General features: G+C 38.0%; 2 protein-coding genes across 2 annotated transcripts; both read left to right on the top strand.

Annotated features, from left to right (window-relative positions):
* Nucleotides 1-38779: 38779 nt before the first annotated feature.
* LOC149238456 (polyamine oxidase 1-like) lies at nt 38780-40057 on the top strand. Its single transcript, XM_089369568.1, has 6 exons — nt 38780-38866; nt 38990-39239; nt 39355-39483; nt 39573-39634; nt 39729-39886; nt 39998-40057. The coding sequence occupies exons 1-6, from the start codon at nt 38812-38814 to the stop codon at nt 40055-40057; spliced, it is 714 nt and encodes a 237-aa protein (XP_089225694.1). The 5' UTR covers nt 38780-38811.
* A 7567-nt stretch (nt 40058-47624) lies between these two features.
* On the top strand, nt 47625-50177 carry LOC149238455 (polyamine oxidase 1-like). The gene is made up of 10 exons (XM_089366980.1): nt 47625-47711; nt 47835-48084; nt 48189-48329; nt 48419-48480; nt 48575-48732; nt 48844-48987; nt 49096-49245; nt 49344-49598; nt 49699-49780; nt 49923-50177. The coding sequence occupies exons 1-10, from the start codon at nt 47657-47659 to the stop codon at nt 50066-50068; spliced, it is 1443 nt and encodes a 480-aa protein (XP_089223106.1). The 5' UTR covers nt 47625-47656; the 3' UTR covers nt 50069-50177.
* Nucleotides 50178-72089: the final 21912 nt, after the last annotated feature.

The following is a 72089-nucleotide window of genomic DNA, read 5'->3' as shown; positions in this document are numbered from 1 at the left end:
ATGTCAAAGAATAGGCAGGCCATCGCAAAGGGATGAGATGCCTTTGAATCCAACAAATGACATTATAACCTTTCGAAAGGTAGGCAATAGATTTTGTAAGACCTATTTAGCCTCAAGGAAAAATAGGTGCAAGTTACATTATCACTGCGATGGAGTATTTGACTCGTTGGGCAAAAGCATTGTCGATGAAGGATTGCACAGGTATGACTACCGTGAAGTTTCTCTTTGAGCATGTATTGACACGATTTGGATGTGCGAAGATCTTGATGAGGGATCGTGGTACACACTTCTTGAACGAAACGATCAGCGTGCTGACGAAAGAGTTTCAGGTGTATCATAAAAAGAGCACACCTTATCACCCACTGGCTAACAGGACATTAGAAGCATTCAACAAAGTACTGGAAACCATGCTGATCAAGGTATGCAATACACAGTGAAGTGATTGGGATCTATGCATACCTGCAGTGTTATGGGCTTATCGAATGACATGCAAGAAGCTGACAGGACATACACCTTTTAGGCTTCTTTATGGAGTGGAAGCCGTAATGCCTATGGAATACATCATGCCTAGTCTGCGCATAGCAGTGCTCATAGGTATGATGGATCATGGAGCCCTGGAGGAGAGCCTCACGTAGTTGGATGAGCTCGAAGAAGAACAATTTTTGGCTAGATTTCACCAGCAAGTCCAAAAGTAGCGCGAAAAGGCATGGCACGATCGACATATTAAGTTGCGTAACTTTAAGGTTGTTAGAAAATTATATATTATAGAGCGATGGACCACATAAAATATTTAGAAATATAAACATAGAAAAGGCATAAAACAAGAGAGGCACAAATATATGTGGTTCACCTAGTTTAGGCTATGTCCATGGAGAAACAACCAGTCCTTCCTTTTATATTATCCAGCAAACTGAAGAGATGCAACCTACAACAGATCCGTTGTAATTCCCTCTTTGCTCTCAATCTCCTCTCTCTTCCTCACTCAGAATACAGATCTACATAGATGCAATACAATTCCCTCATATATAGCGAGGGGTTTCCTTCTAGGGCAAAAAAACCTAAATTAAACATAACTTCTATAATCAAATCTCTGCCTAATGAACGACCTAGATTGACTATGAAATTACAACATTTTACAAGGCAATTTTACATCTAATTTTAGTTTCGAGGGTGCTACCCCTGATCCCTCACCACGGGGGGGCTCCCAAAGGTCACAGCCACCCCCCCTGCAGCAAATATTTTACGGGCAACATTGTCGCCCCCATTACGAACTAGGGTCCAATGTGGTGATACCTTTGAATACATAAGATAATCAAGCTCCACACCCAATAAAGGTGAATGACTTGGTGCTACTGTATGACAGTATGTTTGATAAATTTCCAGGGAAACCCAGAATGCATTGGCTGGGGTTGTATGTTATTAAGGAGATTATCGATGGTGGCGCAGTACAGCTGGTTAAGTTAAATGGAGATCCCTCCCTAGGAAAGGTGAATGGAAATCATTTGAAGCCATACATAGGTGGACCAGCCATCTGACTAATCAACAGAAGCATAGTCTTATCACTCCAGGCAGCTGAAAGGAGGCGTGGGACTATAAACTACTATTCCAAGGAACTACGTGATGTCAGGACTGTGCGTAGTATCAAAGTGTTACAGGGTCTGTGACAACACGAAGGCAGCCATGCTGGTGCACAGGTTTTCCAAAAAGAAACCGTTAAAGTCACTATTCACAATTTGATGCTTGGTTTGAGACTAAAGGGAGCATGCGGCAGACATTTAAGGCGAACTTTATGTGCTAGATTCTTGAAAATCTTCTGCTACTCTAGCATTAATGGACCAAATGTGGGGGGAATGGTCGAATTCAAATTCAAAAGGCACTATAAATTACAAGTGGCTATCCTGCAAACAACACTTAGCAATTCCTTGTTTGAGCAGCTACCAGAGACACTAAGAGAACTATGGAATAGCACTATGTCATCTCCTGAAGAAGCCATGGACACAGGAGTAGTGACAGCCAAGGAAGCTGTGAAAGAAATTGTGAAAGTGGAAGCTTCATAGAGTGCCAAAATAAACGCTGAGGTCCCGAAATCACCGCGAACACTGAGACCTAAGAAGGACAAGCAAACCATGATACCAGTGCACTTCTTGCCCAGAAATCCACTGAGGACCAAGCTCACATTGGAGGAAAATGGGAAGGCCATTAATCTGGAGGCCGATGAGGAGGAAGAATTTGAAGAAATCCTGGTGGAGGAGGAGGATGTAGAAATGGAAGTCGAGTCCCAAGGTGCAGGCCCTATCACCAGGCTGTCGGAATATGTTCCCCAGTGGAAGGGTAAAGCTAAGGTGCTGAAGGATATAGATGAGAGTAAGAGCTCTCTGTAAACTCCACTGCTCCCTAACGATATTGTGTTTGAAGGAGCACACTTGGGATGGGTTCTTGTGTTAAAACTTGTAGATTGGGACCTCGCAGACCACGCGAAGTTCCCGCATTTAGCGACTCTGAAGCTAATCCACCAGAAGATAGATGTGGTGGCTGGAATGATTGAATTGGAGCCACGCAAATGACTCAGAGGTGTCGAGAAAGCAGGATTGCTAAACTGGCTCTCGGTGTCGCATTACCAGCGTGCCCCAGTGACTGTTTTTGTCATCAGGTTGTTGGTTTGCTTGGTGCATGATGGGTGCTAGTGGTTGGAGGAGCCCATCCTCATCACAGACCATCTGATTCACCAGATTACATGGCTCCCTTGCTTAGGGGAGGATCCAGCAAACATTTCAGAGGGAAAAAGTGACGAGTTGGCCATCGTAGAGGTAATGAAAAATAAGTTTAAGCTGGAGAAGAAGAAGCGAGGGTATGCCATCTCTAGCATCAACATCCCTGTAGTCAAGGTCACGACACAGATATTGGCAAGGAAGGTGATGTGCAAGTGCCACGCGGATGAGGTGCCCACGCCAGTGGTTGCACTAGCACCGCAATGCATAGAAGGGGTCTAGTTTAACTGAGCAAACTATCCATGTGGTGAGTTCCTTGCAAACTGCCACGAGGCACAGGAACAAGGCAAAATATTTCATTATGCATGGCTCCTCTTGTTGATAGTCCTGGTGGCATGGGAGCTACCTGAAGATAGTCGGTTCCCTTCAGTTGTGCTAGACCTCCCAGGGTTAGCAACGTACACTTCACTGTGGGTGACCAAGGATGTGCAGAGGATAAGGGAGAGAAAGATATTTTGGATATTCATGGAGATGAATATCCAGATGGGGATCAATCGCAAGCCGCGGTTATCGCCCACAGTCTACAGAGCTTTGTGGAGTTCAAAGCCAATTTCCACCATGTCTTCATCAGGGTGCGGAAGGACCCTGTAGAGCTGTAACTAGGGTCCCTCACGTCGCTAATTATCCCACATTAATAAGTCAATCCGGGAGCGTTTTGTTATTGCAAGGCGTAACTCAATCCGAGGCTGTTTGTCCGAGTAATGCTCGGTAGTATAGTGTCCTAATAATTTGAAAGGAAACAGATGCTAAGCTGTAACGAAACTAACCCAAAAGATAAAATCACACAAGGCAGTTGATCAGTCAAGGGTACGGAAACAATAACCCATCCCTTTAGAAACTGATAAAGAAAGGAAATCAAAGCATGGACTTATAGGTCTGGGGCTAAGCAGCGTCTTACTGAGGCTCACTACAGCCTTAGGCCTGCTCTCACACTAAGAACAACAAAGGCAGGTAAATCAAGCAGCGAAAAATAAAATGGAACAGCAGTCTGGAAATGGAACAGCAATAACGAAATGGAACAACAATAAAGAAATGGAACAGCAGTAAAGAAATGGAACAGCAATCCTCAACCGTATGTACACGTTCTCTACTACTACAGCAATCTGAGAGTAATGGATGATATGACTATGTTCCTGAACGAAGTAAAATTGCTTTCAAGTCTTACAAATACTATTTCACATGGATCTGATAACAATAACATTCATACCAACATTCCGCTACAGAAATAGCTGAAAGATGCAATTCAAGTAGATCCACTTATACAATGCAGAGACATGAGATAAAGGACTCATTCAGATATCAGTTATAACGAAGCATAGCATATCACATAAAAGATGTATCAGATTACTTAAATAATGGAAATAAACAAACCACACAGTATAATAATACAAAAGAAAGTGTCCTTCGGAGCTGGCCCTTGGCTGCCAATGGAACACTGCCTTAAGTTACTCCAGACGCAGAGACGAAATGAACACCAAGTCTTTTATATTAATCACATCAACAAAAGTGTAACAAAGTCAAGTCTCAGCGAGACTCAATTATTACAGTTGGTTCTCAAACTTAGAATTACAAAGACAGTCCTCCCTCCGTTCAATGGTGTGGTGCCTTTATATAACAGAAATGACAGAGGTATCTAGATAATCAAAAGATAAGTTAAAGCAGCGATCCCTCAGGATCAAAGATCCTGAGGGATTCGCTAATCGTTCGATTCTTCTCTTTCCCTTCTTGCGTTCTCCGTCTCAGTATCCTTCATTCTTTCTCTGGGCTATTCGGCTCTAATTTTACTTGATCTTGTCCGCATCCGGTTCCCTGTTGGCGGGACAGTAGTTATTTTCCTTTTGCTTCTTGCTTTCAATCGCCGATCCTTTGTTTCCACGTCTTCCTGCATAGAAAACGTCAATCATTAGCACTTGAGCTTCCTTTATCGATTGTTGCACATTTTATCAAAACCCTTTATCTTCTTTGAACTCATAATGCAGAAAAGGTTACAATTATTATTGAAAAACCACTAGATTGCTAGTCAAAATCATACCTTCCAGGTGCTCCACACACCCCCCTACTTACCCTGTTTCATGGCCTCATGAAAACATTGTAGTTGAGATGCAAGGCGGTGAGAGAATAGGCTGGAGAAGGGATCTCATGAGGAGGCCGGCAACCGTGATGAGCAACTAGATGGTCAAAGAACTGGTCTATTTGATCTGCAGGCATCTCATATAAGGCCTGATATCCGGGTGCAGGGTGCCAAATAATTGGACTGTGAAATCGATACCCTAACCAGGATGGCCCTGTTTGCAGAATCCGTTCCCCATAAAGGTTCAATCGGCTGGCAGCCAGCTCAAAATTCTCATATTTGAATGGTTCCCTGAGCTGGATGCTTGGACTAGAAGTCCGGTATCGAAATTTTGCAGCATCGAGGGCAAGATCTTTAATAGTCAGGAAATATTCCAGACCGTTTCGGATCAAGTCTTCGTGCATGGGCCCTATTATCTCAATGACACCTGGGGTCCTTATGAGACTCCTATGCTTTCTCCATAGCGTCACTGGGTCTCTAGGTTCAGCTCGTATCCACAAGTCTAGGTTATTTTCTTGTCTTTGAAAGGTGTTATAAGCTCTGAGCCATTTCACCTGATTAACCCCAAATGAGATGAAGGCTTGGAATTGTATATCGCCAATAAAAGGGCCAGGATTTAAGTCAGTTTCTTGGTCTAGCACAAGATTGTGCAGGTAAAACTCGCATAATAACCTTTGAACTCTAACTCCATAGTGCTTGCAACAGTCTATAAAATCATTAACAGTGTTGATATGGATAGGTGCTCCTGCCCTAACGACTTTTATTTTTAATCTCAGATATCGTTCAAGCAAAAATAAAGCATAATTTTTAGCAGGGGCCCTACAAGTCAAAACGTCATTATATAAGGAACACACGGTGTCCATCTGCTTAACAACACTATCTAATCGACGAGTTACCTTAGCAACCTTTTCCTGCTCCTTCTGCCATCCTTAAAAGGCCTGGCTCTCGGACTGACTGATGTCTCGAAGTTGCTGTTGGAGCTCTTCATGTCTTTCCTTGGGGACTATCTGTTCTCGCAATTGCTCGGCTTCCTGCTGGGCTTCCTTCATCATTTTATGCAAGGTTCTAGTTTTTGGGTCCTTCTTCCACACAGCCGTAGAGGCTGGGAGTTTAACCTGGACCTTCCTATTACGTTTCTTTGAGTTTAGGACCTGAATTACGCCCGAGGGTGGTGCTTCTGTTTGGACTTCTTTGTTTTCTGTTTCCTTCTTAATGCGAACGAAGGGTTGCTGTGGTCTTCTCACCATCGGAGCCTCTTGCTGTTCCATTGGAATATCCATTCGTTCTTCAAGGCTAGATGGAACAGCAGTCTATCCCTCCGCGCCATTTGGAACAGCAGTTTGTTCCTCCATGTCATTTGGAACAGCACCATGTTCCTCATTATTATTTGGAACAGCAGACTGTTCCTCGGCAGTAGGTCTCCTGATGGGGTTTCGTCCATCAAAGCGAATTCTTGTCCTCGGGGTTCTTGCTACCGTGGTCCTCCTCCTTTTCCCTGCAGTCTTTTGTATTCTCATACTGGCTTTCAGCATTCGAATTTGCTGCCGGAGTCTGGCTATAGTGCCCAGCAACCTCTGCTGCTTCTTTCTTAATTTCGCAATTTCCCTTGTCTCGGCAGAGGGTTTGGTTCTCAAGCTTGCGTCTTCTTTATCTGTGATATCTTCCGGCATCCTGGGGGCAGATTGTCCCAGATTGTTATCTTCCATTTCATTATCATAACCAGGCAGGTTTTCTTCCCCTGCCTCTTCTGCATGCATTTCCTCGGGTAATTCTCTTTCTGTGGGACCGTCAGGGACACCTCCTGTGCTGGAGTCCTGGCCATATTCTCCCATATTGGCCAGAACTGCTGCCAATTCCTCCTCACTTGGAGGGTCTTGCAACGGGCTACCCCCTGGCTGTGCAATTTCTTCTTCCTGATTGCCCTGTTTGGTGGCCTCTTCTCCCTCAGAGGGTTCATGTCCTTTTTCAATTTCTCCTTCCAGATGATCAGTCTCGGCCTCCGATTGCTCAGCATTTCCTTCGGAGGGTCCTCCCTCTGATTCTGGAAGTTCATCCGCAATTTCAATTGGCTGAGCCGTTGTTCCCTGAATTCTTTCCAACCTTCCTCGTATCTGGGCCAGCCGAGCTGACTTCCTTGGCCTCTCAAGTTGGTCGGGAGTATCAGTAGGTTCTGCGGGGGTTTTGGTATTCTTTTCTAACTTTTTCTGCTTAGTCATGCACTCTAAAAACTACTAAATCCTATCAACCAGCAATTCTACTAAGAGAGCGGACGGTGGAGCAGGGCTTTTACATGCTCCGTACGCAGGTTCTTACCTTCCGTTTTTAAAATCCAACTCCCCCCTAGCAGATTTGCGCACTACTCTGCAAAGGGAAAATGGCTATTACTCCTCCCCGGCAACGGCGCCAAAATGTAGAGCTGTAACTAGGGTCCCTCACACCGCTAATTATCCCACATTAATAAGTCAATCCGGGAGCGTTTTGTTATTGCAAGGAGTAACTCAATCCGAGGCTGTTTGTACGAGTAATGCTCGGTAGTATAGTGTCCTAATAATTTGAAAGGAAACAGATGCTAAGCTGTAACGAAACTAACCCAAAAGATAAAATCACACAAGGCAGTTGATCAGTCAAGGGTACGGAAACAATAACCCATCCCTTTAGAAACTGATAAAGAAAGGAAATCAGAGCATGGACTTATAGGTCTGGGGCTAAGCAGCATCTTGCTGAGGCTCACTACAGCCTTAGGCCTGCTCTCACACTAAGAACAACAAAGGCAGGTAAATCAAGCAGCGAAAAATAAAATGGAACAGCAGTCTGGAAATGGAACAACAATAACGAAATGGAATAGCAATAAAGAAATGGAACAGCAGTAAAGAAATGGAACAGCAATCCTCAACCGTATGTACACGTTCTCTACTACTACAGCAATCTGAGAGTAATGGATGATATGACTATGTTCCTGAACGAAGTAAAATTGCTTTCAAGTCTTACAAATACTATTTCACATGGATCTGATAACAATAACATTCATACCAACATTCCGCTACAGAAATAGCTAAAAGATGCAATTCGAGTAGATCCACTTATACAATGCAGAGACATGAGATAAAGGACTCATTCAGATATCAGTTATAACGAAGCATAGCATATCACATAGAAGATGTATCAGATTACTTAAATAATGGAAATAAACAAACCACACAGTATAATAATACAAAAGCAAGTGTCCTTCGGAGCTGGGCCCTTGGCTGCCAATGGAACACTGCCTTAAGTTACTCCAGACGCAGAGACGAAATGAACACCAAGTCTTTTATATTAATCGCATCAACAAAAGTGTAACAAAGTCAGGTCTCAGTGAGACTCAATGATTACAGTTGGTTCTCAAACTTAGAATTACAAAGACAGTCCTCCCTCTGTTCAATGGCCTGGTGCCTTTATATAACAGAAATGACGGAGGTATCTAGATGATCAAAAGATAAGTTAAAGCAGCGATCCCTCAGGATCAAAGATCCTGAGGGATTCGCTAATCGTTCGATTCTTCTCTTTCCCTTCTTGCGTTCTCCATCTCAGTATCCTTCATTCTTTCTCTGGGCTATTCGGCTCTAATTTTACTTGATCTTGTCCGCATCCGGTTCCCTGTTGGTGGGACAGTAGTTATTTTCCTTTTGCTTCTTGCTTTCAATCGCCGATCCTTTTTTTCCACTTCTTCCTGCATAGAAAACGTCAATCATTAGCACTTGAGCTTCCTTTATCGATTGTTGCACATTTTATCAAAACCCTTTTATCTTCTTTGAACTCGTAATGCAGAAAAGGTTACAATTATTATTGAAAAACCACTAGATTGCTAGTCAAAAGCATACCTTCCAGGTGCTCCACAGACCCTACGAAGACGTGGCATGAGTTACCATACTTGGCAACAGACGATGTAATTTTCGCAGTCCTTGAGTCTTGGCCACCAAAGTGGCGCACTCCAGTTGACTCCATGGTGGAAGTAGAGAAGTCTGCTACATATCGGAGGAAGGAAGAGACAAAAATTCGGATGGCACAGCTGGCGGAAAAGCGTAGGAGAGAAGAAGAAGCGGCTAAGGCCCAGGTAGCACGTGACGCTGCAATGTTAGCAAAGTAGCAGAAAACAACAGAGGAGGAGTGCGAAGGACAGAAGTCACCTTCACCCAAACCAGAGAAAGACGTAGAACAATGTGGCACAGACCAGCAAACAATGTCAACCCAGCTCAAGCGTCCATGACCATGAGAGCAGGTAGGGCCACAAAAGAAAACAAAGGCCTCGAAGACATGTTTCAACCCTATCACCCTCACTGAAAGGCACTTGCATGACATTGGCAAAAAAGTGAGGGATGTCACTGTGGAGGCCCTCCAGCAGTTTGAGGAACAACACTAGTTGGTATTGGGGGCTCTCCAGACACAAATACAAGAGTTGCAGGTGTGCACTCCACAGGCTGGCACAATGTCCACTAGCCTTGTACTTGGCACTTCAGCTGCCGAGGAAATGTTGCGCGCTAGGGTGACCAACACAATAGTGCTACCAGATGGAGCACTCATTACAAAGAATGAGGCTGACAGGCCTATGGTCAGCAGTTTGAAAGGGGTCAGATTAAACATGGTTGTGCTCCCTCGGGAGACGCTCTATCTCTTATAGGATGGAGTCACCGCAGAACTTCGAGCCAAGGAAAGTCTCGCTATACAGGTAATGAGCAAGCAGTGCATCAACATTGAGTAGTTGAGCCTACAACACAACGAGTCAATGGAAAATAACAAACAGATAATGTAGGTTGTGGAGGAAGCCTACTAAATGGTCTCGGAGTTGGCCATTCAAGTAGAGGAACCAGTGGAGGTGTGTGTCTGAAAGTTAGCCACAGGGGTGCGTGACACAAGAGCAGAAATGGCCAGAGTTCAGCTATAGCTGAACCTTTAGATAGTAGAACTACAGTTGAAGGCTCAGCCTTCAACTCTGCTGGAGGTCAGAGAACAACATACCATTGCAGTCACAACAACAATGGCAACGGTTGACAAGTGCAGTGACGGACTACATGAAGCTATTCAAGTAGTCATTTAAGGTCCTCACCACTTTGCAAGAGGACCCCGAACATAGAGCACCTAGAAACAAAGGCGCACGAGCTATAGTAGAAGTAAGATGAGGTAAAAGGGACCACGCAGATGGTTTCTCTTACACAGAGGCTTGTAAGGATGCAGCAGGCCAAGGCACTCAAGGAACACGTGGATGTCACTCGGCATAAAGAGGTAGTTTTGAAAGCACGCCTACAACCATGGATCGATGAGGCTTATACAATTACATCCTCCATTGAAACAAATCTTGCGCAACTGCAAGAAACTCAGGGGCAAATTTAGGGTAGCAATTCTGCTATAGCGGTCACCGAACAGTGTGTGGAGAAAATCCAACTGGCAGTCACTCAGTGCGTTGCCGAACCTGCAATGATTCAAATAGAGCTAATCTCTAATTATTAGAATCAATCAATCGATCAAGGAGATCAATGACGAATATTTGAGTCATATCTACGTAAGTCTAAGTTTTGGGTCATAGTGTAGGTAGAGGCTCTATAGCTGAGTGCGCAGAGGCCTAGTAGTCCACAGCTAAGTGCACGGACCCTTGCAACTGAGTGCGCAGGGCGAGTCAATTCTGTAACCATATGGAAGTATTAATAAAGAGAATTTTTCTATCATTTCTGCGTATTTATTTCCTATTATGAATCTGTTATATTGGGTATGAATTTCACTTCTAATGCTTATATGATGCGCGAATGTGTACAATTGTATTGGTTAAGTGAACGCAAGTTAGAATATCTGTTTACACGAAGATAATTAAGATATGTCAATAAGATAAGTAAGATACTTATCTTAGTTTTGGAAATAGCGTAGTTCGTTGCCCTAGCAGCACGAAAGGACTTCAACCCCTAGTTAGGGCTACATGAAAGCCAATTGTAACACTTTGCGAGGGTATTGAAGGGTGGAACAGAGCACGAAGCAAACTGTGCATAGGTAGGTATAGTTGGAATAAACCAACATCACGACCATCTCAAGGGTGTGGAAACTTGGTTCCAACATCCCCCCATACTGCTTCAGGTGAGACTTCAGTCCACACCCCATGGGCTGATGCCGAAAGGGCTAGTAGTGTAGGGATTTGTTTGGCTAAATAACTCTAAAGCTAGGTCAGGCCCCCTATAAGCGAACACTTGTCATTGTTATATCATCCCATATTCAGTAACATGCATGTGTACAAACACAAAAAATTCATTTCATGTGTTTACTCTGCATGTCTTTCTTCCTTTTCTCTTGTTTGACCAACTGTCATCTTTAGCATGTTGATTTCTATGTCATGCTTGCGACCTTGTTCTAGTGATCTGAAGGTTTGTCTTTGTGTGTGATTTTTTTTCACTATGTAAACATCTATCGCACTCACACATGAAGTTGTAAACAATGTCGTGCAAGTGTCCACACGATCGTTCAATGATCTATCTCAAGTGTCACACTTGTCGCTCTCAACCTTTAGACAGTGACACTGAGACATGTTATCTTGTTGGTTTGAGGTGTCTTGTTGTAGAATCATGTTGAGTGTGTGTTCACAAGGTCATGTATACACAAGTTCACTCGCTCACACACTTAGCCATTTTTCTGAATATCTGTTGATTAGACAACCCTCCATCAACTAGACCTCCACTGAGCTGCACTACACAGTCTCAACCCCCAGTGGCCTTGTGTTGTTGCCTAGAATTGTGCAGAGCTTGAGGTTTTCCTCTAGGCAGTTTGCACTCTGTAGTTTCGAAATCAATCCAGCTAACTGTGACTTAGAACAACACAGAAGTTTCCCAAGAAGCCATCTGATTCTGCGCTTCCCGCAAGCCTATCCATCAAGCCTTCCGTTGGTCAACTAGAAAATTTCACTTGAGTTGTGACCCAGGGTTGCACTCATCTCCAAAACTATGTAGTAGTTGTCCAGCATATCTACCTGCATTACCTGAAGAAACTATGTAGACATGAGGGACATGCACCTGCTTCTTGTCACTGCACTATCCTAGGAAATTGAAAAGTTCTACCAGGCAACCCCTCTTTTGTCCTGGTCTCGACTCCTCCTACAAAATCTGTTGTTTTTATTGGCAGTCCACCTGCTGCCCAACACCTAGATCAGTCGAGAAACTGCGGAGTCATGTCCTGCTTGACTACCTCCCAGAACTACGCAGTTCTGACCAGCAGGCTCCCACAGCTTGATTCAAGCCTCCTCTGGAAAGTTGTGTAGTTTTGACCACCCGTGCCTCCTTCTGCTTGCACTGCCTTCCCCAGAAAAATGTGTAATTCTGCATCCCAATTGAGCCATATCTCGTAAATGTCACTATTGTCCCAGACTGCTCAAACCAACCTCTTAGTGGCCTCTGCATATTTTTTCCCGACAGTTTTTCGAAGCCTCGCATCCCAGCATGAAATGTGCTCTGCACAGTTTCAGGGTCTTGTCCTCTCTCCCGACAACCTACACCTAGAAATGAAAGAAAATGCATCATGGTATACTAGGGTATTTCTAGATTTGATGTCGTCTAGTCATGAGTGATTAGATAAATAGGTATATGGATGAGACATGGTGTGACGATGAATGGGATGAACAAGGAGTGCATGCTAGAATACTTGCTCACACACACAAAGCATACCAAGTAGTAAGTGAAGGAGACACATGCACGTGCATGAACCATCAAGTGAACACCAAGACCATTGAAGAATTTGTGCACTTTTCCATGCAGAGGTGAAGCTATGGTACACCACGAGCACACTATTCACTCAGTAGCACAACAACTCGACATGAACAACATAGCCAGCATGTGCATACCAGTAGTGTCATGTCGAGTTGTGTCATGAGTCACCTCGGCCACATCACTACTTTAGGTCATACTTGTGTAATCAATGTACTGTAATGTGGAAGTCCAAGAGACCCAAGGATGAATTTAAAGAGTCATGTAAGTCAAAGTTTCATGTAAGTCGAATAGTCACGAGGGAAGTCGAAGAGTCAGAAGGGCCAGTTTCACACTTTGCTATATATACCCCCTCATTTGTACATGCAAAGGACTTTTCACCTTTGCTCCTCCCACATAGCCTTGAGAGTCTATAGTCTTTTCTTTGAGGAGCGAGAAGTTTCTCCAATGCTCCACTACTAGGGCTAGTGATGTATGGTGTATGAATGTGTCTTGGAAATTTTTCTTAATTCAAAAGCCTCTCATAGGCTAGCATGTTTTCATGCATGTGTTGTATTCGTTTGTATGATTATTCTTTAAATTCTTGTAATGCATGTTTGCTTAAATTGTACTAGGATAGTTGAACTACTTCGATTATTCTAGTGCATATATTGTTGAAGATGTGTTATAATGGTTTCTATTGTTGTCTCATCTTTGTCGACTAATCCGCCGAACAATAGATAGATTCATTCTTGTATATTTTTTATAATGATCGTCACATCTGTGTGGACTACTCCATTGGGTGTTGTACGTGCTATTATTTGACCTAAGTGTTTATGACTGCTACATCCATGTGGACTACTCCACTAAAGGCTGAGAAAATCTTGTTGTGTTGTGTGTGTCTCTACTTGAGTTGGGACTACTCCCTCTTGACCAAAGACTCACTTTCACCCTACCCCTATGTAGTGAAGGATATTAGACACAAGTTACACTAAGCACTCACCATGCACACGTACCTCTGTTTTTTAAGACCAAGTATATCACTCTCATGTGCTAACAAGAAAGAGCTAAGGCATATCTTTAGGAGTATAATGGAAATCGAGCCATCATACTGGATGGGACTCCTACACCAAATGTTGTGAGGTCTAGTTGGGACTTGTTGATAGTGCTAGACCCACCAACATTTAGGGGATCTCCCCGATATGAAGTCCCAACTAGACCTCAGACTGTTTGGTGTAGGAATTCCATCCGGTGTGATGGCCTGGTTGCCATTATCTTAAATATATGTCTTAGCTCTTTCTTGTCAGCACATGAGAATGGTATAATTAGTCTTCAAACAATGCGGTTTGTATGCATGTTGAGTGCCTAGTGTAACTTGTGTCTAAGTTCTTTCACTGCAGACGGAGACGGTGAGAGTGAGTCTCAAGTCGAAAGGGAAAAGTCCCAACTCAATTAGAGATACACAAAACAGCAGGAGATGCACAGCTTCCAGTGGAGTAGTTGACACATATGTAGCAGTCACAAACACAAAGTGAAGAGATAGAATGTACAACACCCAGCGGAATATTCCACACTAGTGCGAATGTCATTATAACAAGTTTACAATAATGAATCTGTCAAGTGTCCGGAAGAGTAGTCTACATAGGTGAGACAACAATAACAACTGATACAACACATTTCCAATAGCATATGCACTAAAAAAACCGAAATAGTTCAACTATATTAGTATAGGTTAAAGAAACATGCATTACAAGCATCCAAAGAATAGTCTTACAAAAAAATACAATACATGTGTGAAAACGTGCTAGCTTATTAACATGCTTCTAAATTAAGTGAAATTTCCAAGACACATCCATACACCATACATCACTAACTTCGATAGTGGGGCGTTGGAGCCACTGCTCACTCCTTAAAGAAAAGACTACAGACTCTCAAGGCTATGTGGGAGGAGCCAAGGTGAAAAGTCTTTTGCATGTACAAATGAGGGGTATATATAGCCAAGGGTGAAACGAAACCTTGTGACTGTTCGAATTCCCTCATGATTGTTTGACTTACATGACTCTTCGACTTACATAAGCCTTTGACTTACTTGACTGTTCGACTTACATGACTCTTTGACTTCATCCATGGGTCCCTTGGACTTCCACGTAACATTACATTGATTACAAAGTTATAAACCAAAGTAGTGATGTGGTCGAGGCAACTCATGACACAACTCGACATGACATTGTTGATATGCACATGATGGCTATGTTGTTCATGTCAACCTGATGTGCTACTGAGTAATGAGTGTGTTCGTGGTGTACCATAGCTTCACCTCCACATGGAAAATTGTGCAGTGTCTTCAATGATCTTGGTGTTCACTTGATGGTTCATGCATGTACACGTGTCTCCTTCCCTTGCTACTTGGTATGATTCATGTGTTCGTTCAACCGAGAGCAAGTATTCTAGCATGCGCCCCTTGTTCATCCTGTTCGTTGTCGTGCCATGTCTCATCCATGTTCCTATTTCTGCAATCAATCATGATGATACTACATCAAATCCATAAATCCCCTAGTCTACCATCATGCATTGTCTTTCATTTATGGGTGTAGGTGACTAGGAGAGAGGATGAGGCTCTGAAATAGCGTAGAGCACATGTCAAGCCACGATGTGAGGCTCCGGGGTACTGTCGGCAAAAACTGTGTAGAGGTTACTGAGAGGCTGGGTTGAGCAGTTCGGGACAACAGGTGACATCTGTGGGATCTGGTTTAGCTGGGAGGTAGAATTGCATAGTTTTTCCAAGGAAGGAAGTGTGGGCAGCGAGGGGCACTAGCGATGAAAATTGTGTAGATTTCCAAAGGAGTTCGAGATCAGGCTGCGAGAGCTTGCTGGTCAGAAATGCGCAGATCTGGGAGGTAGTCATGCAGGAGATGTATGTACAATTTTTGGGTTGAGTAGGGTGTCAGGTAGTAGGTGGGTTGTCCATGAAAACTGCACAATTTTCAAGAGGAGTGGCAAGAAGGTCGATAGTGGGACTAACTGACAAAACTGCACAATTCGAGAGTCACTCTAATGACAGGAAGCAGATGCCTATCCCTCATGGTTGTGTAATTTCTACAGGCAGTGTAGGTAGGCAAGCTAGCATATTCTACATAGTTTTGGAGATGAGTGCAGCCCTAGTTCACTGCTGAAGTCAAATTCTCTGGTTGACCAATGGGAGGCTCGATAGATAGACTTGTGGGAAGCGCAAACTGAGATGGCTTCTTGGGAAAATTTTGCGTTGTTTTGGGTGACAATCAGCAACATTGGTTCCAGAATTGCGTAGTGCAGACTGCCTGGAGGGCAACCTCAATCTCTTTGTAGTTATGGGCAACAGTGCTTGGTCACTGAGGGTTGAGACCGCATAGTGCAGCTCGGTGGAGGTCCGACTAATGGAGGGTGGTCCAGCTGATATATTTTTGAAAAAAATTGTTAATTTTGTGAGCGTGTGAACTTGTGTATACGTGATCTTGCGAACACACACTCAACTTGACTCAATGACAACACACCTCAAACCAACAAGACAACATATGCTCAGTGTGACTGACTGCAAGACTGTCTAAAGGTGAAAGTGACAAGTGCGATACTTCAGATAGACCTTCAGATGACTGTGACAACACTTGCGTGACTGTGCTTACAACATTGTGTGTGAGTGCGACGGTTGTTTACATAGTCGAAACAACTCATGAACATGAAGACAAATCTTCAATATCACCAGAACAAGGTTGCAATCATGACATGGAAATCAACATACCGAAGTCAACAATTGGTCAAACAAGAGAAAAGGAAGCAAGACATGTAGAGGAAACACATGAAATGACTTCTTTGTATTTGCACACATGCATGTTGCTCAAGATAAGATGATATGACAATGACAAGAAACACTGCAAACTCAACTAAGAGGTGTACCTTGGAACGTGTTCTTTACTTACCATACTTATCCTCGAGATGATCATGAATCTGATGGAGTTTGCATGCATTCTTGATCTATTACATCACTTGGTTCCTTGGTCCTTCTCCTCAACTCCTTGGGAGTGGTCTCGACATGTCATATTTTCCTATAGTCACTAAGAGATAAATCAATGTAGTTTCAGCGGGCAGTGACTACATCTGGATGAGGCCATGGGAGGCCCATCTACGCAGTTTCTACATGCAAGACGGATAAGGAAACTTGGACACCTCTATGCAATTTCTAAATGTAGGGCAGCCGAGCGGCGTTGCACATTTCTGGAGAGCAGTGTTGACTTCTTGACTGCTCTACACATTTCTGGAGAGTAGTGCTAGCTGGGCAGTAGAGGGACAACACTGTGTAGTTTCTGGATGCAAGGCACACTTATCAACTGAGGGACAATACTGCATAATTTCTAATGACAGTGGGTTCTGGCTAGGGGAACGACACTGGAGGAACCACTATGCAGTTTTGGATGCCAAGGGAAGTTGGGGTCTCTATGCACTACGAAGTTTCAACAGGCCAGGGAGGAAGCTAGATGGTTGCAGAAGCAAAGTGCATAATTCTGGGAGGCTAAATGAGGCTAAGTTTCTTGGGAAATTGGCTAAGCGTGAGATCAGTGAAACATATGTAAACATGATAAGATTTGACTATGATCACACATGAACACTTAGTGATGCAACATAGACCCTCTAGAATGTATAAACCATACTCTTCTTGATTCACAACCTTCATGACAAGAGTGCATGAAGTGAGTGTGAAACATGTCTATGTGATAACAACTCATACACACATGATTCCCTTGAAGCAAAGAAACATTCCATTTTCATGTCAAACAACATTCCTTATGCCCACAAATGACACATGCTACAAATATAAGAGTGTGAACAACTCTTAAGATCAAGGAGCAGAAGCTTGAGATAATCAACTTACCAACAAGTGATCAAGGACAATCAATCACGTGATCAAAGGTAGGCTCCAAAATTTGCATGCCAGCCAAAATTTTGGAGGGTGGTTGTAGCCGCTACAACATTGGCGACACAATAGTAGAACTCCAGCTCTTTGTATGGACCTTGTTTCATGAAAAGTGAGTCTAACCTTACCGTAAGTATTGTTCGATTCTCTGATCATGATGGCTTCCACACTAGCTTGTGTGAAAGATGTAGTCCCTACCATTCTCTTAATTAGTCAGCACAAATTCCTAGCCAAGTTAACTTATTTGTTTTGATTGGGGGTGAGGGGTATATTGATGCACAAGTAATATAAATGTTAGATTTTAAGTTTCATCCCTGGTGTTTCTCTGCTGCCAGCAGGCCTGGACAGTACCTCAGCAGAGTCATGCAGAAACATAAGCATTACTCCGTTGCAAGCGAGCCTAGTCAGTACCCCAGCACAGTTACTTGTATCACCTCTCTATGTAGGAAGACTTTCTCTTCTTTCGCCTTATTCATTTTTCATTTTCCAAAGAACTATGCATAGGCACTTATTTATTTCAAAGGTGAAAGAGGGATCCTGAATTATCGAGAGAAGAAGAGGTTTTTCCTCTAGAGAAGTATGTTATATATACCTTTTACATACTTGTCAAGGTTTTACCCCTCACCTTATTTTACATGACTGAGCTAACAAGGGTTAACCCAAAAGAACCTATTAGAGTAGGTGGTACTAGTTGACAGTGCAAGAATTTTGTTTTCACCAAGACTCACTCTGAACATAACATATTTTCCATCAGGGCATCATCAAATGAAGACAAAAATCACTTCATAAAGAGGGAGGACAACAGACAACCAAATGTTGATAGTTGTACAAGTCCTCTTATATTTTCTCGTCTTGTCTTGAGATCCAAACATGGTTTCATGTAAGGCTAACCTACAGACATGAACAAGCAAAGAAAGCAAAAATAAATAGCAAAAGTAAAGAAAAAGTGAAACAAGTAAGAAAAGAAAGAAAGAAAGCAAACCAAACCAAGTAAGAAAGCAAAGAAAACATGCAAACCAAGAAGCAAAGAAAAACAAGAAATAAAAAACTACTCCTAATCCTATGCTAAATAGTGCATGGGCCTACTCATGTAAAGTGATATTTCCAATGTAGCCACCGGCACATTGGCTAGCCCATGTTGGTGAAGGTATGGTAAACAAGAAATATAGATCAGTGAAGACCAACACGCTTCGAGTTCTAAATCATCCATAGAAAAGAAAAGAGCGAATGCACAAAACAAACATTCTGCAGACATGCCATGGTGTTGTGACATACTACGTGCCAATAGTAAATGTATACACTCTTTGGATTGTGACATACGAGTGAACATGAGAAAGACAAACAAATTATTCTTTGCAAGCGTGCTCATTGTGTAAGATTCCTCCAAGGCACGAGAGATGGGATCATGTAATTTAGGTGGAGGAAGTGAACTCTATGTATTAGATTGATCTTCAATGCGAAGCAGAGAGTGATGAGGAGCCTTGGGTGTTTCAAAAAATTTCTGATCGAAAGTGGAATTAACCTCAGGATAACGAGGGCCTGACATAACCATCAGCTTAGGCTGAAGTGCCTCAACAACATGCAAGGTTTCCACTTCATCAATAGATAGATCATCAGAGACCAGTGGCTTAGAAATATTGACAATGAATGGATCAACATCGTGATCAAATGAAGATGTACAGAGATCACAACAACCATGATCAGAAAATTTGCGATGTTCATTGGCATCCTCATGAATTGATGAATCATGTAGAGGGGTAGATGAGAAACAAGGAAGTTGACCCTCTATGTTTTCAAAACTAGCAGATGACAGATCGAACATATTTTTAGAGGAATATGTGTCCTCTCCGCAATGTAATGATAGGCTGACATCCTGTGTGTCCTATGAATGATCAGAAGTAGAAACATTCAGAGATGAGATGTCACAGGGAAAACATAAAGTGGTGGAATCACGAGATATGTCAAGATAGAGCGAATGAGGCATGGATGGAAGGGAGTCATCCTTCACTGCAGGTTCTTCTTCAGATTCCCACACACACTCATTATGAATAATAGCACAAGTTGGCTGCACAAAACCAACTCCGTCGACAACTTGATCCTCGTGAACACAAGCTGTGGAGTCCGGAATAGGAGAACACAACACAGTATAATCTGGAGGATCAATGGAATGTAGGGATGGAGATTGAGGTAACAAATCCACATGAGAACTAGCAGGGAGGATGTGATAGTTCAACAGATGTGCGTGCACCTTCTCCCACCTCATACTACAGAGATAGAGTTGTTTGATGAGAAGAGGACGGAGAGTCACTTGTTACAGCGACCTCATCCATCTTAGATTTGGAAGCTCTAACATTGAGGTATTCTGGGAGGTGTTCGAATGATTCCAAGAATTTCGGATTTTCAAATATGTAAAGAAGATACTTAAATCATCCATCAAGAAATTTCCAATCAATTTCATCTTCAGGAAATTGATATGCAATATTACGAAAGTGCATGTGAAATTGTTCAACGGATTCATCACGTGCTCTCCGTAATTTCAAAATTTATTTATTGAGTTCTTTACAGTCAAAATGATTGAAAGCGCGATTTATCTCTACGAATAAATGATGGAAAGAGTGAATATAGTTTTCGAGTAGCGTGGCACACCATAGTAGTGGGCGCCCTCGAAGCGTGTATGTGAACAATGCACAGGTCATGTAACATTCATGGATTTCATGCCTTTCATAGGAGCCTACGATGCCAACTACATGTCTAAGCATGAATGCTCTTCCTTCACCATTGTATGTATTACATGACAAGTCATTCCAGAACTCTTCCGAGATTTCAAAGTCGTTTCCAGAAGACATACACTTAGGAAGAGAAATTTTGTGGTTAGTCATGATAATTATGTGATGATTCAAAATAGATTGTGAGGACTTAGCTTGTCATCTGGCCCTCCTTCTAGCACCAAAAATGTTGACGGTGCTGGACCTAGTAACATTTAGGGGATCTCCCCAATATGAAGTTCCAACTAGAACTCACACCATTTTGTGTAGGAGTCCCATCTGATATGATGGCCTGGTTGCCATTATCTTAAAGATATGCCTTATCTCTTGCTTATCAGCACATGAGAGTGGTATACTTAATGTTGGCTTGTTGGGGCCTGACCCAGGTTTAGAGGTGATTTATCCAAACAAATCCCGGTACTATTGGCCCTTTCGGCAACAATCCGTGGAGTGAGGACTGAGGTGTCACCCAAAGTATTATGGGAGGGTGTTAGAACTAGGTTTCCATGCCCTGGAGATGTCTGATGAGTTCAAGTGATTTGCAGTTCGACCCTGTGCATAAGTTGCTTCGCGCACTTTCCTGTACCGAACAGCTTGAGATACTGCCTTTGCGCAGCCCTACTCAAGGGCCAAATGTTGCGCTACTGTGGTATTACCCAAGACTTTACTGATATTCCAATGTTAGTTGACTATCTTAGCCTACTTGCATGCTTTAAGTTATAATTAACAATATAAACCATTCATACAGGTGCGCGCAGTAAATAAACAATATATTCGCAAATTATATCAAACATGCATTAACCCAAGAACAAATATACTGAATTATGATAAATCTTCTCTTTATTAACTCCTTCCTCAGTTAAATTCGAATCCGCCCTACGCACTCAGCTACAGGGGTTCGCGTACTCAACTGCGGACTACTAGGCCTCTGCACACTCAGCTGCAAAGCCTTCTCCTACCCTACGACCCAAAGATACACTTTACAATTAGTCACTTAGAATCTTTCTTCTCTGTTATCATCCCATCCTTTACACTTAGAGCCTCACTCTATTTATACAATCCAATGGTCTGCGGACCATGGGTAGGCCGATATTACATTACAAAGCTAGGGCGAACAAACTTGTGACTCTATCATACTCTTCGCACCCCGCGCCTGCAATTCGCGGAACTTTACAACAAAATTTAGTCAAAACTTGGGCTTTGAGCCCCAAAGCATGCCTTGGGGAGATTTTGTACCCAACAAGCCCCCAACACAAACATCGTGACTCATCCTCGAGTCACTTGGTCGGCACGGTGATCTTTGCACGGATTCCCTCCAACTATTCTTGAACTGTCCAGAGATCAGTAGTGCACTGAGCTGCTGCTTGCTGGATCTATTGCATGTGTTGTTCCGAGACCTCTCTGTCTGGGGTGATTCTTTGCATCAATGTGTGCATCCATTGTATGTTTGCGAGCTTGCCTTCAATGTATGCCATGATGGTGAAGGCCTCGTCGATCCAAGGTTGGACACGTGCTTTGAGAATTACCTCCTTGTGTTGCGCCGCATCCACCTGCTCCTTCACTAATTTAGCCTACTGCATCCTTGCAAACCGCTAGGTGAGGACCACTATATGTGCAGTTCCTCAGACATTGTCATATTGTTTTTGGAGTTCTCATGCCTTTGTCTCTAAGCGTTGGATGTTGGGGTCCTCCTATAGAGTTGTGAGGACCTCAAGTGATTCTTCCAACATGCTAGTGCAGTCTCGCACTGCACCTCCAATTTCCTCCAATCCCACTATGATAGCACTAGCACGCTTTTCTCTAACTTCCGAGGAGTGGATGGCTACGCCTATAATTGCAAATCGGCCTCTGAAGATTCAGCTCCAGCTGAACCTTTGTCATTTCTTCCCTAGCCTCATGGACTCCTACTGTTAACCTATGGATCAGCACCTCTACTGGTAGATCTGTTGGGATGGCCAGCTCCAGGACACTTCGGAAAGCATCACCTCACCTGCACTAGTTGTTGATTTTGTGACACCAATTCGTCACATTGCAAGCTGAGTTGTTCCATGTTTATCTTCTTCTCACTGAGGACTTGGAGTGCGTGGATCTCCCTAGCATGCAACTCTACAGTTATCCCATCGTGTAATAGATATAATCTCTCACATGGAAGGGCAACGAGATTAACCCCGAGACCTTTCATTGTGCTAATTGACAGCCTGTCGTCTTCATTTGATGCCATTGGAGCCCCTTCCGATAACACAACTGTGTTCATCATCCGTGCATGCAACATCTACTCTGCTGCCATGGATCTGACTGTGAGGTTGGTTGAAAGGGTACCAACCTGAGGAGGACACACCTGTAAGTCCTGCAACTGCACTTTGAGGGCCCCTAACATAGTCTAGTGCTCCTGCATGAAATCCTGAAGAGCCTCATTTGTGACATCGCGCATCATCCCACCAAATGTCATGCAGACCACCCTCGGTTAGGGTGATCAGGTCAATGGACAATTTCAAGGCCTTGACCTTCTTCCTCGATCCTACTCACTCTGCTAGATGTTGCCGCTTCAACTATATGGACACGGTCCCTGGGTCCGCGCTTCCTTCTACTGTTTATGCTTCCTTTGCCTCCTGCTCCTGTGAAGGAATTTTTTGGCCCTCGCCTACCTTTGTGGCGACCTCCTGTGCTGCTGCTGCAGCCTTTTCCTGCTCGGTTGCTTTTTGTGTCGATTCCCATGCTGCTCGCACCTTGGCTGCTACTATTTCCTTCCTCCTTTTCTCGGCCAATTGTGCGATGCGCAGCTTGGCATCGTCTTTCTTCTTCTGCGCTGCTGACCTCTCGAGCTCTACAATGTCAGGGGCACGCCAGTCTGGAGGCCATGCCTCCAAGATAGTGAAAATGGCATCATCATTGGCTATAAAAGGTAGCTTCATCCACTGCTTCATTGGATCCTTGCATGCCCTGATAAAGATGTTATGCATGTCAGCCTTAAATTCTGCAAAACTCTGCAGACTACTGTAAACCATGGGTGACAACCATGACTTATGATTGATCCACATTTAGATGGTCATCTCCATGATCACCCAGAAGATCTTGGTGTCGTGTATCCTTGTCACATCCTTCGTGGCCCAGAGTGAAGCATACTTCGCAGCCTCTGGTAAATCTCTGTCAATTGTGGGGAATTGACTTTCCTCCGACAATTCCCCTACTACGAGCACTATGGACAACAATAGCCATGTATAGTGAAAGGTCTTACCCTGATCCTGGGCTTCACAACAATTCTCTAAGAATTCTGTGGAAAGGAATTTGGACCAGTGAAACTGGACTCCCTCCATGCACTACTCGGCCAGTGTGACCACCAACGCAAGTACCTCGTTTGTGTGGCACTTTCACATAACTTTGCCTACAAGGATTTGGGTTACCATGTTTACCACTTTGTCCTTGATGTTGGAGATGGCATAACCCCTATTCCTCTTCTCCAGCTTGTACTTCGGCTTCATAGCCTCCGCGAGGGCCAAATCACTTCCCTTTCCTTCCGATATGTCCGCGAGGTCCTTTCCTTTGTACAGAAGCTAGGAAACGTGATGAATCAGTTCTGCCTAGATGGGGATGGGCTCCTCCAGCCATAAATACCCATCATGCACCAGGTAGAGCAGCTGCCTGATGATGAAAATGGTTATTGGGGGGTAGTGGAAATGCAGCACCAAAAGTAGGTTCAGCAACCCGACCTTTTCCACACCGCGCAACCATTTCCGCGACTCTAATGTTGTTAAAACCCTCATGTTGTGTTGCTTTATGAGGTTTCCAGTCTCCAGGTGGGGGAACTTCTCGCAGTCAGCGAGGTCCCAATCTTCAAATTTCATGGTCGACACGTGACCTAGGTGTGTGCCCTCAAATGTATTTCCATCCGGGAGGAGTGGGATATGGAGCGAACTCCCTGTCTCGTCCAGGTCCTTGGGGACTTTGTCCTTCCCTTTCCGCGAAGGGGCATATGCGGGTAGTTTTGTCACAATGTGCCTAGGCTGAGTATCCACCTCCATGCCTTTGTCTTCTTCCTCTATGATGATAAGGGCCTACAAATCTTCTTCTTCCTCATCCGTTTCTATCATGACAACTTTCCCCTTATCTTCCATCAACAATTTTCTGCGTAGCAATTCCGTGGGGACATGCGTACATAAGCCATTGCTTGTTTATCCTTCTTGGGTCTTGGTGTATACGGTGATTTCAGGATCTCTGCCACAATCTCGGCACCTTCTGGAACATCCTCCACAGTTAGGGCTTGCGCAACCTCACCGGTGGTCACCTCTTCTATTCCTAGACCATCCTTAGTTGTTGTCATTGTAGTTATACTGCAATCTGTCACTCACGAATTCAAGGGCTCAATCAACACTCGGCTCTCAATACTCAGGGCTCTACTCAATCGCTCAATCTGCAAATGACCAAGTGTTGTTTGCTAGGAAGCCCTTTGTGTTTTATAGCACTTTTGGAATTCAAATTTTACCTTTCCCCCCAATTCCGGTTCATTAATGCTTTCTTGGCGGTAGATTTTCCCAAATCTTACCCATAAATCGAGTCTTAAATGCCTGCTGCCCGCTCCATTTGGCCTCAAGTCGAGCATCCCATCGTGAATAGTGACTTCAACAGTCACTCTCTCGTTAACCCACGTGGTAGCGCAGCCCCCCAGGCGTAGTCGCGGACCGTGTGACCCTTTGCTTCTACATGCATCTCCCATATCACACAACTCCCGACCAGAATAGTTTATAGTCTCACGCTCTCTTCCAACTACCTAGAGCGCTAAGACTATCCTTCCCTTGGCTAGTCAAGTGGTTGCACCACCCATGTAGAGCTCCATCCTGTCCTCCATCACGGTTCTTGGAGAATCCCCACCTTCTATGGTTGTGATCGGCATCGCGCTCTTCACTATTTGCAATGTGCTAGCCTGGTCACTACGCTTAGCATTATGCGGTCCAATCCAAGGCATCAGACTAACCAATTCACAGCGATAGTTTTCAAACTTGTCAGCATGATCATATGCATATTGCCTTACCATCCTAGTTTTTTCGGCGCGAAACTCTTCCATAATCGCGTCCTCTAGCTTCTTGACTTCCACATCCACCAGCACGCTTTTCTTTCGTAACCATATCCTGTCTTCTTCAAGTTCTTGGAGTCTAAGGTTTCCCTGTTGGATTTTTTCCTTAGGTCCCATGCATTCTGTTTCATGCGGCTAGTGATTTCCTCTTTCCGGGCTTTGCGAACCATCATATCTACGGGTGCTACTGTGCACGAACTAGGCTTCGCATCCTTCATAGGGATTACAACATCTCCTTCATACTTCGGGTTCGGAAGTGCCTGCGCAGTCAGGGTTTTGCACATGGTCCTATAAGCCCATAGAACCGTTGGTACGCGCAGGACCCAGTCAATGCGTTTTACATGGTGGACCATGTTCAATACTTCGCATACTTTGTCAAAGGCTTCCACGTGGATAATCTTTGGCACACTTGGTCTTATCATACTTCCTAGTCTTCATTTGCGCCATCATCCTGCTCGTTCCTGCTTGTCGATTGTGTTTCCTATCGCGAGGATGGTTTGTACTTGTGCAGGTTGCGAATCATACGTCTGTACCCATCTGGAAAGGTGGGCGCACAGGTTGTTTCGTCCACCATACCCAAGTTTCATTTGCATCAGAGACTTCCCAAACCACATGAGCATCATCCTTCTGCATTTGCGCCATTACTCAAAATTCTACTAGTGTGTACCCCACCACCTTGCAGGGGTAGCGCGAAGTACCCATTTCAGAGCATCGAACCGTTGTTGTTCCGACACTTCTCTTTCAAATTTGTTTAGGAAATCATCCACCTCTGTTAACCCGTCATACATAGGCAGATCTCTTACCTCTGTTGTCATGTAATGCAGTGACCTTATCATCATGTTGCAGTTGATCATGGTTACCTCGTGTAACTAGTTCTACCATCGTTCTATTTCCTCGTACGAATCTAAGGTGCAGGAGCCTTCACACTCCCACGAAATCCTGCCATCCGTTTTTGGATTCACCTAGTCTTGCTCTCGCGTGGTTATCTTGTAGATACAGTCTATATCGTCATCGATGTGGCAGTCGCGCACTGTCTCTGTGTAGCGCGATCCTTCCGTAGGGTCTAAAGGTACCACTACACGTAGTGACCTTTTCGCAAAAATAATCTTCTGCTTCTTTAGATTTATCACTCCATTCATGTCAGTGGCCCAATCTATTCCTAGTAGCGTGGGATAGGGATTGTTGTCATCAACAATATTTATCACTTTGAAATCTGCAAGCGCGCTCACACCATTATTCCCTGGAATCTTCCCATCGGTGGGATATTTTGCTGGTTCACCATTCGAAATTGAATAGGAAACCATTACAACGCGGGCCTACCCATATGCTCCCATGTCTGCTTTGGCAGGACATTCACGTCTAATCCTAGATCCAAAATCACTTGATCCATTTCATATTCCCCAATCTATGTGGTCAATCTCATCTCTCTTCCTATTCGCGTTGTGTGCTTCCCAAGCTTCCGGACTACGCATGGTTCTCCTGATCCAGCACATCTAGTGATGAGTTCTTGCAGTACCTTCACTACTTTGTTGTCACGCAACAGCTTCATGCATGTCTCCAAAAAGGTAGTGAGCATTGATGGGTACATCTTCGATTCTAGTTTATATTTACTACCTGAAGTGGAGGCCTCTTTGAAGCTCTTCTTATCTTTCATGAATGTCTCCTTAGCGCACTCCAAATCAAATTCTTGTTCCTTTGTTGGAGCCTTGTGAACCCAAGCACTCTCTTCGAGCTGCTTGCCTTTGTCATCTCTTGTCGTAATACCACTTCGAAGCACAATATTTACATTTGGGTCTTCCTCGCATGACTCAGACCTCATCATTTGCAGGTTCTAAGTTGGGGGAGGTTGGAGCGTTCCTTTATCGCAAAGCCTTGCTATCAGTGTGGGGCAGTCCTCCATCTCATGATCAAACTAGGTACAATATAAGCATGATGGTCTCGTCAGATTTGTACAATCACAGGCACAATGCCTTGGCCCTCCATAATTGTAACAAATCAGTTGTCTATGACCCCTTCCTAGCCCCATTCCACCTTGACCTCGTCGATGACCCTGAAATCTAGTGCACACCATCCCTGCATTCTAATGGAGGGCTCATGTTTCGGTCTAAACTCTGTAGGTAGGAGTCTAATCCATCATCAGTTCATAACTTCTACAGGTATGCTAATCATGCCCTACTGACCTGCAGAAATTACAAAACAACTACTGGGACATCTGCGTATATTTCTGTAATAGATGACAGTTATCTATAACATGCTTCCCTCTTATCTAACAAATCATGCACCATAATGCGGGTGCCACACTTGGTCCTACTTGTGCCTCTGGTCTCAATGGCATTGGCCCTCCTCTTGCTAGGTAATTCACAAAGACTGGACAATGGTCCTTGTCATGTCCCGGGCCTTTGCACTTTACGCACCATACCTCCTCGCACACTTTTGGGCGAGTTGTCCTGTCTTGTTTCAAACTCTGCATTTCAAGGCACAAGTTTTTCATCTGTGTGTGGATTTGTTGGACTCCTAGGTTAGGATCTTGTATCGGGGTCTCATGCAGTCTCATTGCGATCTCCAAGGCCTCGGCCTGAGTGGATAGCTTCTACTGTGATAGTGCGGTCCTTAGATGCGGCGTTAGCGACACTACAAACCATGCGTGGTGTTGCCCATCCGTCAAGGTCATGTTGGCTTCATGAATCATACCCTTCAGTCTCTAATCCAACTCCCAAGGGGTCTTGCATGGAAGCATTGCAATTTCCTTAAATCCAATAATCGATCGTGTCTCCAATTTTGGCCTACTAAATTCCTTGTTTAGCGCAAATTGGATATCCGCGATCCCTGCGTTTGGATTGCCATTGGAATGCTTAATATACCATGTCATTACACGATCTTTTAAGGCACTCACCAGTGTTGCTTTCTTTATATTGTCATCTGTGACTCCTTGCGCTTCCCATACAGCCTTTACCATGAACAAAAATTGGTCCAAATCTTCATTCCCTACTCCTTTGAACATTGGTAATTTTATCATGCTTGCTATATTGAACTGTGGTGGTGGCGGAGGTGGTGTGGGAGAAGACGGGGTTGAAGATGGTGAGACTGGTGGTGGTGTAGGTGGAAGTGATATACGTGGAATTCGCTACCTTATCAAATTGATCGCACTTCTTGGCGAAACCTTTGCGAGCTCTTCCTTGCTTTCTCGCAGAGGTGAAATCAAAGGGCTAATTTCTAATTTTGTGCTACCTTCGTTTATGTAGATCCTCCCACTTCACATAGCCTAAAACATCAATTTATTTGCATAACCCGCTTTTCACACAGTAGCATCTTAATCCAAGTGTTCAAATGTTTAACGTACTTACCTCACAATCCTTCGAAGAAGTGTTGTTCCACCTCATTGTAGCTGAATGAAGTATCTACTGCGAACTCAGTGATAAACCCTCCTATAATCCGATCAAGCCAATGGTCCACAGTGTGTGTGATTTTATCTTCCGATGCTTCTACTCTACGCACTAGCTCTGGAGTCCACACAATAGGTTTGTCAAGCCTACACCTTCCATGACTTTCTACTAGCTTCGCGATCCACTCGTATAACTCAAAGGGGAAGGATGAAAAGAAAATTTCATGCATTTCCGTATATAAGTAGCATTCTAACCACTCTTCCTTCAATACTCACGGATTCTTGTTTTTCTGCGTTGTGAACTCATCAATCTTCCTGTCCAGCCACTCTTCAATTCCTTTCTTTATCGGATTCTAGTGATACAACATCAGACATTTCTTATGTAAATCCTTGTCCCGGCAATGGAACCATTTGTTGGCTTGTTGGGGCCTAACCCAGGTTTAGAGGTGATTTAGCCAAACAAATCCCAGTAGTACTTGCCCTTTTGGCAACATTCTGCGAAGCGCGGACTGAGGTCTCACCTGAAGTAGTATGGGAGGGTGCTAGAACTAGGTTTCCGCACCCTGGAGATGTTTGATGAGTTCAAGTGGTCCGTGGTTCGACTCTGCACGTAAGTCACTTCGCGCACTTTCCCGTATCTCACAGCTCGAGATACTACCTTTGCGTAGCCCCACTCAAGGGCCGAACACTGTGCTTCTATGTTATTACCCAAGAATTTACTAATATTCCAATGTTAGTTGATTATCTTAGCCTACTTGCATGCTTTAAGTTATACTTAACAATATAAAACATTCATACCGATGCACGCAGTAAATAAATAGTATATTCGCAAATTATAGCAAACATGCATTAACCCAAGAATAGATGCACAAAATTATGATAAAGCTTCTCCTTATTAATTCCTTCCTCAGTTACAAACTCGACTCCACCCTGCGCACTCAGTTGCAGGGGTCCGCGCACTCAGCTGCGGACTACTAGGTCTCTGCGCACTCAGCTGTAGAGACTTCTCCTACCCTACGACCCAAAGATACACTTTACACTTAGTCACTTAGACTCTTGCTTCTCTACTATCTCCATATCTTTTACGCTTAGAGCCTCACTTTATTTATACAATCCCATGGTCCACGGACCATGGGTAGGCCGACATTACATTACAAAACTAGGGTGGACAACCCTTTGACTCTATCATACTCTTCACGCCCTGCGCCTGCAATTCGTAAAACTTTACAACAAAATTCGGTCAAAACTTGGGCTTTGAGCCCCAAAACATGCCTTTAGGGGGATTCCATGCCCAACACTTAGTCCTCAAATAGCGAGGTTCGTGTGCTTGGTGAGTGCTTACTGTAACTTGTGTCTAAGTTCTTTCGTTGTAGAGGGAGAGGGTGAGAGTGAGTCTCAAGTCGAAAAGGAATAGTCCCAACTCAGCTAGAGACACACAACATAACAGGACATGCGCAGCTTCCAGTAGAGTAGTCCGCATGGATGCGATAGTCACAAACACAAAGTGAAGAGATAGCATGTACAACACCTAGCGGAATAGTCCACAGAAGTGCGACGGTCGTTGTAATAAGTTTACAAGAATGAATATGTCAAGTGTCGAGCAGAGAATTCCACATAGGCGACACAACATTAAGAACTAATACAACACATTTCCAATGAGATATGCACTAAAAAAATCGAAATAGTTCAACTATCTTAGCACAGGCTAAAGCAACATGCATTACAAGCATCCAGAGAATAGTCTTACAAACGAATACAATACATGTGTGAAAACTTGCTAGCCTGTTAACAGGCTTCTGAACTAAGCGAAAGTTCCAAGACATAGCCATACACTATACGTCGCTAACCCTAAAAGTAGGTTGTTGGAGCCACTACTCACTCCTCAAAGAAAAGACTACAAAATCTCAAGGCTATGTGGCAGGAGCCAAGGCGAAAAGTATTTTGCATGTACAAATGAGGGGTATATATAGCCAAGGGTGAAATTGACCCTTGTGACTGTTCAACTTCCCTCATGATTGTTCGACTTACATGACCCTTTAACTTCATCCGTGGGTCTCTTGGACTGCCACGTTACATTACATTGATTACATAGTTATGACCCAAAGAAGTGATGTGGTCGAGGCGACTCATGACACAACTCAACATGACACTGTTGGTTGTGTTGTTCATGGCAAGCTATTATGCTACTGAGTGATGAGTGCACTCGTGGTGTAACATATCTTCACCTTCGCATGGAAAAGTGCACGGAGTCTTCAATGGTCTTGGTGTTCGCTTGATGGTTAATGAATGTGCACGTGTCTTCTTCGCTTGCTACTTGGTACGCTTCGTGTGTTCATCCAACTGTGAGTAAGTCTTCTAGCATATGCTCCATGTTCATCATCGCGCCATGTCTCATCCATGTACATGTTTCTGTAATCACTCATGATAAGATGACATCAAATCTAGAAATCCCCTAGTCTACCATGATGCATTGTCTTTTGTTCCCAAGTGCAAGTGATCGAGACAAAGGACGAGCCTTTGAAATAGCACAAAGCACATGTCACGCCTGGATGTGAGGCTCTAAGGAACTGTCAAGAAAAACTGTGCAGAGGTCACTGGGAGGTTAGGTTGAGCAGTCCGGGACAGCAGGTGACATCTACTAGATCTGGCTCAGATAGGAGGCAGAATTGTGCAATTTTTATCGGGAAGGAACTGCGGGCAGTAGGGGGCACTGGCAATGAAAACTGCATTAATTTCTAGAGGAGGTCAAGATCGGGTTGCAGGAGCTTGTTGGTCAAAACTACATAGATCTGGGAGGTAGTCATGCAGGACATGTCTATGTAGTTTTCGAGCTAAGAGGGGTGTCAGGCAGCAGGTGGAATGTCCATGAAAAATGCGCAATTTTTAGGAGGAGTGGCAAGCAGGCCGAGAGGGGGGGCTGATTGACAAAACTGCGCAAATTCCAGTGTCAGTGAAATGACAGGCAGTGGGTTCCTGCCTCTCATGTATGCGCAATTTCTTTACGTAGTGCAGGAAGGTAGGTTAATCACTTCTACGTAGTTTTGGAGATGAGTGTAGCCCTGGTTCACTGCTCAAGTCGAATTCTTCAGTTGACAAGCAAGAGGCTTGATAGATAGGCTTGCGGGAAGCACAAACTGAAATGGCTTCTTGGGAAAATTTTGTGTTGTTTTGGGTGACAGTCAACTAGGTTGATTCGAGGATTGTGCAGTGCATACTACTTAGAGGGTAGCCTTAAGCTCTACATAGTTATGGGCAACAGTGCTTGATCACTGAGGGCTGAGACTGCGTAGTTCAGCTCAGTGGAGGTCCAAATGATGGAGGGTGGTCAGAAAAAATGGCTAAGTGTGTGAGCGAGTGAACTCGTGTATACATGAACTTGCGAACACACACTCAACTTCAGTCGATGACAAGACACCTCAAACCAACAAGACAACATATGCTCAATGTGACTGACTGCAGGACTGTCTAATGGTGAAAGCAACAAGTGTGACACTTCGGATAGACCTTCAGATGATTGTGATGACACTTGTGCAGCAATTCATACAACATTATGCGTGATTGCCACAAGTGTTTACATAGTCGAAACAACTCATACACATGAAGGCAAACCTTCGATATCACCAGAACAAGGTCGCAAGCATAACATGGAAATCGACATGTCGAAGATGACAGTTGGTTAAATAAGTGAAAATGAAGAAAGACATGTAGAGGAAACACATGAAATGACTTATTTGTATTTTCACACATGCATGTTACTAAAGACAAGATTATATGACAATGACAAGCAGCCCTGCAAACTCAACTAAGAGGTGTACTTCAAAAGGTGTTCTTTACTTACCATACTTACCCTCGAGATGATCATGCATCTGACGTAGTTTTCATGCAGTCCTAATCATTTCCATCACTTGGTTCCTTGTTCCTTATCCTCAACTCCGTGGGAGTGGTCTCATCATGTCACCTATTCCTGTAGTCACTGAGAGATAAATGAGCATGGTTTCAGTGGGTAGTGACTGTTGTTGAGATGAGGCCATGGGAGGCCTATTTGTGCAGTTTCTACATGCAAGGCAGATAGGGAAGCTTGGACACCTTTGCACAATTTATGATTTCAGGGCAATCGGGCTACTCTACGCATTTTTGGAGAGCAATGTTGGCTTCTTGTCTTTTTTGCACATTTCTGAAGAGAAGTCTTGGCTAGGTAGTTGAGGGACAACATTGTGTAGTTTCTGGATGTAAGGCACACTAAGCAGCCGAGGGACAATACTTTGCAGTTATGATGAAAGTGTGTTCCGAATTGGGGAAGGACACTAGAGGAAACCACTGCGTCATTTTGGATGCCAGGGGAAGTTGGGGTCTCTATGCCATGCAGAGTTTCAGCAGGCCAGGGAGGAATCCTTATGGTTGCAAAAACAAAATGCACAATTCTGGGATATTGAATGAGGCTAAGATGCTTGGGCAATTGGCTAAGCATGAGATCAGAGAAACATATGTAAACATCGATAAGACTTGATTGTGATCACACACAGACACTTAGTGATGCAACATAGACAATCCAGAATGTATAAAATATACTCTGCTTGATGCAAAACCTTCATGAAAAGAGTGCGTGAACTGAGTGTGAAACATGTCTATGCAATGATAACAACTCATACGCACACGACTCCCTTGATGCAAAACAACATTCCCTTTGCATGTCGAACCTCATTCCCTATGCCCATAGATGACACATACTGTAAAGATGAGAGCATGAACGACTCTTAAGATCAAGGAGGGGAATCTTGAGATCATCATCTTACCAACAAGTGACCAAGGATGATTGGTTATAGGATCCAAGGTAGGCTCCAAAATTTTCATGCAAACCAAAATTTTGGAGGGTGGTTGTAGCCGCTACAATAGGACTTCATACTTGGGAGATCCCCTGAATGTTGGTGGATCTAGCATCGTCAACATAACCCTAACCACAAAAGGAAACACATTTCCCCAAATTAAAAATCCTTTGGATAGTAGGATATCCAAATACTTAGTAAAATATATATGATATCAATGGTTAGTATTATGTTAGGATATCATGATGATACCAAAGATGATGTTTTTATATTGGGATTCTTACATAAGATCCTTCACTTTACAAGATTTAATTATGTATCATTTCTTTTAAAGAAAATACATAAATAGTTGGATCAATTTGAGGAAGAGAAAATATTAATATCATTCCTATTTAGTATATTTGATTATGGTATAGCAAGCATTTCACTTTGAATCATTAGCTTTATAAAATAAAAATTAGTTAGGGGAGAACATTTTACCTTTTGAATGGACACAGATGATAAAATATGGTGATAGACCTAACAGATACAAAATTTTTATTGTCTATACTTTGATTTATAGTCAACCACCTCCAAGAATCATAGATGATTACAAGTTCCTCTTACAAATGAATTCCCAATTGAAATGTGTTGATTGGTATTTAGAGAAGGCTTATACAAGGTTAATAATTTATAGAACATAGGTAAAAGTTTGCAAGTTACCTATATATCTAACTCCCATGATATTTTCTTTTGAGTATATCATACAGAGATATTATTCTAACGAATTTCATTTTGATTCTAAGAGTAGAATGTCAAGATTCATTATTCCTACTAGAATGTTTTGTTTCATAATCGATATAAGAACAAATATTCCTATTATTTATAAGTTGATTAATTCCTTCAATTTTAAAGAAAATGAAATATGAAAATATGATCCTCAACAAATCATATATAATTTAAGAACTTCTATGAAGTTCACCCCAGTATACCCACACTCTTGATGCAGAAAAATAGAAGATGGTCAACAAAAACACCTAATCAAAAGTTATATAGGGAACTACAAGTCAATAAGGAACTAATGAAATAGAAGTGGAGTTGATAACCCCACAAGGACAAATTTGATAAAAAATGCTTTAGAGTATCTTATGGATGTGGATACCCCATTACCTCAAACCAAGAAAGAGAGGATAATGACTTAGAGTCAAAACAAGATTGATTCAAAAACATCGATAATTACTCATTTTTTCTAACATGTTATATCCAATTTATTAAGTATATTACTTCAAGATAAAATAACTTGGGGGATAGCTAAGGGTAAAGTTCTTCTCATAAGTCATAATGAAGAATCTTCCAAGTAGAAAAAGCATAATGTATATATTGAGCTGACAAAGGGTATGTCGACACCCAGATTGTTATCTTCTATTGAATATAAGATATGGCAATAAAAAATGGCTGTTTATGGCCAAAATTTGATGTAACAACAAGTCAAATTGGAAAAAAGTTATATGAGACTACTAAGGTGTGAATTGATGTACGTAGCATTCTCTCACAAGATAAGATTGAGAGACATAAACACATTGGTGAAGTGGTAGCTAGGGACCTAATCCAATCCTCCATCAATGTTAGGAAAATGAAAATACAATAGCACATAATGATAGAACATATTTGAATAGAAAAATAAAATAATGGAGTTTAAGTCTATTTTATTGTAGATTTGGAACATAATATTCTTATAGATGATAAACTAAGATAGAGAAAATGTTGCTCTGATGTTAAAATAAAAAAATAATGAAATTCAAAAACTTATAAAACTTAAGCTTTCCTTCCATTTAATATAGTGAGAGCAAGTAATTAGTGCCTATCCAAAAACAAGAGGACTTGGATAAAAAAAATTAGATTAGGGCTCTTACCTAATTTAATAAAAAAATTGAAAAGATTATGAGAAATATAGAAGAAGAAAGGACAACAGTTTGGTTGAAAGATTAGAAAAACAAAAATTTCTTCATGAAGTGGAAATGATTGAAGATGGATCCGAACAAGAGGGAATTAATAAAATATAAGAATAACTAGCTTAGTTTCCAAACGAATGACAAGCAAACGTAACCGAGATTACATATATGCAATCATTATTGATAAAAGGAAATTGTATCATAAATCAAAATCATTATATATTGTTTGAAACAACAACGGGATAAGTAGTAGACAAGGTGGTTGTATATGAAGAGTTCAAACAAATGCTAACTATAGATTAGAAGCCAAGAAATATTTTTTTGGGAGTCAAACATTGTATTTGGAACAAAATTAAAGTAATGAGTAGTTTCAAAGATCATTTCACCATCTTAAAAGACACTGAAATTTTGGAAATAAGTCTCAATTTGCATGTTAAAAGAGCATGGAAACATTTGGGAAATAAAGTGGAGGTAGTTGATGAGGTGATCAAATTGTAAATATATAAACTAAGCAGTAATTTAAAATCCCTAAGGATAGCAAACATGATTTGTTGATCAAAGGAAAATGCAATCTGATCTTTATTGCTTATGAAAAATATCAAAATATGGACCTTTGCTCAAGATTTTAGAAGTATATTTTCTTGGAGTATGGGTTACCTAGACCCTCGGCTATGAAATGACTTTATGATGATGATATTTACTTAGAGAATTTTGGAGAAAAGAGGAAATGATCTAAGAACAATCTAGAATATTAGTGGTCCCATTTGGGACATTTGAATTATGAGAATTTAATATTTAGCTTCCCAATTTTAATGATTGTGTTAAAAATCAAAAGGTTATCTATATACACACAAGTGGATGTCGTACAAAGAATGAACGAGTATCACATTATACATGAGACTATTATTGACATTATGGCTTAGTTGTTTGGTTGGAATTGATGCTAACCTAGTAGCATTGGTATTGGAGGTTGCATTGTTGTTGGTTGGCATTGATGTCAACCTGGTTGTATGTGATTGTTTATGCCCATGGTTGATTGGTACATGGTTTTTTGGTTGATTGGCTTTATGCTAGTGTTATGGTACTTGACTTGTGCATTGGTTGTAGGCCTTAGCTTGGTGGTTGCAGATGCTAGTGTTGGTTGTTGGCTTGTGTGTGGATGCCTTGGCTGGATGTGGAGCTGCTACAAGTAGTTGAAAGTATTGGAGACTGTCAAGTAATTTTTAAGGTGTTAGGTTTGTGTATGGATGGGTTTTAGCTTGTATGATTAGTTGCGGGGTCTATAATTGATGGTGGCAGATGATGGAGTAGTTGTGTAGAAGCTTGATGGCTTGAGTGTTGGAGTAGCTGATGGATGGAATTCAAGTCAATCCAGTTGACTTGTGATGATGATGGAGTTGTGAAAGTACTTTTTTGGAGTGTTGCAGTGGCTACAATTTGTCATTTTTCTTTAGCAAGGTTGCCACAATGCCCCAAGCACTTTCCTCAAGATCAACTCCAAGAGGTGTTTGAAACAAGTGCAAAACTTGGATTTTTGAATGGATATGCTACTTTCATGAAGGAAAATGGCATACATACACTAGTCCTATGAAGGAAAAGACCGTATGCCACCTGCAGTTGATTTCCCCTACATTCCTCGCGCTTCTAAGCTATTTTATGGTTTTTCCAGCAGTGTTTTTATTGAGATTTTTTATATAAGGCCGAGAAAAGGTTATTTTGCTTCTAGAAGATGGTTAAAAAACAATATTCATTAGTAAATGAAGTTAGTGGCTTGATTGACTCAAGAAGCAATGAATGGAACCAATTTTAGCATATGAACAAAGCTCCACAACAAATTTGGAATTAATTGTCCTAACCATTTCAGAAGATTACAAATAGATGGAGATTATGAGTCTATTGGGTTGGTTCACTTGAGAAGAAAGTGTGATGGTGGTGTAAGCTTGGAGAGGATGAGTGAGTGAAGAATGGTGTGTGCAAATTGTGCATGAATTTATGTAGAATATCTTTAGCAAATCACAGTGATAGAAAATGGCGACAAAATTTTGTTTCAGCGAAGATCTTATGCAGTGGTATGGTAAAGGAGTAGGAAGGATTGTAGATCATTTCCTTTATACTTGTTTATCATGTTTTCATCATATTATTTTTTATGTATGTTGCATGTATTGTTGATTGGATTGTTGCAGTGATTGAGTGAGTTGTGCAAATTGGTTTTCAGTGGGTATGATATATTGTATTGAGCCCATATTGCTAGAGGTTGATGTGTTGTTCTAGTTGAGTGATTCAGATTGAATCCAATATGAAATATTGCGAAACAAGCGTGAGATAAAAGAGTGGAGTGGGTGCTCTGGCAAATTCAGTAAATAGGAAAATTTTCTTCATTAGTGTAGAGTCATAGATGAGGATCATAGTTCTCTTTGATAGTAAGCAATTATATTTTCTATGTAATTGAATTACTTGATGATTAATATAATTATTTGAGCAAAGCAACAACAACAATGGTGGTTTTTGATCCAAAAAGGTTTTTGCAGTAATTAAAAAAGATTTTAGAAGTTAATAAACACAGTCACTACTGATTCACTGGCCCCCTCCTCTTAATATTGAATACATTTCTAACAACTATATTGTAGTGATGGCACAAATAAGAAAAAGAAAGTCATTATAAAATTGAACTCAAGATTACTAATCCTACTTGGCACAGTTAGTATCAACGACATTGCAAATATCATCTCCTTCATCATTCCACGTTGTTTCATTAGCTCCTTGGCTAGTAATTCAAAGGACAAAGAAAACGAACAATCCATGTAGAATTAAGAAAACAGTTGCCAAAGAATAATTGTTCCAACTACCTTAGCGCACATGATAAAAGAAACACGAAAGACATGAAGGTTTCATTATTTTTGGGAGAAGGTTTAAAAATCATTTTATTGGACTTCGAATTAATCATTATTGAAGATGGCACTTATTTAAATGGCCCATACTACTATATCATTCAAATGATCAACCTATCAATTAAATTTGACACATCTATTATCCAATTCATATTACATCAAGTTCTTATCTTTAAATTAATTTAAAAGTGAAAGCAAAAAAAATAAATATTTGTCCCACAACCATTTTTTGATGATGATAATGACCTGTCGAACAGATAGATATTGTCAGTTATTAAAAAAATTGAAATCAAATCGACACTGCTCCACTCTCCGCCGTCCGCGTTCGCCGAGTCAACGACCCACGTTTCCGACCATCACCCACGTTTCGCACGTGAGTGAATGAATTGACATCGTGTGAGCTAACAATATATATAGACACGCATTCTTCAAATTTTCTCATCATTCAGTAATTGAAATATTCAGCTCCTTAAGCGCATAGCATGGATTCCTCGATTTCATCTTGCAGTGTCATAATAATCGGCGCAGGCATTTCAGGTAACCAAACTCAACCGTGTGAACTGGAGGGAAGTATAGTGTGCTTGCTTGGTCTGTGCCTGAAATTGGTCATCGCTTAATTTATATTTGCTTATCCGTGTCATCTGTAACTTGGGTTGTTAGGAATCATGTCTGCAAAGGTTCTCGCAGACAATGGAACCAAAGACTTCCTCATTCTGGAGGCCTCGGACCGAATCGGTGGGCGGTTAGTGAAGCATGAGTTCGCTGGCCTTACAGTAGAGAGTGGTGCAGGGTGGGTAGCAGGCGTTGGGGGTAATAACATGAATCCCATATGGGAACTTGCCAAAAAACACAGCCTCCGCACCTGCTATTCTGATTATAGCAATGCCATATTCAACATATATGACCCCTGGTATTAACCCTAATTAATTTCCTCTATGGCTCGCTCTGATGATGTACTAGTCGTATCAGCAGTCCTTTAATTTAATTTAATTTAAGGCTGTTCGTGTATGACAGCGGTGCTCGAGTCCCCGGATCTGTTACACAGCTTCCTATGACTTGGCAGTGGATTCTGCTAATCGTGCGTTGGCCATTGAAGCTGCTTCAACTGTGGTTAATTCCGTTTCGCCATTGGAAGAATTGAAATCCGAGGAATTGTAAGTATTCAGCGCTTGATTTCATTATTAATAACTTTTTAATGAATTCGCAGCCTCTAATACGGTTTTATGTTTATGAAATGTTTCAGCGTTCCATCAACGCCATTGGAATTGGCAATAGATTATATTTTGCATGATTTTGAGATGGCAGGTATGCAAGTTTCCATAATCTTCATTTTGGTATAATTACATACACATTGCAATCGTGACTGGATACTGATTATTAATTACTAATGTTGATACAGAAGTAGAGCCCATCCCGACTTTCACCGAATTTGGGGACAAGGAATTCATGGTTGCCGATGATCGAGGCTACGAACATATCGTCCGTAAATTGTCAGAAGAATTTCTTCAATATTCTGGCAGCGGGCATGTGGTGGATGACCGACTAAAATTGAACAAGGTACAAGCTCAGTGGATTAATGCATAAAGGATAGACAGATCATCGAATTTTCACATCACACACTGTCGAGCAAAGCAATATTCTGACAGATTTGTACCTTTGATGTTGCAGGTGGTGACAGAAATACAATATACGAACCATTGTGCTACGGTTAAGACAGAAGATTTCTAGAGGAGGTCAAGATCGGGCTGCAGGAGCTTTTTGGTCAAAACTGCATAGATCTGGGAGGTAGTCATGCAGGACATGTCTATGTAGTTTTCGAGCTAAGAGGGGTGTCAGGCAGCAGGTGGACTGTCGATGAAAAATGCGCAATTTTTAGGAGGAGTGGCAAGCAGGCTGAGAGGGGGGCTGATTGACAAAACTGCGCAAACTCCAGTGTCAGTGAAATGACAGGCAGCGGGTTCCTGTCCCTCATGTATGCGCAATTTCTTTACGTAGTGCAGGAAGGCAGGTTAATCGCTTCTACGTAGTTTTGGAGATGAGTGTAGCCCTGGTTCACTTCTCAAGTCAAATTCTTCAGTTGACAAGCGAGAGGCTTGATAGATAGGCTTGCGGGAAGCACAAACTGAAATGGCTTCTTGGGAAAATTTTGCGTTGTTTTGGGTGACAGTCAACTAGGTTGATTCGAGGATTGTGCAGTGCATACTACTTAGAGGGTAGCCTTAAGCTCTACATAGTTATGGGAAACAGTGCTTGATCACTAAGGGCTGAGACTGCGTAGTTCAGCTCAATGGAGGTCCAAATGATGGAGGGTGGTCAGAAAAAATGGCTAAGTGTGTGAGTGAGTGAACTCGTGTATACATGAACTTGCGAACACACACTCAACTTGAGTCGATGACAAGACACCTCAAACCAACAAGACAACATATGCTCAGTGTGACTGACTACAGGACTGTCTAATGGTGAAAGCAACAAGTGTGACGCTTCGGATAGACCTTCAGATGATTGTGATGACACTTGTGCAGCAATGCATACAACATTATGCGTGATTGCGACAAGTGTTTACATAGTCGAAACAACTCATACACATGAAGACAAACCTTCGATATCACCAGAACAAGGTCGCAAGCATAACATGGAAATCAACATGTCGAAGATGACAGTTGGTTAAATAAGTGAAAACGAAGAAAGACACGTAGAGGAAACACATGAAATGACTTATTTGTATTTTCACACATGCATGTTACTAAAGACAAGATTATATGACAATGACAAGCAGCCCTGCAAACTCAACTAAGAGGTGTACTTCGAAAGGTGTTCTTTACTTACCATACTTACCCTCGAGATGATCATGCATCTGACGTAGTTTTCATGTAGTCCTAATCGTTTCCATCACTTGGTTCCTTGTTCCTTATCCTCAACTCCTTGGGAGTGGTCTCATCATGTCACCTATTCCTGTAGTCATTGAGAGATAAATGAGCATGGTTTCAGTGGGTAGTGACTGTTGTTGAGATGAGGCCATGGGAGGCCTATCTGTGCAGTTTCTACATGCAAGGCAGATAGGGAAGCTTGGACACCTTCGCACAATTTATGAATTCAGGGCAATCGGGTTGCTCTGCGCATTTTTGGAGAGCAGTGCTGGCTTCTTGTCTTTTTTGCACATTTCTGAAGAGAAGTCTTGGCTAGGTAGTTGAGGGACAACATTGTGCAGTTTCTGGATGCAAGGCACACTAAGCAGCTGAGGGACAATACTTTGCAGTTATGATGAAAGTGTGTTCCGGATTGGGGAAGGACACTAGAGGAAACCATTGTGCCGTTTTGGATGCCAGGGGAAGTTGGGGTCTCTACGCCATGCAGAGTTTCAACAGGCCAGGGTGGAATCCTTATGGTTGCAAAAACAAAGTGCACAATTCTGGGATATTGAATCAGGCTAAGATGCTTGGGCAATTGGCTAAGCATGAGATCAGTGAAACATATGTAAACATCGATAAGACTTGATTGTGATCACACACAGACACTTAGTGATGCAACATAGACAATCCAGAATGTATAAAACATACTCTGCTTGATGCAAAACCTTCATGAAAAGAGTGCGTGAACTGAGTGTGAAACATGTCTATGCGATGATAACAACTCATACACACACGACTCCCTTGATGCAAAACAACATTCCCTTTGCATGTCGAACCTCATTCCCTATGCCCATAGATGACACATACTATAAAGATGAGAGCATGAACGACACTTAAGATCAAGGAGGGGAATCTTGAGATCATCAGCTTACCAACAAGTGACCAAGGATGATTGGTTATAGGATCCAAGGTAGGCTCCGAAATTTTCATGCGAGCCAAAGTTTTGGAGGGTGGTTGTAGCCACTACAATAGGACTTCATACTTGGGAGATCCCCTGAATGTTGGCGGATCTAGCATTGTCAACATAACCCTAAGCACAAAAGGAAACACATTTCCCCAAATTAAAAATCCTTTGGATAGTAAGATATCCAAATATTTAGGAAAATATATATGACATCAATGGTTAGTATTATGTTAGGATATCATGATGATACCAAAGATGATGTTTTTATATTGGGATTCTTACATAAGATCCTTCACTTTACAAGATTTAATTATGTATCATTTCTTTTAAATAAAATACATAAATAGTTGGATCAATTTGAGGAAGAGAAAATATTAATATAATTCCTATTTAGTATATTTGATTATGGTTTAGCAAGCATTTCACTTTGAATCATTAGCTTTATAAAATAAAAATTAGTTAGGGGAGAACATTTTACCTTTTGAATGGACATAGATGATAAAATATGGTGATAGACCTAACAGATACAAAATTTTTATTGTCTATACTTTGATTTATAGTCAACCACCTCCAAGAATCATAGATGATTACAAGTTCCTCTTACAAATGAATTCCCAATTCAAATGTGTTGATTGGTATTTAGAGAAGGCTTATACAAGGTTAAGAATTGATAGAACATAGGTAAAAGTTTGCAAGTTACCTATATATCTAACTCCCATGATATTTTCTTTTGAGTATATCATACAGAGATATTATTCTAACGAAATTCATTTGATTCTACGAGTAGAATGTCAAGATTCATTATTCCTACTAGAATGTTTTGTTTCATAATCGAGATAAGAACAAATATTCCTATTATTTATAAGTTGATTAATTCTTTCAATTTTAAAGAAAATGAAATATGAAAATATGATCGTCAACAAATCATATATAATTTAAGAACTTCTATGAAGTTCACCCCAGTATACCCACACTTTTGATGCAGAAAAATAGAAGATGGTCAACAAAAACACCTAATCAAAAGTTATTTAGGGAACTACAAGTCAATAAGGAACTAATGAAATAGAAGTGGAGTTGATAACCCCACAAGGACAAATTTGATAAAAAATGCTTTAGAGTATCTTATGGATGTGGATACCCCATTACCTCAAACCAAGAAAGAGAGGATAATGACTTAGAGTCAAAACAAGATTGATTCAAAAACATCAATAATTACTCATTTTTTCTAACATGTTATATCCAATTTATTAAGTATATTGCTTCAAGATAAAATAACTTGGGGGATAGCTAAGGGTAAAGTTCTTCTCATAAGTCATAATGAGGAATCTTCCAAGTAGAAAAAGCATAATGTATATATTGAGCTGATAAAGGGTATTCTAACACCTAGATTGTTATCCTCTATTGATTATAAGATATGGCAATAAAAAATGGCTGTTTTATGGCCAAAATTTGATGTAACAACAAGTCAAATTGTAAAAAAGTTATATGAGACTACTAAGGTGTGAATTGATGTAAGTAGCATTCTCTCACAAGATAAGAGTGAGAGACATAAACACATTGGTGAAGTGGTAGCTAGAGACCTAATCCAATCCTCCATCAATGTTAGGAAAATGAAAATACAATAACACATAATGATAGAACATATTTGAATAGAAAAAATAAAATAATGGAGTTTAAGTCTATTTTATTGTAGATTTGGAACATAATATTCTTATAGATGATATTATAGACTAAGATAGAGAAAATGTTACTATGATGTTAAAATAAAAAAATAATGAAATTCAAAAACTTATAAAACTTAAGCTTTCCTTCCATTTAATATAGTAAGAGAAAGTAATTAGTGCCTATCCAAAAACAAGAGGACTTGGATAAAAAAAATTAGATTAGGGCTCTCACCTAATTTAATAAAAAAATTGAATAAATTATGAGAAATATAGAATAAGAAAGGACAACAGTTTGGTTGAAAGATTAGAAAAAAAAAATTTCTTCATGAAGTGGAAATGATTGAAGATGGATCCGAACAAGAGGGAATTAATAAAATATAAGAATAACTAGCTTAGTTTCCAAACGAATGACAAGCAAACGTAACCGATATTACATATATGCAATCATTATTGGTAAAAGGAAATTGTATCATAAATCAAAATCATTATTTATTGTTTGAAACAACAAAGGGATAAGTAGTAGACAAGGTGGTTGTATATGAAGAGTTCAAACAAATGCTAACTATAGATGAGAAGCCAAGAAATATTTGTTGGGAGTCAAACGTTGTATTTGGAACAAAATTAAAGTAATGAGTAGTTTCAAAGATCATTTCACCATCTTAAAAGACACTGAAATTTTGGAAATAAGTGTCAACTTGTATGTTAAAAGAGCATGGAAACATTTGGGAAATAAAGTGGAGGTAGTTGATGAGGTGATCAAATTGTAAATATATAAACTAAGCAGTAATTTAAAATCCCTAAGGATAGCAAACATGATTTCTTTTATCATGGAAGTTATGTTGATCAAAGGAAAATGCAATCTGATCTTTATTGCTTATGAAAAATATCAAAATATGGACCTTTGCTCAAGATTTTAGAAGTATATTTTCTTGGAGTATGGGTTACCTAGACCCTCAGCTATGAAATGACTTTATGATGATGATATTTACTTAGAGAATTTTGGAGAAAAGAGGAAATGATCTAAGAACAATCTAGAATATTAGTGGTCCCATTTGGGACATTTGAATTATGAGAATTTAATATTTAGCTTCCGAATTTTAATGATTGTGTTAAAATTTTCTTGGAGTATGGGTTACCTAGACCCTCGGCTATGAAATGACTTTATGATGATGATATTTACTTAGAGAATTTTGGAGAAAAGAGGAAATGATCTAAGAACAATCTAGAATATTAGTGGTCCCATTTGGGACATTTGAATTATGAGAATTTAATATTTAGCTTCCGAATTTTAATCATTGTGTTAAAAATCAAAAGGTTATCTATATACACACAAGTGGATGTCATACAAAGAATGAACGAGTATCACATTATACATGAGACTATTATTGACATTATGGCTTAGTTGTTTGGTTGGAATTGATGCCAACCTAGTAGCATTGGTATTGGAGGTTGCATTGTTGTTGGTTGGCATTGATGTCAACCTGGTTGTATGTGATTGTTTATGCCCATGGTTGATTGGTACATGGTTTTTTGGTTGATTGGCTCTATGCTAGTGCTATGGTACTTGACTTGTGCATTGGTTGTAGGCCTTAGCTTGGTCGTTGCAGATGCTAGTGCTGGTTGTTGGCTTGTGTGTGGATGCCTTGGCCGGATGTGGCGCTGCTACACGTAGTTGAAAGTATTGGAGACTGTCAAGTAATTTTTAAGGTGTTAGGTGTGTGTATGGATGGGTTTTAGCTTGTATGATTAGTTGCGGGGTCTATAATTGATGGTGGCAGATGATGGAGTAGTTGTGTAGAAGCTTGATGGCTTGAGTGTTGGAGTAGCTGATGGATGGAATTCAAGTCAACCGAGTTGACTTGTGATGATGATGGAGTTGTGAAAGTACCTTTTTGGAGTGTTGCAGTGGCTACAATTGGTCATTTTTCTTTAGCAAGGTTGTCACAATGCCCCAGGCACTTTCCTAAATATCAACTCCAAGAGGTGTTTGAAACAAGTGAAAAACTTGGATTTTTGAATGGATATGCTACTTTCATGAAGGAAAATGGCATACATACACTAGTCCTATGAAGGAAAATACCGTATGCCACCTGCACTTGATTTCCCCTACATTCCTCGCGCTTCTAAGCTATTTTATGGTTTTTCCAGCAGTGTTTTTATTGAGATTTTTTATATAAGGCCGAGAAAAGGTTATTTTGCTTCTAGAAGATGGTTAAAAAACAATATTCATTAGTAAATGAAGTTAGTGGCTTGATTGAAACAAGAAGCAATGAATGGAACCAATTTTAGCATATGAACAAAGCTCCACTACAAAATTGGAATTAATTGTCTTAACCATTTCAGAAGATTACAAATAGATGGAGATTATGAGTCTATTGGGTTGGTTCACTTGAGAAGAAAGTGTGATGGTGGTGTGAGCTTGGAGAGTGTGAGTGAGTGAAGAGTGGTGTGTGCAAACTGTGCAGGAATTTATGTAGAATATCTTTAGCAAATCACAATGATAGAAGATGGCAACAAAACTTTGTTTCAGCCAAGATCTTATGCAGTAGTATGGTAAAGGAGTAGGAAGGATTGTAGATCATTTCCTTTATACTTGCTTATCATGTTTTCATCATATTATTTTTTATGTATGTTGCATGTATTGTTGATTGGATTGTTGCAGTGATTGAGTGAGTTGTGCAGATTGGTTTTCAGTGGGTATGATATATTGTATTGAGCCTATATTGCTAGAGGTTGATTTGTTGTTCTAGTTGAGTGATTCAGATTGAATCCAATCTGAAATATTGCGAAACAAGCGTGAGATAAAAGAGTGGAGTGGGTGCTCTGGCAAATTCAGTAAATAAGAAAATTTTCTTCATTACTGTAGAGTCATAGATGAGGATCATAGTTATCTTTGATAGTAGGAAATTTATATTTTCTATGTAATTGAATTACTTGATGATTAATATAATTATTTGAGCAACGCAACAACAACAATGGCGGTTTTTGACTCAATTTTTTTTTTACACTAATTAAAAAAGATTTTAGAAGTTAATAAACACAATCACTACTGATTCACTCGCCCCCTCCTCTTAATACTGAATACATTTCTAACAACTATATTGTAGTGATTGCAAAAATAAGAAAAAGAAAGTCATTATAAAATTGAACTCAAGATTACTAATCCTACTTGGCACCGTTAGTATCAACGACATTGCAAATATCATCTCCTTCATCATTCCACGTTGTTTCATTAGCTCCTTGGCTAGTAATTCAAAGGACAAAGAAAACGAATAATCCATGTAGAATTAAGAAAATAGTTGCCAAAGAATAATTGTTCCAACTACCTTAGCGCACAGGATAAAAGAAACACGAAAGACATGAAGGTTTCATTATTTTTGGGAGAAGGTTTAAAAATCATTTTATTGGACTTGGAATTAATCATTATTGAAGATGGCACTTATTTAAATGTCCCATGCTACTATATCATTCAAATGATCAACCTATCAATTAAATTTGACACATCTATTATCCAATTCATATTACATCAAGTTCTTATCTTTAAATTAATTTAAAAGTGAAAGCAAAAAAAATAAACATTTGTCCCACAACCATTTTTTGATGATGATAATGACCTGTCGAACAGATAGATATTGTCAGTTATTAAAAAAATTGAAATCAAATCGACACTGCTCCACTCTCCGCCGTCCGCGTTCGCCGAGTCAACGACCCACGTTTCCCACCATCACCCACGTTTCGCACGTGAGTGAATGAATTGACAACGTGTGAGCTAACAATATATATAGCCACGAATTCTTCAAATTTTCTCATCATTCAGTAATTGAAATATTCAGCTCCTTAAGCGCATAGCATGGATTCCTCGATTTCATCTTGCAGTGTCATAATAGTCGGCGCAGGCATTTCAGGTAACGAAACTCAACTGTGTGAACTGGAGGGAAGGATAGTGTGCTTGCTTGGTCTGTGCCTGAAATTGGGTCATCGCTTAATTTATATTTGCTTATCCGTGTCATCTGTAACTTGGGTTGTAGGAATCATGTCTGCAAAGGTTCTCGCAGACAATGGAACCAAAGACTTCCTCATTCTGGAGGCCTCGGACCGAATCGGTGGGCGGTTAATGAAGCATGAGTTCGCTGGCCTTACAGTAGAGAGTGGTGCAGGGTGGGTAGCAGGCGTTGGGGGTAATAACATGAATCCCATATGGGAACTTGCCAAAAAACACAGCCTCCGCACCTGCTATTCTGATTATAGCAATGCCATATTCAACATATATGACCCCTGGTATTAACCCTAATTAATTTCCTCTATGGCTCGCTCTGATGATGTACTAGTCGTATAAGCAGTCCTTCAATTTAATTTAATTTAAGGCTGTTCGTGTATGACAGCGGTGCTCGAGTCCCCGGATCTGTTACAGCAGCTTCCTATGACTTGGCAGTGGATTCTGCTAATCGTGCGTTGGCCATTGAAGCTGCTTCAACAGTGGTTAATTCTGTTTCGCCATTGGAAGAATTGAAATCCGAGGAATTGTAAGTATTCAGGGCTTGATTTCATTATTAATAACTTTTTAATGAATTCGCAGCCTCTAATACGGTTTTATGTTTATGAAATGCTTCAGCGTTCCATCAACGCCATTGGAATTGGCAATAGATTATATTTTGCATGATTTTGAGATGGCAGGTATGCAAGTTTCCATAATCTTCATTTTGGTATAGTTACATACACATTGCAATCGTGACTGGTTACTGATTATTAATTACTAATGTTGATACAGAAGTAGAGCCCATCCCGACTTTCACCGAATTTGGGGACAAGGAATTCATGGTTGCCGATGATCGAGGCTACGAACATATCGTCCGTAAATTGTCAGAAGAATTTCTTCAATATTCTGGCAGCGGGTATGTGGTGGATGACCGACTAAAATTGAACAAGGTACAAGCTCAGTGGATTAATGCATAAAGGATAGACAGATCATCGAATTTTCACATTACAGACTGTCGAGTAAAGCAATATTCTGACGGATTTGTACCTTTGATGTTGCAGGTGGTGACAGAAATACAATATACGAACCATGGTGCTACTGTTAAGACAGAAGATGGGTCACTTTACATGGCCAAATATGTTATTTCGTCTGTTAGCCTCGGAGTCCTTCAAAGTGATCTCATCAAGTTTAACCCTCCTCTCCCTGTAAACACACATCGCCTACCCAATTCTCTCGACGATTTTCTTTAATGTACAATTCTGTAATGTACACTATTGTTGACCAATAATGTATTTCATACCATTGGTGTGCAGTGTTGGAAAAGAAAAACTTTCTTCAACTGCGATATCAGAACTTACACGAAGATATTCCTGAAATTTCCCACTAAGTTCTGGCCCACCGGGGATGGTACAGAGTTCTTCCTTTATGCTCACCCAAAGCGTGGATATTATACGTTCTGGCAGGTGGGTATTATGGCCAAATAGCTTTCCCATTCAGAAAACGCGTTCACAACATAATAATATTATTGCGATTATTGATGGAATTATTATTTATGCTGCAGCACATGGAAAACGCATATCCAGGATCGAACATCTTGGTTGTAACAGTCACAGACGAGGAATCGAAGCGGGTAGAGGCACAGAGCGATGAAGAGACAAAAGCAGAAGCAATGGCGGTGCTCAGAAAAATGTTCGGCGATGGCATTCCTGAAGCAGAGCAAATTCTGGTTCCAAAATGGTGGAGTAACCGGTTTCAGAGAGGGAGCTACAGTAATTATCCTATTTTGGTGGACAAGAAGCATTTCCACGACATAAGGGTAAGGCTAAAATATATATACCAAGAACAATAAGGTTCTTTTATAATTCTTCTGAAGATATGTATGAAATTGAAATGCATAAAATGTGGTTTGAGTGCAGGCACCGGTGGGTCCCGTTTACTTCACAGGAGAACACACGAGCGAGAAATTCAATGGATATGTACATGGTGGCTACCTGTCAGGTCTGTGCTGCTTTTGGTAGTCAACAAGCATATCATAGTGTCATATATTTGATTTGATTCTACAGGCATCTTCATTGTAGACACGAGTATCATTGCAGCTGCTTCATATTTTTTCTAAATAATTTGGTCCATGGATGTGCAGGCATAGACACAGCAAATATGGTGGTAGAAAGCATGAAGAAGAAAAAGCAGCAACAGCTGCTGCACGAGGAAAATGGCTTTCATTCATGGTGCCATAGAAATCAGTTACAGGACCAATTGCAAGCGTGTGCTGAGTTGACATACTAGATTTGTGTTAAAATCCCACATGTGTTGCTGTGGCGAGTTTGTATTTAGTTATTGATGTGAACATTCTTTTATAATCACACGTGAAAGAGAAGAGAAAAATTGATTTATTTAATTTTATGTGAAGATGCTTCGGGCACGCAAGAATATGTACTTCAAATTTTTTATTCGAGGAGAATTTAATTTTTATATATAGAATAATTTTTTATTTGAAGACTATTTATTTTTATTTATTTACCTTTTTAAAATATTTTATTCGAGGAGAATTTAATTTTTTTGTATATAGAATAATTTTTTATTTGAAGACTATTTATTTTTATTTATTTACCTTTTATGCGATGCCTCTTGGGGTACGCAAGAATATATACTTCAAATTTTATATTCAATTCTGGGTTTACAAGAATATGATTTTGAATATTGGATTTTTTTTAATGGTGATTTTTTATTAAAATATGTTTTTAAATAGATAAATAAATTTAATATTTCAAAAAATTTTAAAATATTATAATTTTATAAATTACATTTTATATTCAATTCTGGGTTTACAAGAATAAGCGATGACGCTTGGGGTATGCCAGAATATATACTTATATTTAATTCTGGGTTTACAGGAATATGATTTTGAATATTGGATTTTTTAATTGTGATTTTTTTATTAAAATATGTTTTTAAATATATAAATAAATTTAATATTTCAAAAAATTACAAAATATTATAATTTTATAAATTTCATTTTATATCTAATTCTGGGTTTACATGAATATGCGATGACGCTTGGGGTATGCCAGAATATATACTTATATTTAATTCTGGGTTTACAACAATATGATTTTGAATATTGGACTTTTTTCTAATTGTGATTTTTTATTAAAACATGTATTTAAAAAGATAAATAAATTTAATATTTCAAAAAATCTTAAAATATTATAATTTTATAAATTACATTTTATATTCAATTCTGGGTTTACAAGAATACGCGATGACGCTTGGGGTATGCCAGAATATATACTTATATTTAATTCTGGGTTTACAACAATATGATTTTGAATATTGGATTTTTTTCTAATTGTGATTTTTTATTAAAATATGTTTTTAAATAGATAAATAAATTTAATATTTCAAAAATCTTAAAATATTATAATTTTATTATCTTTATTAAAAAACCAAATAAATTTAAAAAATAAATTGAAATTATTATTAAATAAACTATAATTTGAAAATTTAGATACAACTTTTTTACAATGAGGTGAAACAAATGGTTTTAAAGTCAAAATATTGACCTCAACCTCTACAGGTACGGCCTTCCCTAAATGGCATGAACATTTATAAAATTGATTTTGTGTCGTTTTACATCTAATCCTGGATACCGTCTAATCAGCATGGATGGCATTAAAAGTAAATATTCCATTCGTATAATTATGCCTGGGTCACGGGGAATCAAAATTTCCCACCCGAAGTGAATGCAGTTTGACTTTGTATATTTGTGAAACATTTCATAATCTTTTCAGGTCGAAAACACTGCATTATAATTTAATAAATTTATAATAGTGAAAACGAAAAATAAATTTGAATTTTTTTTATCAATAATTTGAATTAAATAATTTTTTAAATTTTTAAGATAGTAATTTAATTTTTGTATTCAAGTTTTTTTTATTTATTTCGATGATGATGATGATTGTTAACGTCCACTGAGACCAAATAATGATCTATCGGAACTAAAAAGACAAATTATTTATTTTTGATTTAAGATTTTATTTCGATGCTCAAAAAGCTTGGAGAGAAGCCTCCCGAGTTCACTATAATTTTGGCATTGTAAAAGGCTAGAAAGGTCAGTTTTGTAGCAAAGGTTGTGAAATTGAGATCTAATGTGGTTGTATGCAGGACACTCTAAGAGGAAGTAGTTTTCACCTCATGCTCTTATTGGTTTGAAATGTGTTCTTTATCATTATTTTTTGTTTAATAGTAATTTAAACCTTTATTCATTAAAGAATTATAATAAAACTAAATAGCCTTCGTTATATTCCATAAATCAAGAAATTGTTTAAAAATTAAAAAAAATATGAAATAACATGTTATATTTTTATGTTTTTTGTTGCATGCATTTGGGATTATTTTGGGTATTAATTAGTCAATTATTGCGACTAACAGCCTCACCACTCACACTTCCATTACCAAAATTTCATGAACTAACATATTATATTGTTACCAATTTTTCATGAACTAGCATATTATATTTTAATGTTTTTTGTTTCATGCATTTGCCATCATGCTTGTGTGTATTAATTAGTAATTTTCTTTATTAACAATCTTGAAAATATGCAAATTTAAATTTAGGTAGTTAATTTTATTTTTTTATTATATATAAATTAGTGATTGTGATTTTTAATATATTAATTTATGAATTCTAATTATTTAGTTGTGTTAAATTTATGTAAAATATTAAAATAAATAATACAATATTATTTAAGACATTAAAAAACAATAATACTGTTTAAGTTTATGAATTTCATATGTTATTATTTAAATTTTATATAGTGTTATATCAAATTGGATAGCAAGTTTTTTATTGTTTATTTTTCAAAGTCATTAAGGTCTTATTGAATATCTTAGTTCTAAGTACAGTTATTGGAACTACATTATAGAAGAAGAATGTTTTCTCAAGGTGGTTTGAAGTAGATTTTGAACACATTTCTTAGGGAAATTTGAAGTAGATCTATGTGGTTTGAAGTAGAGATGGAACACTTTTTTATGGCTTTAGAGTGGCACTCTATTAAACAAGAAAACATTTTTCTTTATGTTTTCTTTGGTAAGACATTAATTAGTAATTGTGATTTTTAATATATTAATTTATGAATTCTAATTATTTAGTTGTAATCTTAAATTTAGAAATTAATTTTCCAAATAAAAAATTGCCTAAATCATTGTTAATCAATTCAAATCTTGCATTAAAATATTAAGAAGAAAATACTTTATCACACCTTTATTTTCTTAGAGTATAAATTTGACCAATGTTCTATTTTTTATTTTTTTATTTTTTATTGTTATTGCTTTATTCGTGTATGGTGATAAGTCACGCTCCAAGTAACCTATAAGTATATTCAAACCACCGCAAATAAGGTGTAAAAACAACTTAAAGGATAAACACAAACTAACTAGCCATAAAAAAAAAATAATAAGAATATACCTTCAAACCAAATTTAAAGGGCTATACATTTATCTTTAAATTTTAAAAGAAAAGTATGAAAGGCCAACATCTTCAAAAGAAAGGAGGAGGAATGTTGGCTTACTTAGAGAATTAGAACCTTAAAATTAGAGAGCTCTAATTTTCATACCTTTTGAATTGACTAACTTTGAAGCCTATCATAGTATTAGTGAAATAATAGAGAAATGTATAACTACTTTTGTTTCTTTCATTTTCTTTCAAAATTTTTCTTAACTTGTTTAGGCATGGCAGGTGCCCATGGTAGATCAATTCTTAAATGAGAAAAGGATAGTAGGTGGCTTGTCATTAATTAAAGAAAATCATACCATTCATTTTGGTGCCTGCCATCATACTCACTTCATAGATCATGCCATGCCACCACAAATGAACTTATTTCAATTACTAACATTATCTCTCATCTGAGACCTAGCAATTTCAATAAAGAATGTAAGTGGTAGATGGTAAAGGGAGTTATCCATCCATTGATATGTGATTTTTGACACAAATAAAATTTAAATTTCACAAAATACAAACATGCTCAAACAAAATCATTCTTAAATCAGCATACAGCAATTATAGAATGCATGAAAAAAGAAACTTACTTATAGAAAAGAGTTAGTTCAAACATGCATAAGAACTACCCTTGGTTGGGCATCCATTGATAAGGGTGATTTATAAACCATTAACCTACATACAAATTTAATCCTTTTCAATTGGAATTATGAGAGAAAATATCAATAACTAATTTGTTTGATTGTTGACCATTAATTAGCTAACTCAAAATAGTGAAAATTGAAGAAATCTATTCATATACAAGTTACATTCACCCGGAGCACACAAAAGTAAAAAATAAACTCAACATTGTAAGTAACCATATAAACAAAACATGGAACTGAAAACCATAAATTATAAAGCAAAAAGGAAACAACAATGCACCATAGGAACATAAAGAAGAGTCCAATAAATATAAGAATTATAAAGAACATAACTAGTGACAAAGGGCAAAGGCCAAAACAAATAAAACACACAAAAGATGATTGGAATGCCACTTCTAAACTTTGTTCCTAGATTCAAGTTGAAGTTGGGTTTAAATAAACACTAACCTTCTAGTGGGTAGGAATATAAATATTTCGAATGGCTAAATTGGTACAACATATAGAAGAGTTCAAATTGTTAATGATGTTTTATGCAAGAAAGTATGAATCTTTGATGTAAACATGGTTCCTTACACATTGTCCTTTTTCTCTAAACTGATCCAAAAACCAACTTCAACATGAAATTTTATTTAAAATATTTTCCATAAATCATATAATTCAATAATTTAATTAAATATATGTTTTTTGTTATGTTGTTATTTGCTACCTTGCTAAAACCTCATAATTATAAAAACTTTTACACTACCTCAAAATTTAGATAAAACTTTATAGAACTTTAAATTTCTGACTCACTAAACTTCCTTATATATGTTACCAACTTACCTAAAGACATTGCAACCATCAAAATATATAATTAATATTTACAACTTAAATTAAATTTAATCTCAAATTCATAATTTCCTTATATTCTATTATAATGTATATTTCTATTATTTTCTTGATATTCACTATTTACTAATGCCACTTGCTTTTATGTTTAAGACTCTTGCAATTTTTATACCAAAATAAATATTTAATTTCCTTAGTAATCCAGTTAGGATGGACTCTAAATATATAGCTTAGGCATGAGGCATTCAATTTAAAAAAAATTGTATCAATGAAACATTACAAAGTAAATAATATTTAAAGCTATAACAAGTATTAATATTTGAAGCTATAATAATTATTAAAAAAGGATTTGAAGGATTCATTGTCATAAAATGAATTGTTTTTTTTGTGTTTTAAAAGTTTTAGGGATTTTGAATAAAAGACATTTTTTGATGTAAAGTTATTTATTTAATTTTCTTAGTCTTGATAGAGGTAAATATATTGAACATGATGATATATTCTCACTCAAACTTATAAAAAAAATCTCTATATTAATAACTTTATATTAATTTATATTAATAACTTTATATTAATTATTAATAATTTCATAATGTATACTTCAAATAATAATATATAAAAAAAATGTTTTTCATCTTTTTAGGTACCAAAGTATGAATAAAACCAACTTATTGTTTTATGCATATTTTATATCTATTGTGTCAAAATTAAAAATAAGTTACAAATATAAGGTTATATCTATTTTATTTAAGAACTAACCTATTATTTTATGTATATTTTATATCTATTGTGTCAACATTAAAAATAAGTTACAAATATAAGGTTATATCTATTTTATTTAAATCAATGATTTACCATCATAAAAATTTATTTGTAGCTTTAGAAAACAATTCATGTGTTTAAATTATTCATATTAGTTAATTAATGAAAATTTATGTTAACATTTTCGGTCGTAAATTATCTCTAATTATTTATATATACATTAATATTAACCATATTAATTAAGTATACTTATATATTTTTAATTTTGTCTCTTTTCATTTTATTTCACTAATTCCATGTGGTTAATATTTATATACATTTGTGTCAAAGGATTTTAGTGCAAGTGTTATGATTTTTGTCTCAAGTAGTGTGGGTTTAAGTATTTGGTGACACATTGGCACTTGTGGCATTTATGAAATATTAATCCTACCATGTGGAATAGTGGCAACCAAAGTTCTTAAAATTTTATTATACTTAATTATTTATAAATAAGCACAAAATTAACATAACCATTAGTTATATTTTTATCATCATTAATTTTATAACTTATTATTTTGATAATCATGATATATACTCATAATATTTGTGATAAAAATAATAATAATAATAATTATTTTCTTAATCATTATTAGTTTAACACAAAGTTGTTCTTTTATAGTTTAGTTATTTTCTATACTTGAATTGTTAATTTGTTGAGTCACCTTAAAGATTAAAATTATATTTATGTATATTCATTATATTAATTATTCATAAATAGCCACAAATTAATATAATCATTAATTATATTTTTATCATCATTAACTTTACAACTTAGAGCTTTGATAATCATAATATACCCTCATAATATTTGTGATAAAAATAATAATAATAAAAGAAAATGATATTTTATTAATTAATATTAGTTTTTTAACGTATGTTATTAATCTAAAATATTTAAAAATAAAACAAATAACAATAAATAAATAAATAATAATAATAATAAATATTTATTTAATCAATATAATTTTTTTAATTTATATTATTAACCCAAAATATTTAAAAATAAAACCAATAACAATGAAAAATAATAATAATAAAAACAGGATTTTGAAGGGAAGACAACATCTTTAATAATAATTATACATCTCTTCTGATTTTTAAAAGACATCTCACTCCTTCATTACATAACTATAAAGTATTTTATGAATGTTCTTAGTTTAGTGTATATATATATATATAATTTTTTTTTCTTTTTATATTTATATTTATACTATATTTCTTTTATTTACATTTTTGTTTTTGTTTTTTCATACTATCTAAATTCAAATTCAAATTAATCATATAATTAAATAATAAACCACTTCGAAAAAATAAAAAGATATCTGATATTGACTTCGTATTACTTCATGTTATTTGTGAAACAATTCAAAATCTTCTTGTGAAAACGTTTTCAAAATCTTTTCATGCCAAACGTTGTATTGGTGTAACACTCCAAATTGTATGAACAATTATTATATTGTGTAACGCTTCAAATTGTATAAATAATTACTATGGTTATTAAGTTTTATTTATTATTTTAGATTTTTATTGTATTGGAAATGTTAAATAATTAAGGTTGAGAGGCTATGATATATTTTGTTACCTCATTAATGAATAATTAGGAGTTAAAGTATTTTAACAAGAATTGAAAGAAATAGTTGTTAACCTCCAGAAGCAGTTAAATAAAAGAAACAATTACTCATCTGCTTCCTCAGAAAGAGGAAGGGAGGGAAAGCCTAGGAGGCAGAAGCAAGATGAGTGGAGTTGAGTCAAGGGAATAGGGAATGCTACCTAGATTTCCTTGAGCTAGGTGGAATAAACCAATGGGAAATATTCAAAAACAGCTGGAGAGGTATGTGACTTGAGGCTCGAATGCGAGTCTTGAAGCCCAAGATACCTGACTGTGATGGACTTGATTCATTGTGCGGAGGAGGAAGTGCTCGAGGGAGAGTCTGGACGTAATTTCCAGACTCACGGTTGAGTGGTGAGACCATCCAAGCAGGAACATAAGTTAGATAATTACAAGTCTATGAACAGATAAGTGATCTAAATCTATTCTTAAGGAATGTTAATTGAACATAATAATATTAGTTCTGCAAATAGAATTAATTAGAGATGTAAATTCCATAGAACTAACTGTGATTTAAACAAAGGATAGAAACAAGTAACAGAGGCAATGCATGTTATCCAAATAGAAAAATATTGTACTGATTAACCTAGAAAAATAGACATTTGATATTGAGACAAGAAATGCTAGTAATTATATGCTCAGTATAGCTCATTAGAGGAAATTTTGAAATGCTGTAACAATCAAATACTAAAAAAAAACAAATAATTTTTGGAAGACTATATTATTATCACAGGTAATAAAACTACGATAACCAGTTCAAATCTCTTGAGTAGATATCGACCGAGAAGGGAGAAGTAAATTACAGTATGCAAACATTCTCTAAATACTCAAATAATAGTTTCTATCATTTTACATTTGATCTTTTTAAAGCAGAAGGATTCAACCATCTAGCATTTAGTTCCATAATGGAATAAACATAACGAAAGTCTGTTCATGCTATTAACAAAAAAGGACTATAAATCATAAAAATAGAGTCGAGTCGACAGTGTCCAATCCGGCTTTAGAAGCCATTAAGTTTAAAAGAAAAGAATTAAATACACCCTTAACACATTTAAATCATGCCTTGATGGTAGATAAAAATGTGTCACTAAACCTCTGACTCAAACATTCTTCAACAGAAAACATAAGCAACTTAACCCTTGGCAAAAGTGTTCAGACTACCATAAAGATCGGGTAGTAGCGTAGTTCGCAATAAATTACCAGAACCCTCCATTGAAAACCCATATTTTGTACCAGTTGTATCCGCTGTATATGTAGAAATTTCTCTATAGATCAGCTAACTTTGATAACATGTAGAAATTCTGCAAATTCTCTACAAATATAGCTCTAAGACCATGTAGAAAATCTCATTGTAGATTAACCTGATAATGCAATACAACCAAAGCAAAATACTATAACCTACTTCTACTATCAATTTGTGGAAGCTTAAAGATTGAGCAAGATTGAGCTGAACACATATAACTAGAAGAAGAAGAATCAATGCACAATACACATGAAAATACTTTGGGGAAAGCCTCGGCTAAAAGCCCCACTATCTGTATTATCATACAAGGTGGAAATACATCAGAATTATACAAAGCCTTAGCTCTCACAGCTAGCCAGCTCTCAGTACAATCCTCCTGGATGTTCATAGGCAATCAAAGCTTCTCAAAAGCCTTCTCCTCTGCCCTCCAAGCTCCTATTTCCTTGTGCAGTTCCTCTGGGATGATCTCCTTCACCCAGTGGAACATTGTTCTCACACACTGCTCTAACACACTGTCTGAACTGCGCAATCCTCAAAGAACCTTATTCCTTCTACATGCATGAGTATCTTTTATAGGAAAACACATGCAACTAATAGTACATTGTCCTCGTCTTTAATCTCAACTGGGTCTTTCTCAGAATAGACATGCATGAGTTTCTGATGAGGGATTCTTCAGTTATGTGGAGTACACTCGTTGAGTGCAACATCAACTGACTCGTAACTCACGATTAGTTCCTCAAACAGTTTGGAACTAATTTAATTGGACTTAACTCAGGAAACTAAGCTAACTAATTACAACTCAAATATAACTCAATCTTATCTCCTTAATTAAGGGATAATCTCCTTAATTTAATGGATAACTCTTGCATGACTTTAGAAAGACTTATAACTTGAATTTCTCCAACTAATTAATGCATAATGAATCAATTAATTATTTCCAAGCAGCTGGTGAGACTAATTTCGAATTTTAATTCACCATTCTAATTCAAGGACAAATTAAAATTGGAATTTGTGGATTCTATTTTTATCATTTCTTGTTGCTATTTTCAATAGTATAGGCTCCGCTAAGAATCAAGCACGTTCAAAAGATGAACCACTAGCACAAATTTTGTCTAAGCATCTAAAGAAATTAGTGAGAAAAACTATTTCCAACCTGTAAATAATGACGAGGACCCATGAGCAGTAAGTATGCAAATAAAGTCACATGGTCATGAAAATCACGACCTTGAAATGAGGTAATACTTGCACCACGCACAGAAGTGGATTAGGAACCAATGTGGCAAACCAAATAAGATCTTAACCAAGTCGAAAGGCCAAACACAGAGAATGTTGCCAGAGAATACCTGAGTGTGGGTAATTCCAGCAGAGGGCGGCCCGCTTGTACCAACAAAACTTAAAATTAGATAACAAAGATTGAAGCCGGAATGAATTAACAGATCTTAAACCAAATCTCATGAAGGCCTTGTCGATTACCTTTCCGACGGTGATAGTTGCCTAGGTTGCCCTCCACAGGATGGGAAAGCCGATGAAAGACCCTTGTGCAGTTGGGCAAACAATCAAACGCCCAAACTAAGCAAAATCACGAAGCGAAGTCCATCAATAAGCAACATAGAACACAAAAAAAGTAAGGAATTGAGTGCGATGGAGTACCTCCTGAAGGGGGCACATTGTAACTCTCCTTTGAAACCAGATGGAACGAGCACAAACCCTCACAGGGCAGTGGATGACCAACAGAGTTGCAGAACAACAAACCCAGAATCCAACCATGCTTTTACCCTATATGTTACAATACTATTAGTATTAAATCAAAAAGCAATTTATGTATGTCGATCCTAATGGTTATTCACGTGAAACATAAATGGTGAACCAACATGAACCGTGGATTTGTATGCATCGAGCCTCGGTGTAAGTAAACCTTGGGAAATGTGATGCATGGTAAAGAATAATAATTATAAGGTAAAGACAATGTTAATGCTTATAATAATGGTAAAAGAAATTAATTAATTTGTGTGTAGGTGATAAGTGTTACAAATGGTATCAGAGCTCAGGTTCGCACACTGAGACTTTTGGGAGATCTATGTATGTATATATTTATATGTAATGTAATAAACAACTAAGTAAATGTGAATGTGAACACAGAGACCGACATCAAAAAGAAAAAGGCAGAATACAGAGGAGTCCTAGACCATCAAACCAACCAGAGGCAACTTATGTGGAAGCCAACCTTAACATATGGATATAGCTAGGAGAGGAATCTCGTCAAGCTAATGCTGTCCTACTTGAAACCATTCAACAGTTGCATGCTGAGATGACAAATCTAAGGACAGATAATGAATGATTACGACAAGAACAAGAGAGAATTCTTAAAAGTCTATCTAATTGACAGAATCAATGAGAACCAGATCCTAGTGCTAAAGATAGAGAGAAAACCCCGACAACCTATCATGGAGAAGATAATGCTGAGTCAGATAAAAGTTACGGGAAAATTAATAAGGACGTTTGAACAATGTTTCTGACCAACGCAAGACAAAAAGACAGAAATCAAAATTACAAGGGGAATTCAAAAAGATAAAATTGTCACCCTTTGAAGGAGAATCCGAAGAAGCAGTGGAAGCTTGGCTAATTGACATCAGTAAAAGCTTTCAAATTTATGATTACATTGATAAACTTATGAAACATCTAGAAGTTTATCAGTTAAGGGGTAAGGCTACTCTTTGGTGGGAGGAAATCAAAACTGTGACAAAAATTGACGAAGAACAAGTTACATAGAAGGAATTTCAAAAGCATTTCAAGGACAAGTATTTAACTGAACGTTATTATGATGTAAAAACAAAGGAATTTCACGAGTTAAGATTGGGAACCTTGAATATGGATGAATATGTGAAACGATTCACCTCCTTATTGCAATATGTACCATATATGCAAGAAGAAAAGGCCAACGTTCAATGTTTTTTTAGTAGCCTTCCCAATTTTATGAAGGAAAAACTTGAGCTTGATTACCCAATAACCATGGATGATGCGGTGAGAAAAGCTCGTATATGCTACCAACAAATGAAGCAAAAAAGTGAGGGACCTAAAGGAGGATTGAGCAGGAGGGGGAGGAATCTACCCTCAAATAGACAGACAAAAATTACTAATGGTAGGAATATACAACAAAAACCCTTCAGTAAATTTCTAGCAAGGAACCAGTCCAAAGTTTCCTACTCTGAAAATAGATAGTCGGAAGGGGTTAATAAACCTATTAATAATCATCAGCCAAAACAACCTTTGCAATGCTGGTGATGCGGAGAACCCCATTACTACAAAAACTGTCCACATAAAGCGAGAACAGAACAACTCTCAAATATGCAAGAAGCTTCCACGGTTGGGGAGGTGGCAAGGAGTATGCCTAGAATTAATGCTTCTCTAGATGATCATCAAGCGGAATACCAGCCCACCATGATTGAGTGTGAAGGTATGATTGCTAATCAACTTGTCTCTGTTTTGTTTGATCCAGGTGCTAGCCTAAGCTATGTTAGTCCTAAGGTTGTAGAGAGTTGTCAACTGCAGAGCAGTAAGTTTCAAAAACCTTGGTTAGTTCAATTAGCCACTGGGGCAAAGAGAAGGGTAACTGCAAAAACAAAACATTGTCCGATAACAATTTCAGGACAACCAATTTATGTTGACCTTAATATACTCCCTTTGGGTTCATACGATATTCTAATAGGGATGGATTGGTTGGATGGAAATTGGTCCCTAGTTGATTGTAAGGAGAAAACTATAAGTTATATCACTAAGTTAGGGCAAAGAAAGGAAATACAAGGAATCAAGAAAAATATTAAGTTGCATCCTATTACTGCTAGTCAGCTAGGAAAATGTATTAGGAAAGGCTGTCATATTTATGCTATCCAGGTAGGATACACAAACTCCAAGAGTAAAATGACTTCCTTGGAAAATATCCATGTTATTCAAGAATTTGCTAATGTATTCTCGAAATCCATTCATGGCTTACCACCCAAATGTGATATCGATTTCACCATTGAATTGGTTCCTGGTGCAGCCCTTGTATCCAAATCCCCTTATCACATGAGCATACTTGAGTTAACAGAACTCAAAATGTAGCTTCAGGAACTTCTGGATAAAGGTTATATCCACCCCAGCGTGTCTCCTTGGGGAGCCTCCGTACTGTTCGTACGGAAGAAAGATAGAACTTTGAGATTATGCATCGATTATCGTCAGTTCAATAAACTGACCATCAAAAATAAATATCCTTTGCCACGTATTGATGATCTATTTGATCAGGTGCACAGATCTAGAGTATTCTAAAAAAATGATCTAAGGTCTGGCTACCACCAGATAAGGATAAAGGAGGAAGATATTTGTAAAACTACTTTCCGAACTCGTTATGGTCATTATGAGTTCGTGGTGTTGCCATTTGGCCTCACAAATGCCCCAACTACTTTTATGAGTTTGATGCACGATATTTTTCAGCCATATCTAGATAAGTTCGTACTGATTTTTATTGATGAAATTTTAATTTACTCTAAGAATCAAGAGGAGCATGAAAATCATCTGAGGATAGTGTTGCAAACTCTTCGAGAAAATTAGTTATACGCTAAATATAGCAAGTGTGACTTTTTCAAAAGTTAGATACAGTACTTGGGTCACGTTATATCAGCAGAGGGAATAACACTAGATCCGGAAAAAATTACAACTATTATGGAATGGACCACCCCAAGGAATATTACTCATATTAGATCATTCTTGGGCTTCGCTGGTTATTACCGTTGGTCCATTGAAGGATTTTTGAAAATCGCTTTTCCAATCACCTCATTATAGAAGAAGGGACGCACCTTCCAATGGACAATTGAATGACAGCAAAGCTTTGAAAGATTAAAACATCTACTTACCACTGCACCCGTGCTAAATGTAGCAGATCATAGAAATATTTCATAGCGTGTATGGATGCAAGTAAAGAAGGTGTTGGTAGAGTGCTGACACAGGAAGGGAAATTTATAGCCTATGAATCACGTAAAGTGAAAGAATATGAGCAATGATATTTTTCTTACGGTCTTGAATTGAAAGGAGTAGTGCATGCACTTAAAATGTGGCGACATGACCTATTGGGGAAAAATATGTTATTAACAAATAATAGCAGCCTTACAAATTTCTTTAACCAATCTAGCTTAAATGCTTGGTAGGCCATGCAGACAACATTTTTGAGTGAATTCGATTTCAAAATGAAAAATCTTTAAGGAAAATAAATTCGAGTGGCCGAGGCATTAAGCAGAAAATTACATTGTATTTGAGGTTCAATTTAGTGAGGTGCGATCAAATATCCCTTAAATAATTAAGGAAGCCTCCCTTAAGGACCCATAGCATGCTTTCCTTTGGAAGTAGGCAAGAGAATAGCAATTGAAGGGGGAAAAGTCAGATTATGAGATAAACTTAGATAAGATACTCACCTTCAAAAATTGAGTATATGTTCCTAATCAAAATTTCGTCAAACAATTGATATTGGATGAATTTCACAGGAAACTGTATGCTTCCCACCCAGGGTACCTGAAGCTATTTTCTGCCATCAAGAAAGTTAATTTCTGGCACGGATTAAGAAAATATGTCATAGAGTACCTATCCAAATGTTTGGAGTGTCAGTTGGTGAAGGCAGAGCATCAGCATCCCGCTGGGCTACTGCAACCATTTCCCATTCCAAAGTGGAAATGGGAGACAATTTCTCTAGATTTCATCACCGGCTTACCTCACACTAAGAAGCAGCATGACTCAATTATAGTGGTGGTGGACAAGCTAAGAAAAACTGCTCATTTTATACCTATGAAATCCACTTACAAAACTGTGGAAATTGCAGACATATTTATGAAGGAAATTTTTCGTCTGCACGGAATACACAAGGTGGTAATTTCTGATAGGGATGTAAAATTTACATCCACATTTTGGAAAACACTCTTTTCCAGGTTGGGTACCCAGATTCAATTCAGTACCACCTACCATCCACAAACAGATGGTCAAACAGAATGAGTGAATCAAGTTCTAGAGGACATGTTAAGAATGTTTGTGATGCAACAACCGCATAAGTGGGAAGATTACCTCCACTTAGTAGAATTTGCTTATAATAACGGACATCATGAATCACTGGGCATGAGTCCCTTTGAGGTGTTGTATGGAAGAAAGTGCAGGGTGCCCATAGATTAGAATAGTCCAGTCAATAAACTAACCTTAGGTCCTGACATGTTAGCAGAAATGGAGGAGATGATTAAGAAGGTTCGTCAGAATCTAAAAGCTGCCCAGGATAGACAGAAGATGTATGCAGATAAAAAAAGAACATACAAAGAATTCTAGTTGGGGGATCATGTATACCTGAGGGTAAAGCCCCGAAAAAGTACCTTATAGTGGAGGGGTTGTGCTAAGTTAGCACCCCGATACTGTGGACCTTTTCATATCTTACAACGGATTAGGCCTATAGTGTACAAGCTTGCCTTACCAAGCCATAACTCGGTCCACAATGTTTTCCATGTTTCCTTGATAAAAAAATATGTGTACAACCCTCAACATATAATTAACTGGGAAAATATATAGGTAATAAGTTAATAGAATACATAACTTCTAAATTAACTATTTTGGGAAAGTTTTGACGGTAAATTGTATATATGTAGGTTGAACCAGAAGGAGAGTTTCTAGCAGAACCTCTTCGTATTCTCGATCTGAGAGAAACCACCTTACATAAATGATCCATCATCTAGGTTAAAGTGTAGTGGAAGCACTTTAGCACGGAAGAGACCACATGGGAAGAAGATGAATTTATGCAGAAATCTTACTCGACATTATTTTCTTAAATCAAAATAACACTAGGGACGGTGTTCCTCACATGGGGGAAAGATGTAACACCCCAAACTACATGAACAATTACTGTGGTTACTAAGTTTTACTTATTACTTTAGCTTTTTACTGTATTAGCTTTTACTTTATTTTTGAAATGTTAAATGATTGAGGCTGAGAGGCCATGACATATTTTGTTACCTGATTAATGAATAATTAGGAGTTAAAGTATTTTAACAAGAACTGAAAGAAATAGTTGTTAACCTCGAGAAGTAGTTAAATAAAAGAAATAGTTACTCATCTACTTCCTTAAGAAGAGGAAGGGAGGAAAAGCCTAGGAGGCAAAAACAAGATGAGTGGAGCTGAGTCAAGGGAACATGCAATGTTACCAAAATTTCCCTGAGCTAGGTGGAATAAACTAGTGGGAAATATTCAAATATAGTCAGAGAGGTATGTGACTTGAGGCTGGACTGTGAGTCATGAACCTCAAGATACCTGACTATGATGGACTTGATTGGCTGTGCAGAGGAGGAAGTGTTCGAGGGAGAGTCTAGACGTAATTGCCAGACTCACGGCTAGGTGGCGAGACCTTCCAAGCAGGAACAAAAGTTACATAATTACAAGTCTGTGAACAGATAAGTGATCTAAATCTATCCTTAAGGAATATTAATTGAACATAATAATATTAGTTCTGCAAATAGAACTAATAAGAGATGTAAATTCCATAGAACTAATTGTGATTTAAATAAAGGATAGAAATGCGTAAGCAATGCAATGCATGTTATCCAAATAGAAAAATATTGTACTGATTAACCTAGAAAAATAGACAGTTGATATTGTGGCAAGAAATGCTAGTAATTATATGCTCAGTATAGTTCATTGACAGGAAAGTTTGAAATGTTGTAACAATAAAATACTAAAAAAAACAAATAATTCCTCAAAGAATGTATTATTATCACAGGTAATAAAACTACGATAACCCGTTCGAATCTCTTGAGTAGATATCAATCGACAAGGGAGAAGTAAATTACAGTATGCAAACTTTCTCTAAATGCACAAATAATACCTTCTATATTTTACATTTGATCTTTTTAAAGTGGAAGGATTCAACCATCTAGCATTTAGTTCCATAATGGAATAAACATAACGAAAATCTGTTCATGCTATTAACAAAAAAGGACTGTAAATAATAAATATAGAGTCGAGTCAACAGTCTCCAGTCCGGCTTTAGAAGCCATTAAGTTTCAAAGAAAATATTTAAATACACCCTTAACACATTTAAATCATGCCTTGATGGCGGATAACTGTAAAACTGTGTCACTAAACCTCTGACTCAAACATTCTTCAACAGAAAACCTAAGAAACTTAACCCTTGGCAAAAGTGTTCAGATTGTCGTAAAGATCGTGCAGTAGCGTAGTTCGCAATAAATTAGCAGAACCCTCCAAACCCATATTTTGTACCGGTTGTATCAAGCGTATAGCCTCCTCTAAGAATCAAGAACGTTCACAAGATGAACCACCAACACAAATTTCATCTAAGCATCTAAAGAAATCAATGAGAAAAATTGTTTCCAACCTATAAATAATGACGAGGACCCATGAGTAGTAAGTATGTGAATAAAGTCATCATGGTCATGAAAATAACGAACCCGAAATGAGGTAATACCTGCACCACTCACAAAACCATATTAGGAACCAATGTGGCAAACCAAATAAGATCTTAACCAATTTGAAAGGTCAAATGCGAAGAATGCTGCGAGAGAATACCTGAGTGTGGGTAATTCTAGCTGAGGGCGACCCGCCTGCACCAACAAAACTTAAAACTAGATAGCAGAGATTGAAGCTGGAATGCATTAATAGATCTTAAACCAAATCTCATGAAGGCTTTGTCGCTTACCTTTTCGAGATCGATAACTCCCCAAGTTTCCCTCCATAAGATGGGAAAGCCGGCGAAAGACCCTTGTGCAGTTGGGCAAACAATCAAACCCCCAAACTAAGCGGAATCTTGAACCAAAGTCCATCAATAAGCAACAAAGAACACAAGAATAGTAAGGAATCGAGTGTGATGGAGTACCTCTTGAAGGGGGCACAGCGTAACTCTCCATTGAAACTAGATGGAATGAGCACAAACCCTCGTAGTGCAGCGAATGACCAGCATAGTTGCAGACCAACAAACCCAGAATCCAACCTTGCGTGTACAGTAAATGTTACAGTACTGGTAGTATTAAATCAAAAATCAATTTATGTATGTCGATCCTAATGGTTATTCTTGTGAAACATAAATGGTGAACCAACATGAACCGTGGATTTGCATGCATCGAGCCTCGGTGTAAGTAAACCTTGGGAAATGCAATTCACGGTAAAGAATAATAGTTATAAGGTAAAGTCAATGTTGATGCTTGTAATAATGGGAATTTTTTTTTTTTAATTAATTTGTATGTAGGTGATAAGTGTTACAATTGCAATTTTATAAATTCATATTTTGAAAAATATAAATAATTCTATAAATTTTTCAATATGATACTTCGAATTTTTTATCATAGAAGTTTGTAAATCTTTTAAGATAATAATTTGAATTTTTCATTTATTTATTATTATGTGGATTATTATTATTTTAGTTTATGGGGTGTGGTATAAGTACATGTTGACAATGCTTATTAAGAATTTTTTTGTTGAAAATGTTGTTCGTTGGAAAAATTTAGTCATGTTAAGGGTTGTGCCTACCTCTGATGTGATTTTCTAGTGATTTTGACAACTTAGATGCCCTTGGTCATTCCTACTCCAACTACATGTTAGACATGTTAATCATCTTAAGACTCACATTACCTAACAAATAAAAAAATTAATACTTTGAATTTTTTAAATTAAAAATTGTGATAAGATTTGATAGTCTTTGTTTTATTCAATTTCACTTTTTATATTTGTGAAAATTAATAAATCATTTTGAAATATATAAAATTTACAAAACTCATGTATTGACGTGTCATATTTTTTATGCTTTTTGTTGTAGGTGTTTATAATAAGCCGGGAGAGGGATCAAATATTTTCATGTGCAAAATGTTAGCAACTCAATAAATTTGGTATAGATTCATGGTTAAAATGGATCTCTCTGTGACTTTTTTCATGGTTTAAATTGCATTGCATAAATGGATTCAACCCTTTGAAATTTCCCCTACCCACTTGGATTGTGTAGACTACACAACTTAAACTTTAATTTGAACAAGTTTTTGTTGAATTTCATACAAAATTGATATAAAAATATGCCTGAAAAAGGGAAAAAATGTTGAATAGTAAAATTACTTAACATGTTTTAACTATAAAATTTTATTTTGTATTTTTTGAATTATTTTATATAATATATACATATTTTTTTGTTTATATATATATATATATATATATATATATATATAATGCCAGGTATTAATTTTATATTAAAAATTGAATGAATTATACTATGTCCTTATTAATCATTTTTATTATGAAGTAATTGATTTTTTTTTTAACTAAGAATTAGACATGTTTTTCATAGTTAAAAGTTAAAATGCAAGGTTTTTAATTTTTAATTATTTTATCTCTCTCTAAAGTTGATATAATATTATGTTACTTCACATGGATATCAAAATATTTTATTTATTAGAAGAATGAGAGAAAAATATTTTTATCACATCTCTTTCATACCAAACATGGATATTCATCTTTGTTTTTTTATTATTGTACCCGACATTATTATTATTTTTTTAATTTAGAGTTATTTTTATTTTTAAAGGGACACTTGATAGCCAATATTATTTTTTTATTTAGAGAATATTTTAAATTTTTTTTTTAAAGGACACGTGTCAATTCCACCTTAAGCATGGAAGAAATCACACATTGCCATATTGTGTTGTAGAATGTGCCTCTTGGCACAATTAGTATATTTTTCTATTACCACTCTCATTACAAACATTTGTAATATTACCAACTTCCAATTTTTTAAATGATATCTACAAGAAAAAATTTAGAGGGTACATTTTTTAATTGATTTTTCAAAAAAAATTCGCCAATTTCCATTTTTCCTAAAAATTATAGGATAAAATTATATTACTTTACAAATAGCCAAAATTTTATAGAGATATATAAATCATTAGAATTTTGAATATTTTCACAATACCCAAACATTTTCCAATTTTCTTATTAAGGGACTAGTAACATTCTCTAAGATTTCTAAATTATAGGATGAATTTCTATCCTTAAAATTTTCCATGATATTATAGATGCTTTTTGTTAAAGTTATTTGTGATTATGTAATATTAGTAATTTGTACTCTTAATACACCAACTTTTACTTTTATTTTTTAATTATTTGATTGTATTAAATTAATACTAGCCTAGATCCATGTTAACCCTCGATCTATCAAGCATCGAGAGGGATCAAACCTTTGGAGGTGAAATAGGTCCAAGGTTTACATGGATATAGGTTGGTTATATAATACTATATAATATATTTGTGTATCTATTTGTCTCTTTCTTATTCCCTCTCTCTATCTCACCCCCCCAAACATACATACTCTCTCTCCATATCTCTCTCTCCCTGTCCATCTCTCTTTCTCCCCCCCTCTCTCTTGCCCGTCTCTCCCTCTCACTCTCCTCTCCCTCTTCCTTCACACTCTTCTCTCTCCCTCACTCTCTCCCCATCTCTCCCTTGTCACTCCCTCTCTTTCTTCACCTCTACTTCTCTATGTCTTTGTTCTTTCCTCCCTCTCTCTCCCCCTCCAACTCCATTTATAAAAAACAGTAGTTATAAGGAGAAACAAAAATTATCTTGATATGGGATGCATTGAGAAGAGTGTTTCATAAACTAAATAAAATAGTGAAAAATATAGAAATCCATCCAAATATAGGTTTTCTTTCAGACAAAATGAGAAAAAAATGCAACATTGAAGGTGATCATATACACAAAACAAAAGACCCATAAAAAAATTCTAATGTGAAAAGGAAACAACAATGCACCATAAGAACAAAAAGAAGTGTCCAATGAAGATAAGAATGTTAAAAAATATAATCTATGATCATGGACAAATGGAAAAGAAAATAAAACATAAATAAGTTAGCTGGAATATCATTTCTAAAATTTGTGCCTAGAATCAAGATGAAATTTGGTTTAAATAGATGTTAACCATTCAATGTGTAATATATCTTTTCAATATATTCCACTAAATTTTCTTTGAAACATTTTAATGAACAATTTGCAAAGAAAGAATTAGGACATTTCATACGTTTTGTATCCAATTAATAGTTCAACCCTTATACAGTAAATAAACATAAGTATTTTCTTGGAATGGGCAACAAAACTGTAGCCAATTATTTTATTATTTTGTTATATTACATGCCAATCAATCTTCTTCCTTATGCACAAAAAATGAACTTGTGAAACTCCTGCAGTAATGGTATGCTTTGTTGTATCTTCTGTTAAATACTGTTGTTGCCTCCAAAACGATAGGTCTTCAATGCTCAGCCTAGTTGAGAAGTCTAATTGACGACTCCTCTTCTCCAATATAAAGCACTAGTGAAGGATCTGTATGACTCCTTCCTTTGTCTCCATAAAGTGAAAACAATATATATGATATGATCCCTCCTTTTATATCAACTAGGGTTTATAGTTTCAACACCGAATCCAATTTTAGTTGGACTAGCTAGAGTGGATCTCTCACCACCAAAACTAATCCTCCTCACATGGGCTCTAACCTAACCAAGCTCCAAGTGCTCAAAATCAATAAGAAAATCCAATAATCAATGCATACCCCAAAATTAAGCTCCATTTCTCTTTTGTATCTTTATATCAAAATACCATGGGTCATCAGAATACCATGGGTCATCAAAATACCATGGCTTTTCTCTTTGATAACCCTTTTTTAATTTAATTGTTCATTTGACTTTTTGATATTTCTTTTCTCCATGTGAAAATGAACAATTAAATTTATTTTTTTGGAAAGGGACATTATAATCCTCCCTTCTTGAGATTCCCTTTCCTAAAGCAATCCAAAACTGGCATATCAATACCACGATCCCAAATATGTTTGTAGAATGATCCAACATATGACTATTGTACCATCCTAATGCAACTAACTCCAACATCACTATCCTTCTCTTTCATTCCATGAATAAATCCAATATTGCTAGCATTATGATACAGATTTGGCTCTATGACACAGGTGTTGCCCTTGATGGCAATTCACACAGATGACAGATCATAGTTCAGGCTCACAGAATGAAGAAAGAGAGGTATACGTAGTTTCCCCATTGACCAAGCTGCATGTACACGTGGGTTCGCAGAACAAAAGAAGTGTATAGCGTACGCACGCACTTTCACGGAAGGAAAGGCGTGCACATGTTGGAAAACTTAGTTTTGGACAGTGGTATTTGGTCCATGGTATTGGTCCAAGGTATCTTGTCTGAAGTGTTGACCCTAGGTATTTGGTCCAAGGTATTGATTCTAAGTGGTTTTGGACCATGGTATTGAGTAAGGCCTAAGACTATAAAAGGAGGAGAAGATAATTAGGAAAAGGCACTCAAGCATTGAATATCTAACGAAGAGAAAGATCTAGAATACAGGTCATTGGGTTATGGTGCACAGTGGGATCTGAATCAAGGATGAAGGATAAGTTCTATTAATGGGTCAAGATCTTAAGGCTTGAAGTGAAGTATCTTTGTGTGGCTTTGATATTTTATCTGAATAATTGGCGCATGTCATAATCTGTAAACATGATGATCTAGGTATAACTGATGTCTAAATTGTTGTAATGGTTAAATCATCATTTACAGATCTGTACGTAGGTTCACTATATCAAAGTTGCGTATACACATTGGTTTGGCATTTCAAAACAGCGTATACGCAGG

Source organism: Pinus tabuliformis, chromosome 8 (genome assembly GCF_031772625.1).
Source record: "Pinus tabuliformis cultivar Carrire ecotype Pingquan chromosome 8, CPIR1, whole genome shotgun sequence".
NCBI lineage: Eukaryota > Viridiplantae > Streptophyta > Pinopsida > Pinales > Pinaceae > Pinus > Pinus tabuliformis.
Note: the sequence above shows the minus strand (reverse complement) of the source record. Positions and strands in the feature narration are given on the sequence as shown.

Coding starts and splice junctions, on each gene's coding strand:
- LOC149238455 (XM_089366980.1), top strand. CDS start 47,657: ATGGATTCCTCGATTTCATCTTGCAGTGTCATAATAGTCGGCGCAGGC. Junction 48,330..48,418: donor GAATTGAAATCCGAGGAATT/GTAAGTATTCAG, acceptor GAAATGCTTCAG/CGTTCCATCAACGCCATTGG. Junction 48,988..49,095: donor AGTTTAACCCTCCTCTCCCT/GTAAACACACAT, acceptor ATTGGTGTGCAG/TGTTGGAAAAGAAAAACTTT.
- LOC149238456 (XM_089369568.1), top strand. CDS start 38,812: ATGGATTCCTCGATTTCATCTTGCAGTGTCATAATAATCGGCGCAGGC. Junction 39,635..39,728: donor GCATGATTTTGAGATGGCAG/GTATGCAAGTTT, acceptor ATGTTGATACAG/AAGTAGAGCCCATCCCGACT. Junction 39,887..39,997: donor ACCGACTAAAATTGAACAAG/GTACAAGCTCAG, acceptor TTGATGTTGCAG/GTGGTGACAGAAATACAATA.